Source organism: Grus americana, chromosome 1 (assembly GCF_028858705.1).
Source record: "Grus americana isolate bGruAme1 chromosome 1, bGruAme1.mat, whole genome shotgun sequence".
Classification (NCBI taxonomy): Eukaryota; Metazoa; Chordata; class Aves; order Gruiformes; family Gruidae; genus Grus; species Grus americana.
In genome coordinates, this window is record NC_072852.1 from 66,139,167 (window position 1) to 66,211,255 (window position 72,089).

Genomic DNA, 72,089 nt, shown 5'->3' on the forward strand with positions numbered 1-72,089 from the left:
TAAAATTGAAAGATCAGATTCACAGGCTAGTGAGTACAAATATGGCAACAGAAGTGCCCAGCAACATTTTTAAAAATATGGTCACAACTTGGCTCCTTGATGCATATTCAAGTATCTAAGTAAGTATCCAGAATCTTAAATAGGTTTTCACCAGATTTATTAACTCAGGATTATTTGGTCTTCCTAAAAAAGAAATTAGATTTAGCTTATTAAAAAAATCCAAACTTGCTTACCATTTCTGCAGACTGAAAATTAAGCACTGAAAAAAATGTATTTATGCATGTACTGGGATCATTTACAAAGCAATGTAAGGGCACTTGACAGTTTGTGTTTCACAGTTTTTTGTTTTCTTTTTCTTTAATGACATTGAGAAAAGGCACAAGAACAAAATAATGTGTTCCAAAACTTCTCAGTTTAGAAGTAAAATCTGTAATTAAGTCAACTTGAAAGGGTATAGATTTTTATTTCCTTGCAGGTAACATTCTACCTATTTCAATTAAATACTGTTTAATCCCTGACAAAAATCTGCAAAGCCCTACATATTTCACATTTCTGTGGTTCAGAAATACAAAGAAAACACAGAAAAATCACAAGCTGTATGGCACCACCACCACCCCTTTACAAATTTTCTTTGGCTGTATGGTGGAGTGCCCCCTCCTTCTCATTAATAAGAGCACTGCTACCCTTAAACAGTATCTGTACATTTCCACACTGTTGTCAGCCTGGGTACAGTCACAGCAGAGCAGCTCTAGCTCTAAGGGTGCCCAGGATGACGGTTGCCAGAGGGGGTTCGGAAGAGCGGCTGCCTGTTAGCAGTCAAGCATGATTCACACAACAGGCTGCGTGTTCCATACGCAAAACATGTGGTTTTGAAAAACAGATGCAACCACCGAGTGCCAACATATTAATTAATTATCACATATTTCCTTTTATGTCTCCTCGCTCATGTTTTGGAAGTATTATGATAATTATTCACAGCATGTTCAGTGCCTCGGGTTGTGTAGAACAGCTATTTAGACACTTAGTTCCTCAGTGGGAACAGATACTTAACACGCAGTTCCTCAGCCGGTTTGGAGGCAGGAGCCAGCGGCCCGCCGCCCCCCGCAGCCCAGCGCGGCCTGCTGCACCCCCGGCACGCCGCAGCGTACCGGGCAGACACGCAACGCCCCACGCACATTTCCCGCTGGGTCCCAGGCACAGGGTGAGGTACGCGTAAGGCTGAGTTTCACAGGGCTCACCGCCCAGCCCGCCGCAGGCCCAGCCGCCCCGCCGGCGAGCCGGCTGGCGGAACCCGGCGCAGGCCGCGGCACCATGGCAACCCTCGTGCAGCCAGGGGCGGGACCGCCGGCGGGGCGAGGCCGCGGGAACTTAAAGCGCATGCGCCGCGCCGCTTCCCTCCCCCCCCCCCCCGGAGCCGTCATCCCGCCGCCCCGCGGTATCTCCGGGAACAGGGGGACGCTTACACTGTGCGCATGCGCAAAGTGAGTTCGGCGGCACTCTGTGGGCGGCGCATGCGCCCCGCGGCCCCCTCTCCCGCGTGGGTGTTTCGGTGGGGTGGGTAGGGGACCGCGGGGGGCGGGGGAGGGGAGCCGAATGGAAACCGGAAGCGGAAGAGCCGCGCGCAAGTAAACCGCTTTTCCCTTCAGTCAGGCGGATTCTCCCGTGCTTCCCTCTACACGCGTGCCCGGCCTCGCTCTGCGGCGCCGAGCCCCAACCGCCCTAACTGCCGCCGGCTCGTGGCCCCGCCCGGCCCAACCGCTCGCGCGGCCGCTTCTCCGTTGGCCCGTCCGCCGGCAGGCAGCGAGCGGCCGCCAACCGGGGGAGGGGCTCCTGCCCTCCGCGCCGCCGCCTTCGCTCCGTGGAGGTGCTGCCTCGCTCGCCCGCCTGTCTCTGTTAGGCAGCCGCGATGTCTGACAAGGAATTCATGTGGGCCCTCAAAAATGGAGACTTGGATGAGGTGAAGGACTATGTGGCCAAGGTAGGAGGCGGCGGCGGTGAGGGCCTGGGGTGGGCGAGGCGGCGCTGTGGGCTGAGGAGGGAGGGATGTGCTCGGAGCCTTCAGGGCCCTCCTTCGGGGGTCGGCCGGATGGGGCTGGAGGATTGGCAGCGATAGCGGCCTGCCTGGGGACAGGCTCTTTGGGAACTTTGAGTGGTGGTGAGGGTCCAGGGGGTAGGGCGCGCTTCCCCTCCCCCTCCTCGCGGCCCTCTCGGTTCCTGGGCTTCCTCCTTTTCTCACCCGCCTCCCTGCTCCTGCCCCCCAGTCGACCCTTGTGTATGCTAGTGAAGCTGTTGTATGTCAGTACGTGAAACTTTCTGGATTGACAGACAGTATCGTAGTCCTGCCTCGCTGATCTTATGTATCTATGGCCTCGGTTTGGTTATCCTTCCTCTCTGTGCCTCAGGGCTCATCCTTAATAGGGTGATGCTAAGCTACCGGGTGTGTTGAGGCTTAATTCATTAACCTTCTGTGGAGTGTTTTGATATCTAGTTAGGGCGAGTGCTACAGGAACAGTAGATACCTGTGTAATGGGTGAAAAGTCTTCAGGTACTTTAGAGTATTTGGAGGCTGGATTCTGTCCTCATTTGCCTTCAGTTGTCAGTGAGGTTTGTGGCAAAATGGAATGAATGTACATAAGGGTAAGATGCTGCTTCGGTGAATCCTTAGTATTCAGGAATATTGTCTGGAAACTGTTACATCAGAGCAGAGGTTTACATGTAATTTAGCTATAATTACTTAGATCTCTGAACAAGTTAAGGATTGTCTTTGGGAGCTTAACACATGCTGACATATCTTGCTGTGATGACTTCTTGCTCTGATAAGTTCTTCCTATTCCAGCTGTCAACTTTGGTTGAAAGTTACCCAAACTTGTAGTGCTCTTGGCAAAAAGAAATGTGTGCGAGTACTTCCAGCTGGTTTAGTACAAAGTCCAACAGCTTAGCTTGAATAGTCTTCTCTGACAGATTCAGCTAAGCTACTGGACTTGGCATCAAAGTGGCTGTGCACTCACGTCCTCTGCTCTGCCTGAAAGTGCTGGAAGTTATAATTGGGAACAATATAATTATCCCACTTCACCTATTTGTTAATGGTCATGTACCCATGTCTATGTAATAAAGTTGGATACTACATTGATGTCTTATTTATTCTCAGCTTTGGGGGCCTCTGGACTATTTCAGCAGCGGATTTGGATTCTTGTTACAGTTTTTACAGGAATTCCATATATAGAGAGAGGGAGAACTCACTGCACACTAGTGATTGATTAATGGACCTTTGCGTATCTATTGCTGAAGCGAAAACTTTGTCAGTAACCATCTTGAGTGAGTTTATGTCTACAAAATCACTGCAGAACTAATTACAAAGCTTTTTTTTATATTCTCACCCTTCCTGCACGGTGCTACAACTCACGTAGCAAATGGATTTATGTGATCACTCTTCCTCTGCTTCAACTCAAAATCAAATAGTGACATAGAGCACAATGCAATAGTGCAAATCTAACTGCACTGATGAGGTAGAAGTCTTTAAAAGAGAGATACTGTCTGTGGTTAGATGATTACAGTAAAAGAAGTCTACAACTCTTGAACAATCTTACATTTTAGAACTGCTTCTAATGTAGAAGGTGAATAAACTATGCGAATCTTCTGCTTATTTGTGACCTAATCTTTCCCCCACTTGCAAATATGCTTTCTGTCATCAGCTGTTAAGCATCCTACTTGCCAGTAACACAAGAGGTCTGATGTTTTCTTTTCAGTCCATTATGTTTGCCTGACAGATTGTGAGCTAGTAAACTCTTAGCTCAGTTTCCTGTGGAAATCAGTTTTGACTGACCCTCTTCCTAATGTTTTTCTGATATTAGCTAATTTTTGGTAAGTGTTACAGGGATACAGGTAGATGCTGGTGGGTTTTGTGATACTAAATGAAGTGGAGGGAGGTACCTTCAGGGAAGAAAAGAGTACAAGAATGAGCTTATGTTTTAGTGCGCAACAGGAAATATGCATTGAGGAGGGGCAAGAGAACTCTATAAATCCTCTGACTGTAGGAGAAGCCTCAGTTGGAACTTCACATTCTTGGTTCCTAAATTAACGAAACATGTGAGGGCAAATAATGTTTTGATAGTTACAGTTCTCAGAAAAAGTATCTTTTCTCTGCTGCACATTCTCTTTTGACTGTCTGTCTTTATCAGTTATACGGCTTCTGCTCCCTGCTACTTTCCTGTTCTAAGTATGATTTAATGTTCAGGAATTTTACTTATATAAACTTTGCAGTAGTAGAAATTTCCTCTCCCTGTAATGTGGGAGTCAGTCTTCTATATCTTACAGTCTGTATCTTCATAAAATTCTTTCATGTCTGTCTTCCTGAAACTTTTGTTTTCCAGCTTCATTTGTTTTGTTTTTTGTTCTAGTCTTGTTTCCTCATTAGTTGATTGGAAACAATACAGCTTTTAACTATAATCTTGTGGTTTTCCTGCCAATTGCAATATAAAGGGTTTGACCTCTGATTTTGTTTAATATCTGAATGGCAGGGCTTGAAATGCTAACTAGATGACCCTGGGCACTTTAAAAATAATAGTATAAGTGGGATGTAATCAGTGAGGCTGTAAGAGTTGAACTCTGATAATCAGTCATGGCTTTTTTTCACTTGTGTGTAATAAGCTGTGGAGGTTCTGTCTTTGGAGTCATTAGTATCTCTTTTCTTCTTTTTATCTCAGATTTCATTAGTAGGTACCAAGAAGAAGGTAGCTTAATGGCTCTCAGACTTGGATTCAAACAGCAGGTGAAACTTAAAGTATAATGTGAAAGCCTTTCTTTTTGATGACATAGTTTATCTTTAAGTAGAGAAAGTTTCTGCCACTTCAACAGTTCTTGGACAAAGAAAGCATACAGAGGCGGAAGGAAGAGTCTCCATTTGCATTTTGTGTATTTCTGTGTAAAGCGATTATGCATTCTCCTAAAGATACTTTCTTCAGAAAGAATCTTTCACAGAAACAGTAGTTCTGAGGGGTGGCAATGAAACAGGCAAAGACCAAATGATACTGCTTTGTTGCTTAGCAAAAGAGATCTTAGTGCTGCCAGTCTGTGCATTTGGAAGATATTGTTGGCTTCTACTTGATAAAAATGTGAAAGATTATTTGTATAGTTTGACTAGTCCTGTAAGACGACTTTCTTTTTTTTAAGAAACATCTCATTAGTCTTTATATTTCTTGACTTGTAATCATGTCAACTTTTTCTTTATGGTAAATGTTAATTTCTACTGAAGTACTGTAGTTAGTGTGTTATGCTAGCAGTTAAGTATGGTGTCATCTATTTTTATGACGACTAGGTTAAAAAGTAGTTTTTACTGTTTGCTTTTTTGATCTCATCCTTTTGAATATAGCCAGCATATGTTGGCTTCAGAGGTGTCTTTGCAGGAATTGAAGGAATTCTGCACTCTTCCCACATACATCCACTCAAATTTTTAAAATTCCAGAAGAAAGCAGAAGCTTTCATGGGAACAGATGAATCAAATATGCAGTTAAATGGGTGAGAAGGACCCACGCAGATTAGAGAAATTTGCTTCCCTCAAGGGAGGGAACGGGGGTTAAAAAGTACTAGCTACAAGAGCAGGGTATCTTAAGCCTGCAGAAATTCTTAAAGTGTGGATGGCATTTGCTCTTTTTCTGTTTCTTTATCCTCCTTCCCCAGTGGAATGAGATAAGCTGTACAATTGCTTAAAAAGACTTCTCTATCAACCAGCAGTAGATTTCTCAGGCGAAATATAATTCCTGTTCAGTCACTAGGTACAATGTTTTTGGCAAGATAAACTTAGATTTGTAAGAAACAAGTTAGAATAAATGTTTGTTCTAAAGTAATTTCATCTCCCATAGTTTAACTGAGAATTCCTCACTTTATGAGCTGCTGTAATCTCCTACTTCATTGCTTCTTAAACATACCACTGCTTACAGTTATGTTTGGTAAATCAACTAACCTAATACTGTGAGAAGACAGGACAGTCAACCAAACTGGAAGCACCAGATTTTTACTGAGAGGACTGGGAGGTTGAAGTGATGGTAGGCTGTGAAACAAATGTTTTTAGGAAGTATGTATATGCTGTGCTTGCCTAGTAGGCATTTCTGGTGAGAAGTCTTGTTTTTTTTTTTTTTTTAAATAACAAGACAAACAACCAAAACCAAACCCCTAGAGGACCTTCAATAACTCAGTTGGAAAACAGCAACTACTTATGCACACTTCACAAAATTGTGATACTACAAACAGTCTTGCAGTTCTTTGGGATATGATGTTTGAATACATGTCTTGAGAAATGTGGAAAACTTGACTACTGCAAAATTAACTGGAGAGACCACAACAAAAACATTGTTTAAAAATACCTTTTTGAAAAAAGAGGTAGTAGTCAGGGATATAATTAAGGTCTAAGCATTGTGAAAAAGAGAAGAGACTTAAATATATCTGCGAGAAGAATGATTAGGATGGAGAAATAGCTTTTAACTAACATCTATTGAGTGTCTCTTGAAATGCATTCTACTCCTTCAGGAACAAGCTAAATGAAAATGAACACTTAAATGGTTATTATATATGGGTGGATTACTTGAGTTACAGATTAACCATACCGTGGATATACTGAAATTCACCTTGTCTCACTATGTTGAATTCCAAAGTGCACTTCATTTTATGGCTACAGTGATATCTGGATTGCCTCTGGTTTGGAAACAGTTTTCTTGCTCTTAAGTGTAGGGAGTCTGAAAGCCTTGCTGGATTACAGTGCAGTGTAAGTATAGCTCAGTAGTTTGTCCAGAGCATATCAGGGCTGGGAGCTGCTGGATTGAGTTTATCCCCTGTGGACCCTCTTGGATATCTCTGTGTTGTAACTCCTTGGTGTTATGCCAATACTTGTACTACGTGGGGTTTTCTTTATCTGGAGTATTCTAGGCCTTCTGTTGTTTTCCCTCTTGATTACTGTTGAGCATGCTGGAGTGTGATTGCTAAAGATACAGTTTTACTGCTTAGTTCTACTTAAACTTGGTGGTCGATTTACATTTTGTAAATTGGAACATGATGACCTAAACCGTTCTTTCATGAAACAAGACAGTTGCTTGCTACTGTAACCTGCTGTTAGCAGGTTCTGCATTCATGGTAGTGTTACTCTTAACTAAAATGCCATGAATGTACTAGAAAAACTTTCAGAAGAACACAGCATGGCAGCTACTTTTTAGTAGCGGCTATAATAGGATATATGAGGTTGATGAAAAACACCTTTTCAGGATGGCTAATAAATTTCCCCAGTCTGATCTGAAAGAGTCTGAGGACATATGGCAAAGAATTGCTCCCAAATATTAATGGTTTGTGCATCAGTTCTTTAAGTAGTTTATAGAAATGGCATGAAGTAACAAACTCACTTGTAAACTTGGCATTGTGGTAGAATGTAGCACTTGCTGACTGAATAAACATCCTAGAATTCTTACATCTGTACCTTCACAAAAAGGAGAAATTTAACTGATTCTGAAGCCATTTTCATCTGAAATGTAAATGGAGTTCATGATAAGACTGATCATGAATCTGGAACTGCTAAATATAGTAGTATCGTTCTGAGATGTCGATGTCAGGTCTATGATCGTTTTGTTCGTTCAGTTGGCTTCTGTGCTCTGAAACTCTTGGTGGCTTTAAGAGATTGCTTAAGTATGTGACTCATGTTTAACTTTTTTATGCTTAAATAAAAAATAAAGTACTTCCTTATTTGTTTCTGTTTGGACCTGTTATTATGCTGACTTGTCCTGTGGCTAATTGGTGTTTGCTGCAAAAAAGTGATCAAAATCAGATTTTAATAAGATATTGAATTTACGCTTTTGTTGCTGAAAGTTTTACTAATGTATTCCATACCCTAAATTGAAAGTGAATTTTATCTCTGCTGTGGATATATCCTGTTTTGTCTGAGTTTGTGGTCTTTAGCATATACGTTACTAAGTGCAACAGTACGAAGTTAGGAATAGGTTATGAATAACAGGCAGAGAATTCAGTGGTGTGAGGAATATATTTACTTCTAGTACAGCTCCCTTTCTTCCTGCCCTGCCTTATTCTAACCTCAGTTTTCCCTTGTGTCAGTTTTATCTTTAGTAAATCCTTGTTTCTCAAGCTTAGCTCTTGTCTTCCCATTCAGTTAATTTTTGTGTCAACAGGAGGGCATACAGAAGATGAGCTAAGCTTTCTAAAAGTCCAAGAGAACAGTTCTGCAGTCATTTGTATTCTGTCTCCATTTGGAATAATATGTGGAAAGTTGTGTTAGTTGTGAAGGTTATGCATTGAATGTTGACTTGGGTACCGTGGAATTGGTGAGTCATGCAGGCCACATAAGTAAAAATACTGGATGAATAGATCTTATAGCAGTGTCAAAATGCATAAATAAGGAACCTCCTGGACAGGTCACAATAGACCAAACAACTTCTATATGCTTATTCTCAAGGAACATATGCTTAGCTGTTAGGGTATCAGGACTTGAAGGTCAAATATTCTACCCAAGTTTAAGCAGAACATAGACTTGGATTCTCAAGTCCAAGAATTTTTGAGACTGAAAGGCACTTTAAGGTGTAGATGAAAAGTCATAAGAGGAAATTTAGGAAAGATATACAAAGCCGGGGATTTATAACATTGTATTGCTTAAGTCACATACTCATTTTTTATATGCATCCCTAGCTGAGTATTCTTTGCAGGTTTTTTTATGTCTTTATACTTTTTATGGTTGGTTGAGCTTCTGAATATGCATCCAGACAAAAGTGTGAACAACGTTACTACTAATTTGCACACTTCTGAAAGTGAAGATTTGTATTAAATTATTCTAAGCTTTTCTTCCTTTGCTGCCCCCACTAAGAAAAAAAAAAACCACAACAAAACAAAACACCCTTCACCTTTAATGTTGTATTTACCTGCCAATACCATTCTGTGGAAAGAGGCAGTTGTCACTTGTGTAGATAGATCTCCTATTACTAGGACAAACAAAAGCATTAACTGGAATTAATAAGCGCTGATAAGTGGCCAGTCTGTTATATAACAATTATTTTTCTTAAAGTTGCAGTTTCAGCTGTTTTGAACAATTAGATGTTTTTCTGCTCTAGACCTTTATGAGGATGGGTAGGTACAAATTAGCACTGCTCATATTAAAGAGTTTGAAATTTTTATTGGATGCTGGATATGCTTTTGGCTCTTTTTGCTGCAAATTGATGCTAAAGCCTATGTTGATTGCGATCACCAGTGGCAAATTCGGCAGTCACATGCCAGAGACTGGGAGGGAAACAATAGTTTCCTTTAAGTGTTTAAGGGACTAGTATCTGTGGTGCCCTGTCATGCAGTGAAGATCTGTAGCTCTATGAATTGGAAAGTAATCAGTATTAATAAGTCCTATTGAACAAGCTACAGTTCTTGTCTTATTTCTCAGTTTGACTGGAATGTACTTGTGTGTGTTTTGGGTTTTTTGGTATGTTTTTTTTTCTTTTAAAGAAAAGGACAGTAAATAACGATGTTATCCTGAAAGCAGTTGAAATCATAATGGCAGAGTAGGAAGGGAAAGAGAAATATGGTCTTGCAAGCTGATAATGCATATATGTGTGAATATGGCTTTGAAGTAGCTTGGGGGACTTGAGTTTTAGTGCTTTTTAGCACTTTGCCTGTTTTTACGGTCTTTTAGTCTTTCGTATGAAATGTAATTCTGTAGTTCAGTACAGATACATAATATGCCAAGGTTTATTGCATTTCTGCAAAGAAAGAATTTTTGTAACTTTCTTGCTGCAACAAGAATTAGAGTATTGTCTAGATTTTTTTGTCTTTGCTTATATACATTGCTGCCTTCCTCACTGGTTACAGGCCAAAAGGGAAACAGTGAAATCATTTCACTTAGCCTTCAGCTACACTTTGAAAATCAAATAGAGTAATTGCATGCAGTGGTTAATAAGCCGAACAGACCAAAACATCACTAGAAAGGTATTCTGGAGATTTGTCTGTCATACTTCCAGCCAAAGTTCAAAGAATATTGTGTATCTAATTATGAAGTCAGTTTATAAAACCAAATTGTGTGCTCAACGTTTCTTGTGAGCCAAGATGAAGTCTTGATAACTGCTACTGAATTACTGATACTTTCTTTCTCCAAACTACAGTAATTTATGAACTTGCTTTTTAAAACACTTGTGGCCTATAAATTAGTGATTAGTTTCAAGGAGGAAAGATGAGCTGGAAGGCCATTTGAGACAAAAGATAGAGCTGTCCATAGAGCAGTTACCATCAGCATCTTTCTTCTAAACTGATTTGGTAATGATGCTATGAATGTAAATAGCTTAGGCAATAAATGGTTAAAAAGGATTTTTATGTTTGTTCAAAAACACTTCCAATACTCGATTCGGGTAAATCAATTGGGAAGAGGAAGTGTCAAGTCCTTGTATTAAAAAAAAAAAAAAAAAAAAAAAAAAAAAAGATGGGTTAGGAGTGTTCCTGTGAGGTGAGATCTGCATTTCTGTGTATGCACTGTATAAAAAATTTTGCAGGATCCTTTGTATTCAAGTGATGCGTTGGGGATAATATTTATTTCTTGGATTGCTGACTTCTCAGTAACTTCAATAGAAGTATTAACTCTTCCTTGGGTAAAGGGATGGATGTTTAACATGGTTTACAAAACTTGAATTTGGCCTGTAATAAAGGATTAATTATCTGTTACTTAAATTTATCTTGGATATAGTAACAGTAAATGCACTTAATTTAAAAGTATATTCCTTCAATTAGAGTATAAACATGAAATACAGTCTTTAGTCCAGTTCTTGTGACAAGCTAGTATAATGTATTTACTGATGCATTTTCAAAAGCAATTTTTAGTGAATCTGGAGAAAATAGCTTAACTTTTATAGATGGATTATTTGAATTATAAAAGTGCAATATCAATATTGGTAAGTTTTAATTCGAAGTATTACAGTGAAGCTGAGTACTCCAAGTGTATATAATTGGTTTACAGAGCCATTCTGTGGATGTTAATGCATATGTTTTTTAAGTATATACTGCTTAGAAAGCAGCACTTATTTTATGGATTTAAAAATAGCTTTTCTGATCAAGTTTTTCTATTTCCAGGTTTTGTTTTTGCATGATTCCAATCATTAACTGCTTCAGCATGTCAACAAAAATCTGCATTAAGGCACAAAATTTCTAGAACTCATTAATACTGCTTTTGATACTTCATATCTTCTTATGCATTGCTGTGTGAAGAAAATGTAAACTCAATGTGCACATGAAAATAATGCCTGTTAATCTTACTTGAAAACTTATTTAGAGGGTAAGCTTCATTGTTTTGAGTTTGATAGAACATTTGATCTTGCCTTGGACATATACCTAGTTCAGATTCTAGAGAAGTCATGCTTATGATGCTAAGCCCCATTTATAACATTTAAATTCAGCATTTCTTTACACATAGCAGCAATTTTTGGAAGATTTACTCATCTTCCTGTTCATCCTCTCATATCTTCATGATGGAGTACTGCCTTAACTTCGAGAAGTCACGTTTATTATTGTGTATGGGGGTTTTTAAATTATTAGTTTTTAGAGCACGCACAGAAGTCAAAATATCAAGCTGGCATCAATTGAAAGTGAAACCTGATAGCTGGTGCCTACACTCCTCCCAGAAGGAAAACAGTTACTTCCTGTGCATTCCTTGGACAACATGTACTGAGGATTTTAATACAGATGTCGATGCTGGGGCTCTTGGAGTAACTGAAAATACTTCAATTCAGAACTAATGACTAAGTGCAAATTGGATGATAATGGATTTTATTATGCACTCAGCTGGTTAGCTTTTGGAGCAATGATCTAACAATAGAAATAGCCTGAATCCTATTACTAAACCTTTGGATTGGTCTGTCTTGAATTTAATATTTTACTTTTAATCCAAACTTAGTGGTGCCAAGGAAGTAAAGCATGATACAGTGTATTTTTTATCTGTCCAAATTTGCTGTCAGAATTCCATGACTAGATGATCTGACATGTTAAGATTGAGTTTGTGTGAAACTATGTGAACAGATGTTTTGTAGGAGATTGTCTCTGTTTTGATAAACAAATCCTTTTTCAGGCTTGATGAACTCTGATGGGATTTACCTCTCTCAAAGGGGGAAGAGGATCTTTGCCCAGGAACTAGCAGGGCTCATTGACAGAGCTTTAAACTAGGCTTGAAGCGGGAGGGGGATGACATCAGGCTTGCCTGCGACATGTTGTGGGATGACATGCTCAGGTTGGAGGGACAGGTTGCTGGTGAGGGCCCTCAGCCTATTGCTCAGAGACGTGCTGGATGCACGGCAGCACACTTCAAGCCTAGAGGAGATGAGCCAGGGACTCCAGATGCAATGGGAACCAACAGGGAAACACTGGGAAGATACATCAAAAGAGTTCCAGCCACTCCAGCCAGTAAGTCACCCTCATCGGGGGCACAACTGAAATGCCTCTACACGAACGCATGTAGCATGGGGAATAAACAAGAGGAGTTGGAGACGTGCACGCTTGCAAGGCTATGACCTTATTGGCATTACAGAGACGTGGCGGGATAGCTCCTATGACTGGAGTGTTGGGATGGAAGGGTACAGGCTCTTTAGGAAGGACAGGCAGGGCAGACAAGGAGGGGGTGTTGCCCTCTATGTCAGTGACCAGCTGGAGTGCATGGAGCTCTGCCTGGGGATGGATGAGGAGCTGACCAAGAGCTTATGGGTCAGGATTAAGGGGAGCGCCGGGGCAGGGGACATCATAGCAGGGGTCTGCTACAGGCCACCTGTCCAGGGAGACTGAGTGGATGAGGCCCTCTATAGGCAGATAGGAGCAGCCTCACGCTCACAAGCCCTGGTCCTTATGGGTGACTTCAACAACCCCGACATCTGTTGGAGGGACAACGCAGCAGAGCACAAGCAATCCAGGAAGTTCCTGGAAGTGTTGGTGACAACTTTCTCCTCCAAGTGATAGAGGAGTCCACGAGGAGAGGTGCCATGTTGGACCATGTTCTCAGCAACAAGGAAGGCCTGGTAGGGGATGTGAAGCTCAAGGGCAGCCTTGGCTGCAGTGACCACAAAATGAAGATCCTCAGGGCAGCGAGGAGAGTGCACAGCAAGATCACTGCCCTGGCCTTCAGGAGAGCAGACTTCGGCCTCTTCAGGGATCTGCTTGGTAGAATACCATGGGACAAAGTCCTGGAGGGAAGAGAGGCCCAAGACAGCTGGCTAATATTCAAGGGTCACCTCCTCCAAGCTCAGGAGCGATGCATCCCAACAAAGAGGAAGTCAGGCAAAAACACCAAGAGGCCCCCATGGATGAACAAGGACGTCCTGGGCAAAGTCAAACAAAAAGGAAGCCTACAGAGGGTGGAAGCAAGGACAGGTAGCCTGGGAGGAATACAGAGGAACTGTCCAAGCAGCCAGGGATCAGGTTAGGAAAGCCAAAGCCCTGATAGAAGTTAGTCTGGCCAGGGATGTTAAGGACAACAAGAAAAGTTTCTATAGGTATGTTAGTGATAAAAGGAGGACAAGGGAAAATGTGGGTCCCCTCTGGAATGAGACAGGCAACCTGGTTACGCAGGATATGGAGAAGGCTGAGGTACTCAACGACTTCTTTGCCTCGGTCTTCACTGGCAAGTGCTTGAGCCACACTGCCCAGGTCACAGAAGGCAAAGGCAGGGACTGGGAGAATGCAGAACCACCCACTGTAGGAGAAGATCAGGTTCGAGAATATCTAAGGAACCTGAAGGTGCACAAGTCCATGGGACCTGATGAGATGCATCCATGGATCTTGAGGGAACTGGCGGATGAAGTGGCCAGGACACTCGCCATCATATTTGAGAAGTCCTGGCAGTCCGGTGAAGTTCCCACCAACTGGAAAAGGGGAAACATAACCCCCATTTTTAAGAAGAGAAAAAAGGAAGACCCAGGGAACTACAGGCCGGTCAGTCTCACCTCCATGCCTGGCAAGATTATGGAGCAGACCCTCCTGGAGACTATGCTCAGGCACATGGAAAACAAGGAGGTGATTGGTGACAGCCAACACGGCTTCACTAAGGGCAAATTGTGCCTGACAAATTTGGTGGCCTTCTATGATGGGGTGACAGCATCAGTGGATAAGGGAAGGGCAACTGACGTCATCTACCTGGACTTGCGCAAGGCATTTGACACTGTCCCGCATGACATCCTTGTCTCTAAATTGGAGAGACATGGATTTGATGGATGGACCATGTGGTGGATAAGGAATTGGCTGGATGGTTGCACTCCAAGAGTTGTGGTCAACGGCTCAATGTCCAAGTGGAGACCGGTGACGAGTGGCGTTCCTCAGGGGTCGGTACTGGGACCGGCACTGTTCAACATCTTTGTCGGCGACATGGACAGTGGGATCGAGTGCACCCGCAGCAAGTTTGCTGACGACACCAAGCTGTGTGGTGTGGTCAACACGCTGGAGGGAAGAGATGCCATCCAGAGGGACCTTGGCAGGCTGGAGAGGCGGGCCCGTGCGAACCGCGTGAAGTTCAACAAGGCCAAGTGCAAGGTCCTGCACGTGGGTCGGCGCAATCCCAAGCACGACTATAGGCTGGGCGAGGAATGGATTGAAAGCAGCCCTGAGGAGAAGGACTTGGGGGTATTGATTGATGAGAAGCTCAACATGAGCCGGCAGTGTGCGCTTGCAGCCCAGAAAGCCAACCATGTCCTGGGCTGCATCAAAAGAGGCGTGACCAGCAGGTCGAGGGAGGTGATCCTGCCCCTCTACTCCGCTCTTGTGAGACCCCACCTGGAGTACTGCATCCAGCTCTGGGGGCCCCAGTACAGGAGAGACATGGAGCTGTTGGAGAGAGTCCAGAGGAGGGCCACGAAGTTCATCAGAGGGCTGGAGCACCTCTCCTATGAGGACAGGCTGAGAGAGTTGGGATTGTTCAGCCTGGAGAAGAGAAGGCTCTGGGGAGATCTAATTGCAGCTTACCAGTACCTGAAGGGGGCCTACAGGAAAGATGGTGAGGGACTGTTTATCAGGGAGTGTAGTGACAGGACAAGGGGTAATGGCCTTAAGCTGAAGGGAGAGTAGACTTAGATTAGATGTTAGAAAGAAATTCTTTACTGTGAGGGTGGTGAGGCACTGGAACAGGTTGCCCAGAGAGGTTGTGGAGGCCCCATCCCTGGAAGTGTTCAAGGCCAGGTTGAATGGGGCTTTGGGCAACGTGGTCTAGTGGAGGGTGTCCCTGCCTGTGGCAGGGGGATTGGAACTGGATGATCTTTGAGGTCCCTTCCAACCCAAACCATTCTATGTTTCCATGATTCTATGATTGATAGTGTCATCTGTTGTCAGTCTGCTGATGGGGTAGTACTGAATTACTGAGACCTCATTTGATTTCTGGTTTAAGTATGGTTGATGTCTGCTGTTTAGCAATCATCTGGCACCCATGTGGACTGGAATATTTTCTGTTCAGTATAGCCCTAGAGTGAGGATCATCCAAATCATACCAAAATGCAGCAGTGTTAAAACATGGAGTCTGGCCGATCACTTCTGGAAGAAAAGCTCTTTTAGGGCAGCTCAGTGTTGCCTCTGAAAATGGACACTGTGCTGTGTTCAATGGATACAGTACTTAACACATCTCTTTAGAGTGAACATTAGTTTTATGTCAACTTAAGGTATACAGTAATTAGATCTGGCTATGATTCTTTAAGAATTAGTGGTTAAATGGTTTTATTTTCCATTGTACCCCCCTGTATTGTGTCTGATAGACAAGCCCTGATGCTATAACTAAAACATTTTAACTTTAATTCCAAATTCTACCAATTTTTCTAAGCAGAGGTAGCTTAGAAAGTGTCTGATCATCAGCTGTTTCAGTTCATGATTTATTTGGCACACTAACATTCATCAATTAAAGTAATACTCTAGACAGAGAGTCTCTTGTTAGAAGTAGTAATACCTTTGTCTGCCGCAGCTGATTCTGTCAGAACTAGTTGCTGCAATTGCTCTGAGCTGTTGCTTAACTAAGAGGTGAGTGCTTTTGGACAAAACTTTCAAATAGGACTTCATAAGAACTAAGAGAAGCTGCAAAACTGGTCCCTTCATTCCTGTTTCATCACTTGCTAATGCAAATAGTGAGTCGTTTCTACTATTTCTCATTCAAGTCTTAGTTACGTTAAGGATATGGGGGGAGAGAACAACAGTTTTTTCAATAATGCACATTCGACACATCTCTGAAGCTGGGATTGCAGCACAAGTTTCTAGAAGCTCTAGCTAGGAAACAGTAGGTTCATTATTGTTCTACAGAACAACTCATGTATCAGGTTTGCTTGTCTTTAAAAATGCTGATACAAGAACTGAAGCACAGATGGCTCAGTAGTTCAGTTTATTTACTGGTTTGTTTCTGGAATCCATATTCTTTTGACTGAGACAAAGGACTTCAGATTGCATTTGATTATGGTGGATAAGCTGGGTACTTGTTTACCACTCACAAATAAAACCTGCAAAGTACACTTGTTAAGTACCTTTTTGTTGGCTTAAGCCAAAATAAGTATAAGGGTGCTTATAAAAGCTTTTCAGAGTACGTTATCATATCAAGATAAGCAAAATACAGCATCAGGTTCATAATTCATTTTCTTGAGTAGACCAAATATTGGTGTTAGTAGTAGTTGAGGCATCTAACAACATAGAGAATTGCAAAGTAGATATGCATTTTAAACGTAAATGGACATCTACATCTGTCTGCTCTGTTTGTAGAACTTGCTGCAAAATGCCAACTGGAGAGACTCATGCTATCATCAGAACAGATACCTCTTTTTGATAAACCAGGGAGGGTCTTTTAGTGGGAATGTTATGCTGAAATTCTTGGAGTAGCCTTTTTTTAGCTTTTTAAATACTGAAGCTCAGATGGATGTGGCAAACAAAACTAATAGCAGAGACTAGATGTGGATCCAGAACAGCAATGAAAACTTGCTACTGATGTCTGCAGCCTCTTCCACAGAGATATGACTTTGTGTATTCAAGAGGTTCTCTTCTCAACATCTGTTAACTTGATTTTGCTTTTTGATAATCATCTACAGGATTTCTTACGGACATTTTTGCTATTTCTGTTTGTTTCACTAAGATATGGTAGGAAGAAGGTGTAAAGACAGCTTGTCCCAAATGTTCCCCAAAGCATATAGGGTAGAAAGAAGACAACTGGGAGAAAATTCCTTGTTGCTCCAGGTTATGAAATTTAGAGGATGAGGAATAAAAAACCCAGCAGTGTTAAAAAGCATTATTAAATATCTCCTACCAAGAACACAAAGATAATCAGTGGAAAGGCTTAGCTAATGCTGTTGCTCTCAGCTGTTAGACAAAAACCAAATAACTTATAGATCCTCTGAAATTCTCTAAGTGGAAAGTAGTTATCGAATACAGTAAATCTAGGTCATTTGCTTCTGTTCAGTTGTCCACAGACAACTGTGGTCCACTCAGGCTGCAGTTGGAAAACTACTGGAATGGTCGGAATTTGCTGAACTACTGAGCAGGAGCAGCAGTAGTCTCTCTGCTGCAGGCCGAATGAGACGTGGTTACATTCATTTTAGTGGACTGAAAGTAAGTAATTTTTGAAAATATAGAGGATTTAAATGAAAACTTGGATCCTGCACAAAATTTTTGCAGTTGCCATGGGAAACTGCCTACTTGCAGTTACAATAAGTTGATTTCTCAGCTTTGGCAGGAACTTACTGCTGTTTTTTAACTGAAGAAATCTGCTTCAAAATCATAAACAGGTCACAAGTTACAACACTTAAAATTTTTTTTTTTCCTTCCCTTTCTGCTCTTTGGACTTAACCCAGCCTTTGAGTTACTTCACCATGTTCCACTCCTGCTCTTAGGTTGAATATTGACCTTGGGCAACAGGGTCATTTTTCTTGTGAATCAGAAGATAGAGACAAGAAAACTTGAGGCTCAATAATCTTGCTGAGCAGAATATATAGAAAACTGTATAGAAACTTCTCCTTAGGCCTTCTGCATTGTTTGCTGAGCAATTTTTTCAATGCATCAAGTTGGCTGGAAAGGTGGAATTTATCTTTCATTTGCTCTGCCCAATTCTTAGTTCTGCAATCCCTAAAGTGTTTTATGTCAAGTTTTTTCCTCTTACAGGAAAAAAAAATGTACAAAAGTTTAAATAATATGCTGCACTGACTTGTGTTATGAACTGGTCATTTGAATTGTTCTTGTTTCCGATTAATAAAAATGGAAAGGAATGTGAAAATGGCATGTTAGTCTAAGGTTATGATGAAATACTCAGAAGCTTACAAAAAGGTTTCCTTGTCTAAGGTACTAGTCTAGTGGTTCAGTTATCTTCAGGTATGTATTAAGACAGCTGATATGAGGGGATGTCTACTGTAGCAATTTAAAACTGAGTCAGTTTCAGTAACAGATGTAGATATTTAACCTCTCTGCTCTACCCAGCAGAAACTGCGTCAGGCTTGTGTTCCGTTTCAGTTACTATGACAAAATCGTATAACCAGCTTGGAAGAAGAGATTAATTTACCGTCCCCGCTACTTGAAGATGTTTTGAATACTGTTAATTTTAACACTTGAAAACTAGAAATAAGTTGTTTGTTTGTGGTGGGTTTTGGGCGGTGGGGTTTGTTTTGTTGGGTTTTTTTTAAGGAAAAGCCATTAGGCCTGAGTTACTGAATTCATTTTAAGAGTGTTTCTATCAGTAATGTCCAAGGACCTGTGAAAGTGCTAGTGTGGATTTTGATTGGTTAAATCAGTTTATATTTCAGCAGGAACGAAAACTACTACTTGAAAGTCAATGCTGCTTTTTAGACCCTGAGGCTATTCTATAGGAGGGAAAAACTCAGTTGAACTACACCACCACTTCAAAAAACTGGAATGTTGTAGGATTGTTGAACTGAAGGCCTAAAGTACAGACTAGGTGAATACTTTTATATAGTGAGCTCTGTTAAGAACTAGTGTTCTATAATGCTGTCAGGTTTCTTCAACATATTTTACGGAAATACATATATTGGAACGAGAGACACCTACAAATCCAGCTTTGAGTTAAGGTTAGCAGTATCTGAATCTGCTCTTTGGCAGCCTTAAGGTGAGAACTAGGGTTACAGAATGGTATACATATGGGACTGCTCCAGAGGCAGACTGAGGAGGATGAAAGCCCACTCCATCAGGTCATATGAGGAATCAGGGCTCTCTGCACGTAAGTCTAAGGAATGTTTCAATAGTAAGATTTCAATAGTGAGAAAACTGAGGTAGTAGAATTTGACTTTTCAGTGGTAAACCTCAGCTTAGTTTTTTGTGCTGGCAAAAGTAAAAAATGAGAGGTTTCCTTGTGTTTAGTTCTTCTCAAGTCTAAAGACAGTTGAAAACCAAACCAGGGTATTTGAGGCTCCAGTTCTATGCTTAAGCAATTGATTGGTGGAAGAGTACTTCAGGGGAGGTGAGCTATAAAATTCAGTTGCTATGATAGAAGATCACATTGCCTTTTTTTGGTGGTGTTTGAATGTAGACGAGATGATACTGCAACCTGAAAAGTAAAGGTTAAGATGCTTCAGAGGCCTTTCTTTGCACTCTGGGACTTGCTCATGAGAATGAGAAATGTTGAGATATAGCCTTGAAAAGCACTTACTTGGACATACAGCTTATGTCCTTGGTCACATATTTTGAGGAATTTGTAACCAATACACAGAGTTATTCAGAAGGTGAAAGGAAAATGGTCCACTGAGAGGAATATTCAAACATTACGCAAATGTGCAGGGGTTGGTCATATGACAGTTGAAGTTTAATTGAAGTTGAAACTACCAGGAATCTCAAGGGCAGTAGAAGGGGCTAGTGCATTCATAATGAAAGGAAGGCAAAGGAAGGAAGAATGTTCCTGATGAATCTGAGAAAGCAAACATCACACTCATTCAAGAACAGTGAGAAGGAAGATCTGAGGAACTGTGCGTAGGTCAACTTAGCCTCAGGCTCTGGGAAGGCTATGGAGCAAATTCTTCTCCTCCCAAAATCCATTTGACACTGTAAGGATGCAGCAAGAGACCAACTTGAAGTTTGTGATGTATGAACTGGGAAAGTGGACTGTAAAATTGGTGGAAAATTGGCTGGGCTGTTGGATTCAAAGGGTCATGATTGGCAACATCTCTTCTGAGTGGTGCCCAGTTACCAGTGGCATCTATCAAGGGTTGGTATTAAGCAATACTACTGTATTGCTTAATATTTTTATCGGTGACCTAGCCAATGGGATGTCTTTACCAGTCAGGGCAATAGGATAGAAAGAAGTAAACCCATGTACCTGTACAAGTTGGGAACTAATTGACTAGGTAGGAACTTTTTAGAAAAGGACTTCAGAGTCCTGATGGACATCAAACTGCAGATGAGTCTGCAGTGTGCCGTTGCATTAATGAAGGCCAGCAGCATACTGGGCTGTAACAGCAAGAAAATAGCCAACAGGTTGAAAGAAATTTTTCCCTTCTTACCACTTCTGAGGCTGCATGAGAGCACTGCGTCAGTTTCTGGGCTTCCTAGTACAAGAAAGGCATTAACATACTGGAACATGTTCAGAGTCAAGAATTTGGGGGCCATCAAGATTGCTGAGGACATACAAAGAGATGCTGTTAGAATTGTGGTGGTTTTGTTTTTGTGGGGTTTTTGTAGGTGGTTGGTTTTGGTGGGGTTTTTTGTGTGAAAAAGAAAAGATAAAGGGAAGACTTTATTGTTGTCTTTGTGTACCAAGGTCAGGATATAGAGAAGTTTGCTTAGATGTGCACAGTGAAAGTGTAAGAGGCAACAGTTCCAGTTGGAATATGAGAAAATCCATTTAGGTATACGACAAAAATATTTCACTGAGAATGATCAAGCCCTCGGAAGGGCTTGTGCCTAGAGAACTTGTGGAATCCTCTGTTCTCTGAGTTGTATGGAACTGAGCTGGGCAATGTCCTGAGCAGCCTGATGTGATTTGACCTACCTCGAGTAGGTGTTGGACTAGATAACCTCCAGAGTTCCCTTTCAGCCTTAAATAGTCTGTGATTCAATGAGTCAGTAGACTTACAAGCTTGTAGAATTAAACTGTTCTTATATTTTTAGATTATTAGTCAGGTCTTGGGAAGTGTGATACTTGAGTTTTCCCTCATTACCACCAGTGTCTGACCCATGGATTAGTTATGTAAAAACATCATCTTGTGTTTTTACTGTTACAGTAAATAAAATAAGGGCAATTTTTGTTTGATTTACAATATTCTTAAGCTCATAATTATTTTAGAAATTGTAGAATGATTGATCTTAAATAAGAAAAGTATGTAGATAATGGGGTTTTTTGGTTCTTTTTGCTGCGTTGTTTTCAAGGATTTTCAATCAAGGTATTTAGATCTGCAGTGCTAGAGAGGTAATTTTTGGTTAAGATGAGCCCCAGAGCTGACGTGATAGCAGTAAACTGTTGAAAAGTCTGTGAACATATAATTGAAACAAACATAGGTTAAGCAGTGAACTTTGACTTAAATACTTAAAATACAAGCATTTTGAGAATACAGGTAGAATGACAAAGATAGCTAAATGTGTTTTTATCTTCAGAGTAGTTGTATGTTGTTTGGTTTTGGTTTGTGTTAAAAAAATCTTTCCAGAGGTGGATGAATCTGGAAAAAGTTATACTGAAGAATGAAGGGATGTGAGCTGACTCAAACTTTGAGAAAAGGAAGGAGAGTATTAGGGGAAGATTAATACACATTAGTTCCTCCATATCCCCCACATCCCCGTTGTGGAAATGCAAGATATTCTGCTAAACCCTGTTTTAGTATATGGCTAATAATTTTTTTCGAAGCGTGGTTTGTCCAAATTTGCTCTCCCTTCAGAAGACTAAGTAATACATTGCTCTTAAGTGATTTCAAAGCTCAGGTTATCTGTGTTCCACTTTGAAACATAAAACTTACTCTTTCAGGCAATTAGGTGTAAAAACTAAAAATGAGTTAGATTGGAAGGAAAGATATCATGCAGTGAATACCAATATAGTTTCTATTATGTTAATATGTTTCAGTATCCAACAGCATAAATTGCAGTTTACTTCTGCCAATTGCATTTTACAAAGTTAAAATTAAAATCAGGACATCTGACCGTGCTATTTTCAGTCAGAAGGGCATCTCTGGATTCAGAATATCACAATGTAAAAAAAAAAAAAAAATTTACATTTCAGTTACACCTCCATCATTGGTATTGGGTGTATCAAAGCTTACCTAGCTATCTACTAGGCATTTTTTTAAGATATCTTGTGAAGATGAACATAGAAAGCAGATGTTACACTGAATTTCACCTGTGTGTTTTCAAATGTTTGTTCTGGCATAAAATTCCAGGAGAGTTTTTTTTTGTTGTTGTTAAACCATGCACTTCAAAGTGAAGAAAGTTGCTAACGTTGCATAAAGGAATATTACACATGTGATCCTTCTGGTATAAAGGCCATGCACTGTGATATGACAAAGAAACAAAAAGGTACAATACCTAAATTTTACTTTTCTTTCATCTGCACATATTTTCCTGTTGTTCCTACACCTGAAGAATACAAATGCTCGAAATCTGAGATGCCCCTGCTTTCCCTAAGTTGAATTCTTCAGATCTTTTGCTATAGATCTGTACAATGAAATTGGTTGGAAATACTTCTGATGAACTATCACTCAATCTCTTTGTTGAATTTTTAAAAACAAGTACAACCAATGTGAACAAAGGTTTGTGGGGAAGATAGTAAAATATGAAGTGTTCAGAAGTAGTATTCTCAGTGTGCAGTAAGATATTCCAAATATCTCATCCATAAGACTTTAACTTTTCTTTCTATAAAGAGGATTTTTCATTCTTTCCCACCTGGACAACAATAAAGCTATTGCTATATTTTGAATGTCAGAGTTATCTAACACTTTATAAGAGTGACTATCCTTTGTATGTGAAAAGATGGAAGTAAGCAATAGACTGTACAGTGAGTTCATTTTTTTCCAGAGTTATGGAGACAGGAGTTACCCAGTAGTGTAGCTCCTTGTGCTCTAAAGACATCTGACTGCATGGAATCTGGTTTCCTTCACTAAAACTGGAATGAAAGGAGTGCATGAAATGGGGATGTAGTTATTTCTGCATGACAGGATAAGTACAGATGGGGATATGGAGTTGTTTCTAAATATGAAAGAGCATTTTAATGCCACCAGTATTACAGATACTGCTCTACAAATACAATTAACCTATGCAATAGGATTTAATGAGGTCACAATTTTCAGTTTCTATTCCTGTGGTAGAACTGCAGTGTAAATCCCAGCTACTTACTTCTTGTGTGTTCAGGTGCCAAGTGGTGAATCAGATGAAGGAACAGATTCAGCTGGAAAAAAGAAAACTATGAAGTTAATTCTCAGTCTGATTAGTTCCCTCATTGGATTCATTGTTCAGCCACTAATTCTGATGCAGGGGTGGGAAGGATCAAACTGTGGCTAAGAGTAGTGATACTGTAACTGCTGCACAGGAGAAAATTGGTGCTAAACTGATGGGTGAGCTGTGACACTAATAGCATGGCAGTAATGTTCTAGAGCAACACTACTGGCAAACTACAGTGCCCAAGTGAATAGCTGGCTCAGGTTCGGTTTCAGTTGGTGTGCCACTGCAAAGTAAGCCTGTCATTGAAGCACATGGAGTATGCTGTAGGGATGCTAGAGTGGCATTGGATGAGTTTAGTTTAGCTCATTTAGCTTTAAGTGTTGATGCTTTTGAAACTGGCAGGAACTGGGAAAGGAGGGAGTTAGCAGGTAAAGCTAGACCAAGGGAGGCATGGAGGTCTGTGTAATAGAGCCTAAAAAAAAGCTGGGCGCTGTTCAGGGGACAGTGTCAATTTAGTTTGGTTAAATAATCTGCCTGGAAAATAATGAGCTTTAGAACTTGTAATTTATGACTAAACTTGTTCATTCAACATTTTCAATGAGCTGATGTAATAATGTGCACTAGGGACAAAGTCAATGAAATCTGATTCATTCTTTTAACTAGGGCTGCAAAAGAATAAGGAACTAAATTTGCCAGAACTTATTCAAGGCAGCTGTTAAGGTGCAGATCCTTCCAGATCACTCTGGGACATCCAACAGGCTTGACAGGAGGGCAGCTTGGCTGTCAGGCAACTTCTCTCTGAGCTCTGATAGAAGGAGGGGCAACATGAAAAGTGGAATTGGGGTGGGTAACCAAGAAGAATATAGTCCTTTCCCAGGGCGTGCAGGGATGGAACTAAAAAAGCCAAAGCTTGACTGGAGTTAAACTGGAAAAGGACATGAGATGCAACCAGGATTTTTATGTAGGTATATTGGCAAGAAAAGGTAGAGCAAGGAAAATGTGTGTGATAGAGGGTGGTGGAAGAATTAAGTTCAAGAGTAACTAATTTTGACAGTACTCACTTAAGACATTAGTTAGAACAGATCTTTTTATGGATTGAATTGCTCCATTACAGAAAGTAGGTAATAGCTACATTTGGAGAATGCTATAATGAGCCCTACTACTAGTTATTTAAAAAGCAGAGAAAACTCTTGAAAATACTTAGAACTGAACTTCAAATTTTTATTTTTCTGTTCTTCACTGAAAAGTTGATAGCTAGTTTTTGACTGAAGCTGATACTTAAAGTCCTAAATTAATATTCTGCTGTTATCCATGTAGGTGAGTTTTCAAAGTAGGACATAAGATCAGTGTGTTATAAAAATCTTATTTCATGCTGTTTTGTTTAGTAATTTGAGATTCACACAGAGGCTTTTCTTTACCTTTAATCAGATTTTAATAGAGGGGATTAAAGCAGATCCCTGCTAACTGCTGGTTCTGATGTTTCATGTGTTGAACCAGCTTTTAATGTTATTGCGTAGCTGGTGCTCCAGGTCTTTGATCTGCAAAGAAAAACATTACTGATGCGGTTTATGCTAGACTTAGCCTTAAATGTCTAAGTAAACTCAATGTTTTCTGGAAGGTCATTGAAGAGGTGATTGTGTCTTTCCTCTTGCAAGGGCAAATTCTTTGCTGAGGCTTTGCACAAACTTTTGCACAATTTTTAGTGAATTTGTAGGTCCACTCTAGAAAGTGAAAATAATATTCTTTCAGGAGAGGTATGGCCTTTGACGGAAGGTGTATTTTATTTTGAGGTTGATATGATTCTTTGATTCTGACTTAATTACGTCTCCTTCAAAGTACCCTCGTAACTATTAACCTTGTTACTGCTCTGTTAAACTCTAGAAGATGGCAAAACTTCTGGGAGAATTGTTCTGGCGCTTTTTGTCTCATATACGTAAGATTTTGTTCCTATGGGCATAAAGGAAAAATCATGCTGCTCTTTGGCAGTTCATGTGGGTTCTGACTGTGTTTGAGAGAGGACTTAAATCTTGACCTTATGCTTAGATTTTCTTTTATCGTATGAAGATGTGAATCAGCGTTTGGAGCTTGTTGCTATAGTTACAGTATGTAATTTCTTTGCTAATGTGAATCCTTGAAATCTCTAGTGCATTCTCTAGTTATTAACTTTTTAGATGCCACAATAAAGAGAAGATGTTTCCTATACAAAATGTGATCTGTCATGGCTGACCAGTCTCTCAGTGCTGAGAGCCCAACTGCCCATGTAAGTCAACATCTCTCCCTGGCTTAGCTGAACAGGATACTTCAAGTGGAGGAGCAAGAGAATCCAACTTGAAGTGCTCATCTGGTGAAGACAAAAATCAACACCCACAGTATTGTATATCCTAAGCTTGAAGGAGAACAGCGGCTTGTTTAGATAATCTTTGACAACCTTATCTAGGATATTATATGTGTTTCACATCACCGTCTAGCCTAATAAAAGGTTTATTGTTGCAGCTGTGGTAACTACTGTCTTTGGCACCAGTGTGCTACCAAGTTGGATCATGAGGGTTTCAAGCAGTTTTCTGACTTTCCCATTTTATAGGTGATTTTATATGTAACTTGTATCTTGGAGACTTAATTCAGCACATAAATGGTAGCTGGTGTAGATAAAGATTGAAACTTTGTCTTTAATTGAAATTCTATTAAAAGTCGATACTTCCATGCCTAAAGGCACTTTCTCTTTGCAAAAGTGTAGCTATAAGGATATTCTTGTGAATTTTATAACAGCTTGTCTTTAATCTGAATAATTTGTGTTTAGGGGTTTTTTTAGTTGACCTGTAAAACTTCCACTGAAACTGTTTAGTCTTCCAGAATGATACTTCCTCTGAAAAAGAATTAATTTATTGTTTCCATGGATACAGATAGAGCTCTAGACCTCTCCAAACCTTTTTGATTGTGCACCCTATCGGTAAAAAAAATAATTGAGTATGCACCACCAATATCTGTATATTTATTTATAAATGATACACATGTACTACTGTATTAATCTATTATGTACATAATAAAACATGCCCAAAAATGGAAATTAAAGATGAGATAGAGTAAATAAAACACTATTTTTACAGTGCAAAAATATTTTCTTTTTACACCTCAGTGGATTGTCTTGCACACCTCTCCAGGTTTTCACACCCCACTTTGGAGACCACTGCTCTTCCTATGGGCAGATGCCCTAGGGTACATAAATAAGAGATCTAAAGGTCAGAGAAATTATCTATGAGGAGTCCTGCAAGTTTTCTGACATATGTGTTAGAGACTGCATTTAAAGCAGGTGCTTGTGCCAGGGTTTGATCCCTGTATATGAAATAGATTGATTTGTCTTCCCTTCCTACTTTTATATGTCTTGAACTGGGAATAGGAAAGGCCAAATGAAGTTTTATAACATTCAGTGGTCTGTTTTACAGTGGCTTTTCACATCCAAGAAACAATTGGATATTTGACTTTGTTTATTGCAGAACCTAGGAGTGCTTGCTTTATTTTTTGTAACTTAGTTGATATCTTTGTTCTCTTAATTTGGACTAAAATGTTCTGATGTTTGACTTTGAATGCTGTTGATATTTTTTTTTTAGTCTTAGTATTCAAATCCACATAGTCTATGTTTGGGACATCTTTACAGACACTTTGCTAGATATTAACCTATAAACAAGCTTTTGTCTTTAAGGGAAACTTAGAAAACTTGGGGTTTGGGTGTTGATTGTTTTTATATATATTTTTTCCTCTTCCAAAAGTTCATTGTCCAGCAGGAATCTATTCCACAGCCAGTTTAGGAGGGAGCAGGGCAATCTGGTATATTCTTTAAAAAGGAAAAAAAAACCCAAAAAACCTATAGTGTAAACCATTCAGGCAAATAATATTTATAAGCTTAAGAAAGGGGAGCTGCTTTGGACTGTCCTAATCTTAAGACATGATGATTCTAAATTTCTTTGAAATGTGAACTTTGTAGCTTTACTGTGTTCTGTCCCAGGAGTTAGTTTGCTTGTCCTTTTCCCTTACCCCTTTATTTACAATGTCTTAGCATGTGTCGGACATGGCAGGAGTTTATAGAGCCTGTTTTGGGGCAGTAATTGTGTGGCTTTTACATGGCTGGCTTCCTAAATTTCTGCATCCCACTCCTTGTGTTTCTGCAAACATCATGTGTTATTCAAATGCCATTGTTTTCAAATTGATGGGTAGTAATGAGATATGAATAAGAACGTAGATAGGGTTAACTTCCTAGATAAGCTAAGTATATGCTGCTGCCTTATGTACTTTTCAGACCAGTGTGTCTGTCTATATGCTGTTAGTGTACTGTGATCTGGATTTATTTTTACTGAAGCACAGTTATGTTAACATATCCCCACCATCATTTTGTAGTGAAATTCAGCAAAAGAGAAGTTACATCACAGTACTGTTTATCAGTAAAGTTGTTGCAGATCGTTAGACCTTCAGTTAGTCATATTGGAATTTTACACTATGAACTACTGTACAGTGTTGATAATCCACATAGCTAGAGCTGTGTGCACTTTGTTTAGAAGTACAATTTGTTGCTGTTCTGAAAATCATAGATAAAAGTAAAGCTTTTTCCTGATGTCCAACATGCTTCAGAAGCCATAGCCATATTTCAGGGTCAGTAACAGCAGTTACAGAGTTATTTTCATTGTGCTACTTCATGCTACTTTGAAGTCAGAACCTTCAGTAGTGTGAGAACCAGGTCCTGACCTCTGAGACCACAGAACGAACAGTGTTGTAGTTAAACACCTGAAGTTAAACACTGTTGTGTTACTTTGACTTTCAGCAGGGTATATTATGAGAAGAATTGAATATTGTATTGATAGGAGAGGAGAATTCTGAGGTCGTCTTGTTATTTGGCCGGTAGTATTTATACTGTGTTATTCTGATAACATAGAACATCAAATGCAGAACAAGACTTCCTTCTGACCATCTCCTTTTCCATTCTCAGAAGGGAGGTGACGTCTGGAAAATGTATGCCAAGCCCTTTATTCTGTGAACTTTAGTCTAGAGATTTGGGGCAGGAGTGAGGGAGCTGCAGGGGCTCATTAGAGAAGTATGAATTGGTGCTGCAGCTGAAATTCTTCTCATTGTTTTTCTGTGGAGAAGCAGGACTTAAATATGATGCTAAATTTATCCACTCCCTAAAATACTAACAGTACTTGCACATACGAACAAGTAGTCACTTATCACATGGCTTGTCAGTATTTGGTTTCCAGTAACTTCTTGTCATTACTGAAGTGCAGCAAATCAGTTTATCCTTAGTTGCACAACCCAAGGTGAAGAAACAAAGCTGCTTAGGCACTCAGTAAATTAAATTTTGTTTACGCCTTAAGACATGTCTCAAGCCACTAGTACAAGTAGCATTAGAATACAACTTCCTGTGTCCTGATTTGGTTGACTGTCTTCAGACTTTTTTGTGTCAGGAAGAGTTGGCAGGTGCTATTTATAAAATAGAATGCACAGTTTCATAATTGGGATTTAAGTTATGGATCATCTGTATTCACTTGCTCATAGTTATGATGCTGACTTATTTCTATGCATCTGGTTTCTCAGTGTGAAAAACTTCAATATGTGTAGAGGCAGGTAAAGTAATTTAGCCACATAACTAGGATCCCAGCTGCAGGGAAGGAAAAGCGAAATGAGCTAATGTGAGCATTTTTTACAAGCTGTAATAAGATTTGTTTTAATTTTTTTAATCACATGAGTTACCTAGTGCACTTGGGTACTTAGTACAGTTCAGATGCAGTGTGGAAGGAGGGACCAAGGTTGTTTTTACTATCTTAAATGCATAGATGAGCAAAAAGAAATCGAGCAACCTAATTTTCATTTTCCTTGGGCAGTTACTTATATTACTAGAACATTCTTCAGCATATATGAAGGTGTTGGATTTTTTTCAAGCTTTTCTTGGTATGTTGGCTCTAAAATTTTGCTTATTAGATTATGTTTACATTGAAGGGTGAAGATGTCAACCGGACACTTGAAGGTGGGAGGAAGCCTCTTCACTATGCAGCAGATTGTGGACAGCTTGAGATTCTGGAATTTCTGCTATTGAAAGGAGCTGATATTAATGTATGTACATCAAGTTGCAAACAGCTGTTAGGGTGTTAAGGTCGTCACGTCACACACACCCCCCCCACACCCCCCCCATATATATATAAAGGTTTGGTATAAGTGCCTGAATGGTTACTGAAAGACTTAGATCAAACTAAACAAAGTGATGCATTTAAAAATGTTTGAGAGGTGGTCTCCTAGAGGTTAGAAGCTTAAAATGTTATTAAATGTTTTTATTCTTTTTAGATACATTAGGAAAAGTTATTTGTAGCTATAAAAAGTTTAAATTTAATTTGACCATGATTAGATGTGATAACTTTCTTTAGAAAAATAAATCCAGTATTCATGAAATACATTTGTTGGAAGGGACTTCAGAAGATAGTGCAATATATCCTTGGCCAAGGCAGGATCAACTCTGTTTAAATTGGTGTGCTTCTCTCTTGGAGACATTCTAACTTGCACAAACTTAGTCATTTTGCCGTAGCTTGAAATGCGTGGCTTTTTGTCATGAAAAGACTTGGCTGTGCTGTATTGGCACTTCAAAATAGTGTAGTTCTCCATAAAGTGAAGTTTCTAAATACTTTAACCATACACCCCAAACACTGTGCTTTAGAATACTTTTCTGAAAGTTAATGTACAACACATACTAGCTTTAGTCCTTAACAAAATGGCTTGGATTTTTTCTTTGGTGCCTGGAAAGATTATCTCTTTCTCAGGAGTTCTGACTGGAGAGGAAGAAAAAGTAAGAACATTTCAGTTGCTCCATTTCTTCTTCTTTCCAGGGCTATAGTTTATTGCCCAAACAACATTTCAGCCAAAACTGGTTTCTGAAGTCAGGCTGGCTGAGGAATGGGAGAATTAGGAGTACTGTTTTTAAATTGGGCAAAATTTATCTGCTGAAACCCTGCAATTTCTATCATTGGCCTAAAAAAATAGACAAACTTTGGGATACCTAGAAGTCTTGTGGAAGAAATATCTTGCTGTTGCCTGACTTTTTTAAACAATGACTTTTCTTTTTCAAAAGGAGAGTAAAAGAATTCTGAAGGAATGCATTTCTGGATAATGTTCTTAAATCCTTACCTTCACTCTGCTGTTGACAAAATAAAATTAAAAAGTTAAGTGAAACCTTTCAATGCTGTGTGAAATTGTGCTTCGAATAACTGTGTCTCAATTTACAGGCTCCAGACAAACATAATATCACACCACTCCTATCAGCAGTCTATGAGGGACATGTTTCCTGTGTGAAATTGCTTCTGTCAAAGGTGAGATACAAATGTTTAGAACAAATTGTCATTTACAAAGTGTTTTACTGTGATTTTTTTTTTAGTAAGATTATAAAGTTCCAGATAAGTTCAGAACATCAAACAAATGCTGTTTATGTTGCTAAACTGGAGAAGGTACTCTGATTATGGAGAAGACAGTTGAAGGAGAAAGTTCCAGGACTTTTGCAGTGCAGCAAAAGTAGTCATAACCAATAAGAGACTGTTGTGAGCTCCAGCTAGAGAACAATTAATGGCAATTCAGGCAAGGGAAAAAAAATGTATTCCTTCAGCAGACAGGGAGGAGTGGGATTAGCTTTGGCAGCTGCTCAAGTGTTTCATGTGATGGAATCTCCACTGTGAAGTTGCTCAGAGGTGTGGTTTCCCTCTGCTTTTGCCAGATGACTGAAAACCCATCTGGGTTGGCAGAGTGAGGGGAAGTAAAAGTAGGAAGACAAGCTTTCTCTGTTATAGAGCTTGTAAATTTTGTCCTGGGGAGAATAAGCTTAATCTGTTTCTGTTCTCCCCTTGATTCATATTACAAAAGTGATCCATTTTGCAAAGCAGTAGTGAATTCAAGCAATGTTTTGTCTCCATTCATATGTGCTCCTTCTTGTTACACCTCACTTTGAAAAGAGGAGATTCATTGACTGAAAATGCACTGTTAACCCACTTAAATCATTTGGCCAAAGGATTTCATGCTGTGTAATGCTTTCATATGCCACTTCCCAGGTAAAATGGTTTTCCTTAACTGCTGTAATGCTGTTTGAATTTCACTATCCTTCACTTCTTTGATCCTGTCCGCTGTTAGTTATGCCTTTCTGCGAAGAAATGCTGTGACTGTTAGATGGACCATTTGAATCCTAAATTAACCTGCTTAAATTTGTTGTGAGGACAGATCCTTCATTTAGAATCCTTGTTTACTATGCTTTATTCCATGTTGTGTTTTCTTCCATTTCCATTTTGAAGTGTTTTGCATTCTAAATAATTTGCTCAAATACTAAATAAGATGCCTTAAAACTTGAGTTCACACAGGAGTTGTCTGGTAACTAGTAAGAGTTGTGCATTCATTGTAGTCTCTGTCAGAGAGGGCATTAAGTTCCTTCCTGCAGCAGCTATTTCTCACACAGCTTGTGAGAATGTATTGATTACTGTACTCACTACAACTTGAATGGAATTGGTTAAGCTCAACAGTCATGAAGATGAGGCAGTCTTGCAAAGATGTGCAGAATATTACAGGAAAGTGAACTTGGACTAGGAGATGAGGTTAGAAAAATGTTACTGCAACCAGATAGCTTGGGAAAGCTTATATTATTTTCAGATTTCTTCATGCAGAGCTAAATGTTGTACCACATCTGCTTGCTTCTGTTCACATGGGCTAGCTGATGAATTATTTATGAACTGGAACTTCGCTCATCAGCTCACTCTGATCGGATCTTATATGAAGAGGTTGTTCTTTCTCTTAATACAGTTATCTTATGACCCTTGTTTGAACCTCTGTTGTCACACTTTGTAACATAATCTGATTTCTTGTTCTTTGATAGCAGATACCTGGGAGATCAGGTAGTTCAACCAATATTGAAAGTTCTAAAAATTACTGACTGTTTGACTGTTTAATGTTCTTCCTAGTTACTTTTGGAGTGGCGTGTGTTTTATCAAAAATGCAGGACAGATATTGAATGTGTGATGTTAGTGTATGTAAATGGTGGAACTGCAAATGCTGGACCAATATATTTAAGATTTTTCTCTAAAGATGTTCTTTGTTGCTTTTGTAAATACTACACTTCTACTTACTGCTAAGCAGCTTCACTATTTTACGTGTACCTAGTTTCAGCTGCCTTCATTTATCTTGTTAGTTGATCTTGCATACATGGCCTCTGTCATAGAATATCCTTTAAGCTGTTGGACTAAAGTCAATAACCTCCTTAACATATTTTTAAGCAGAAAACCAAAAATAATTACTTTTTTGTATTTTTACAAGTTTTGAGAACCAGTCATCAGTGTATACTCCTTAGTGTGTTTGCATAGCACAAATAAAAAGGTTAGCAGTTTGATCAAGTTAAAATTATGTAAGGAATAAGAGATTGTTCCTCTTCACCTGCTAAGACTAGATTTAGTATAAATAATTCTGTTGGATGCAGTTGTTGATTTGGAAATTAAATTGTTTTAAGCTAACATTATGTACTGCCTTCTACAGTATATGAATTGTGAGGATGTTCGTTAACTGTTCATGTGAGACTTTTGAGCTATTGAGAGGAGAAGGGGTGTTCCAAGAAATGTTTGAGACATTAATCAGACATAAAAGGCAAAAAACGTATCTTAACATTTTTTCAAATTCAATACTTCAGCTTAGTTGAGGTGACCTCCAGGATTTTTGTAAACTTTCTGTTACTGTAGAAGATTCATTCATCTGATGGAAGTAAGCTGGTTACTCTTTTATGTAGTGTGACCACAGAGCATTGTTTAAAAGATCTTCCACTGAGAGCAGTACAAGCATTAAAAGTATTTGAGCATAATTCACTTTCAGAGGATAATAAATACATATAAATAGTAGAGACACAGAATCAAGATTCTAAGCTGTTAAACTGACTAGAATGATTAGTGGCCACTTGATCTTAAGCCAAAGTAACCTGGGCTGCTGCAAACCTGTGCTTTCTGTTGTTGAGACCAGTGATCATACAGTTGCACAGTGAAACACAGCCAAGCTTCTTCTAAGCTCATATTAGTAACAGTTTACGCTTGTAAGAGCTTAACTCGAAAAGTACTGGAGGACCTATGCTAGCTTTTATCAGTTCAGTCTCTACAGAAGTTTTTAATGTACATGTGACATGACTAATACGATTTTCTCTAGGTGATACTAAGATTGAAGTAATTACACCAACTGTTGTCCCTTAAAAAGCATCAATTTATTTTATGGAATTTCAAGTAACTTTCAGGAGGGCTTTCCTATGATAAAGCACAGTTTGTTACACTTGTTATTCCTCAGAAAGGACTGTTTTGGGGTTCTTAGCTAATGCTTATCACACTGTTTTGGGGTTCTTAGCTAATGCTTATCACACATGGAAGTTGAATGCTGTAATGACATTGTGTCTAAAATACAAATGACTTTTTGGAATAGTGAAGGCTGGTGGTTTATCTGGAAATCACTGGCAGCGTGTTTACAGCTAAATTGATAGAAACATAGAATCATTTAGGTTGGAAAAGACCCGGTAAACCTAGCACAGCCAAGTCCACTATTAAACCATGTCCCTAAGCACCACATCTACATCTCTCTTAACTACCTCCTGGGATGGTGACTCAACTACTTCCCTGGGCAGCCTGTTCCAATGATTGATAACCCTTTCATTGAAGAAGTTTTTCCTAATACCTAGTCTAACCTCCCCCGGTGGAACTTAAGGCTGTTTTCTCTCCTCCTGTCACTTGGGAGAAGAGACCAATACCCACCTCACGACAACCGCCTTTCAGGTAGTTGTAGAGAGTGATAAGGTCTCCCCTTGGTCTCCTTTTCTCCTGACTAAACAACCCCAGTTCCCTCAGCCACTCCTTGTAAGACTTGTGTTCTAGACCCTTCACCAGCTTCATTGCTCTTATTTGGATGTGCTCCAGCACCTGTGATGGCTTTGCACAGATCTACATTTGAAATGTGGTGGAATATGTAAGGTCATAAAAAGAAAGAGTTAAGGATGAGGATTTTTTAGGCCTGTAGCTGACGTCTGAGCTACAAAGCTTTTAATAATCCATTGAAATTTGGCTGATCCACTGGATGTGATGAGTCAAACTTTGTCCTTCATATACATTGCTTTTTTACTGGTAAGTTGGGGGAGAATTTCCAAGGTGAGCGCAGGGTGCTAGGATGACTTGAAATAGTTCTAATTCTGTTCCTTAACACCCTTTTCAGCGCAAGAGTTCAGAATGGATGCTGTAAAGACAAAAAATAGTTCTTTCATTAGTCTGGAGATAAGATGCTCCTTTTCTCCTCAGAAGCTCAGTTGTTGTTGTTATAAAGCTGATGGACCAGTTCTGATTTTTTTCTATTAAAGCAAGAATTGTTATGCTAATTATATGCATTTATTGGACACACAGGTAACACTAACTGTATTTTCCTTTCTTATGGAAAACTGTTACACTACATCTGGTGTGACTACAGGAGGAGCAAAACTGAAGATGTTGCTTAGTCCTGAACTACTAGCTCTTTGTCCTTTTGATGTCTTCTCAGAAGCAATAGAAAGCTAATTCTAATTTCAAGTAGTGCTCCCAGCCATTCTTGCAGTAGCCCCAACCAGGTAACCAGTTCTTGTTCACGGGGGTTAGCAATGCATCAGAATCAAATGGTTTAACAGCTTCTGAGGAAGCAGGCTTCCTCTGGAAACTGCCCACATGTGAAGTTTTATGTGAAGGGAGACAGATGTTTTAAATTCTAAAGAGTTCCCTGAAGCACTGATCTAGTTTGACAGTACCATAGCAGGGCAATATCTTGGACAAGCTGTCTCAGAAGCAGAACTTTCTACTTTATTCTGCAGCATTTGTAGGAGTATGTTGAGGAAAAGTGTTGATAAACGAGCTTGGACTACATCTAACATACAGATTAAATAATTTTTAAAAAGTCTGGAAGGTACCCCAAGAGGTTACCTTCAAGTCACTTTTAAGAATGCTGCTGTTGTAGTAGATGACTGTCTGATTTCTTCTTGAAGACCTTCCATCAGCCAACTTCTGTGTCTGCCATTCCTTAATATATTCAACTTTTCATCATGCTGAAGTATGAGGAATAGAACTGTACATTGTCACATCATAGTATCACAACCATTATGGAAGCTGTGGCTAGGTTTGGTCAGCTTCTGAATAAAATTGCTGTTGCTCAGAGAGTTGTGCTACATTGAATACTCTGTATCTAAATCTTGTGGCTCTCAGGGCTTGAATGTATATAAAATTATATAAATAAGCTTCTTTCTGAAAATCCAGAAGATCTTACAAGCAACCTTACTTGTTCACTTGAATAGCTTTGTTTTGGACGTTCATAACTATAGGGAGGTAAAAATTAACATGCTGCTTTCTGAAGAAACAAAGTGGAAAACTGTAATAAATGATCTATAAATGGCCCTTTCCTTGGGCAATTTGAAATATTCTAGTGTTTGAGGCTATAGTTTGACAAGACAAAATATTCAATGATATAAGGGGTCTCTACACTATCACCAGCCCCCTAAAATGGATTTTGTATGGCAGCATTGGGAAGTGGGTGAGGAATCTAGCAAGACCTTACAAAAAACAACCTCATGATTGATATGGTGATGGTGGGGACATCTAATAACCAGGCACTGCCATTGGATGCTTTCTAACATACAGCCAATGTGCAGTCATGTTTAAATCTGCCCAACCAGATGCTTGATTTGTCTTCAGAAGTTTAATTTGTGGTGGTCTGCAGTAGTTTTAATCACGTAAGAGTGAAGGAGTGCTTGCACGCAGTCTTACTTGCCATACTGTTGCATTAGCGAGATGAGCACACTGTCTGCCAACATTCGGCTGCAGTCCCATGTTGCAGCTAAGCCAATGCAAAGGTTAGTTGCCTGCAGAACAGGTGATGCTGTTCAGTCTTTTAATACTCTTACCTGCATACTCCTGTTGCTTCCTTGCAACAGGCCTGGCATTTACCCCATTTGTTTGTCCCTATTGCAAGTTAATTTTCTGTAGTTAGTTTCCTGCCAAGTGAAGCCTCCAAATTAAAGTTCTGTTGCAGATTTAGTTCCTTGTGTTAGTTTATGGAATTGGAGAAACACTGGTGAGAAATGAAGAGACAGTACTGAGGTGTCTTCAGTTTCACTTCAGCTGCTGCCTTGGGAATTTTTCAGTGCTTTTGCAGTGTGACCTACCTGTTCCAGCTGGTAGTCTCCTGGATTTGATTACAGGTTTTGTAGATGTATAATAGAATGCAGTTTCTGTGTTTACCGCTCACCTAGTCTGTGTTGTTCCTTTGTAAATGGCAGATGGTGTTAGCTCGTTGCCATGTATTAAATGCTTGTTCAGCTGTCTCTGTTGTGGCAGTGTTTTTGTAGGGGATGGATGAATTTCACATGAAATTTGAGAATGAGACATGGAAAAGATGAAGCTGAAATCCCTTTATGTAGCCCTGTAGTGTCCCTTATACTCACACTTCCCTTATACTATTAGTTGCAAAGGCAGAAGTGGTCTCTTTCTCTCCGTTACCATACTTCATGCTTATTCTTGAAGAACTGTGGGGAAAGTATTTTTGCAAGCCTATTTGTCATCATAATTTTGAAAGCCTAGTTCAATTTTATTGGTTTTGATAAGTTAAAGAAACAGCATCTGTGGCTGGAGCACCTCTGCTGTGAGGACAGGCTGAGAGAGTTGGGATTGTTCAGCCTGGAGAAGAGAAGGCTCTGGGAAGACCTAATTTTAGCCTTCCAGTACCTAAAGGAGGCCTAGAGGAAAGATGGGGAGGGACTGTATATCAGGGAGTGTAGTGATAGGACAAGGGGTAACAGATTTAAACTAAAAGAGAGTAGATTTAGATTAGATGTTAGGAAGAAATTCTTTACTGTTAGAGTGGTGAGGCACTGGAACAGGTTGCCCAGAGAGGTTGTGGATGCCCCATCCCTGGAAGTGTTCAAGGCCAGGTTGGATGAGGCTTTGGGCAACCTGGTCTAGAGGAGGGTGTCCCTGCCCATGGCCGAGGGGTTGGAACTAGAGGATCTCTGAAGTCTCTTCCAACCCAAACTATTCTGTGATTCTATGATCTATTGTCATTTAACAGCAGGTACCTGGGATATTGTCATATCTGAACAATTAATGCAACCTTACAACTTCTTTTCTAAGAGGAAGAAAAATGTCAAGGTTAAAGGTTATCTAGCACTTGCATAACTTTTGCCACAGCTGTATTCCTTTTTTTGTTTCCATGTAAGTCTGTGTTCTTTAGCTGTGCAGTATAAGATCTGTGGAAATTTAAATTTGGCTAGAAGCTTATGTTGGGAGGCCTCTGTTTGGAAGTGTCTAATCACAGGAAATTGTGTTGTTTGGATGCACAGTTTCATTGCCTGGGAAATGTATTTGTAATTAGTATATGTAATTTGTAATTAAATATATGCTTTTTTCGAAGAAAAGAAAACTTGTCATTGCTTCATTTAAGCAATGAAAATAAAAATACAAAAAACCAAAATAGACTGGGCAAAATCCAGATACCAATTTGGGTTAACAACACCGGTTTTGACCTTGGTATGAAAGAGTCAACTATAATTATAATTGTAGGTGAGATGAGACTTTAAGGAGGTGAGAAGTAGCTGCATGCTCAATGAGAAGTAGCTTCACTGGTAGAAGAAAGTCTAGAATATTATGCCTGCCAAAACAGAGTATATCATGCTGCTACATCTCTTGTGCAGTTTCAGGGAAGTGGAACTGATTAGTTCTGGAAAAGTTTAGATTTCATAGGTCTTATTTCCTGCCTCTTCTCTCCCACCATCCCCCCAAGAACGCATTAAACTCTGTCTTGAGTCAACCATGGCTCCAAATTATGACAGTTAACATTTGCTAAACTGCCTGGTGATCCTGTAGCATTTGGCTACATCTTAAAACCAAAGCAATATGAAAACTGCAGGAAAGCTCTTTCCTTAATCTTGTGTGTGTTATAACACTTATTCTGGCTTTTCAAATTGCTGTCTCTGGAGGGGTATTAAGAGCTCCCTAAACCAAGTGATTTAGCTCTGTTTCTTAGGATCCCTGCAAGCATTTAAAGTGTGATCTTCTGCGAAAGGCAGCTAATTGACTGGTTTTGATGAATGTACTTTCTAAGGTCAAACCAAATGTTGTGGTATTAAGTACTGTGAAGAATCATTTGATGGAACTTCCTGGTGGGTTTTACAGGAAGTATTTGAAATGTGATGTTAATATTCATTAGTGGTTGCAAATGAGTACTCCAGCAAGTTTAAGCAGTAATTTTGCAGATTGAGAAAGCAAACAGCTCTAATGCTGTTTTTACTCTTTGGTAAATCCTTTGTTCAGTATTGAAGTTGTTGGCAATGTTTTAGGCTTATCTTTTCGGTTCTTCCCAAGTTTTGACCTATTGCGGTGGTTGCCTGGATTTAACCCCCAGTATTTTGGTTTTATTTGGTGGGTTTTTTCCTAGTCATGAAGCATAGCAAAAACCATTTTGTTGAATTATGGTTTTATGATTTAAAGTACTTTGAACAGTGGCTTCACACATTACCATAATTTGTGTTGGTATTCAAATTCAGACATTTCTTCCAATATGAAAAAGCAGATATAACCAACATACAGTTATTTTGCATATATACAACAACTTGCATTGTTTAAAACAAAATGTTATGGTTATATGACTTTGCTTTCATAATTGCTGTGCGGACATAGGATTACTGATAAACATCTAATGTGTCTTAAGGGTAGATATATTAAACTCTTCCAAAGGTAGTTTCTCAAAAGGGCCTTTATAATATACTTTCTTCTGAAGTTAGCATTTCAGTGAGGACTTCCTGATGCCTTGTTCAGATGTTTTGATTTTGGAATCAGCAATACTTGGTTCAATTTATTACACTACAAGAAACCTAGATGGAGTTTGAAAACTTCAAAAATTGAGACTACAAATGATTGAGTGTTTTCAGGCACTGCTATTGTGCTAATCATAGTGATCAGCCATAATCAATTACTGTTGTGATTTTTGACAGATTGGCTTCAGTAAATAGTTTTCACTATAGCACAGCTGTGGCCATCTCTGGTTCAGGCCTGCCTGCTATCAACTAAACCAACATGTTGATAATGTGCTAAATTAAACTTGCAGATCAAAACCAAAGTTTTTATTGGCATATTTACAATATTCAAATAATGTCATTTTTTTCCAAACCTATAGGGATTAAAGTTCCAGTGTTGTCCTGTGAGGAGCAGGGAGTTGGACTCGATGATCCTTATGAGTACTTTCCAACTTGATATATTCTATGATCCTATGAAATTGCCATTTGTTATAAAACTGTAAAACATACTGAAGTGGGGAAAAATTAAAATGTGAGGTTTTATACTTGAAACTTTTCTGTACATTAGGAAAGACTTTACCTTCTATTTGGGCACCAGTTTTTAATGTCTAGATTAACAAACAGCTGCTACGTATATGCTAGATCAGCCTCCAAAAAGCTTAATTAACCTACTGTTACCAGCATGTAATAATACAGCATCATATTAATTCTCAAAAATTGAAAGATCCCAAGTACTGAAATACACAATAGGTGAAGATGTGTTTTACTGCTATCAACAAGGGATGGGTGAATTTACTGAAGTAGAGTGAGCTAAATCTGAAGGTGTTATGGCTACCAGAAGTAGCGTAAACCCACTAGGTCAGAGTTGAAACATGCTTTTCTAATAAACACTTTTTTGGTCAGGCTAGAGATCAGAATACTGTATCCTTAAAACATATCTTTTGAAGGATTAATTTTGCATGTTCCTACAAAACTGCCCTTTTTTATAATTCTTCTTTTTTTAAACTATCAAGCCTTATTTATACAGTATGTAGCCTAGAAACACTTTTGGGAAATCTTCGTATATCTTTCAGGTTTATAGAAATGTGTGGAATATCATACCATAGACATCCCAAAGAATATACCTATAGAAATTTGCAGAGTGATACCTAAAACTGTTCTATCGGCATCTGAGTTTCAGTTGAAAATGTTGTTTTGCTCTGACTTACTGTAATACATGACAGTAATTAGCTTTGGTCTAAAGAGCACTTTCTGCTTAAAGTTCGAAGGTAAGGCTTGTTGTCTTACTATGTTAACAGTAGTTAATCCTTTTTATTAATCTTAAACTATTTTTCCAGGAATTTGAGGCATATTAAAATAGCCTTTGTAAGCTTAAACAGTAAAGTGGTTTGCAGCACGTTATGACTTCAAACTGAAGCAGAAATGTCATATCTTCTGTTCATTTTTTCACTTCTGCCTTGTTAAAAATGTTAAATAGTGTAATAATATTGGAAGATATTCTACTATTGAATTTTTAGTAGCTTTTGACAAAGTCAGAACTGAATTGTCTTTGAAAATATCTGGGTTTTATTTTGCTCATGTTATGTACCAGCCTTTACAAAACAAAACAGATGAGTACTAAGAACTGGACTGAAGCAAAATCAGTTGCAATATTTCAGTTTGCTTTTAGTTTTTTCGGGATTTAAGGGATACCTATTTGAAAAGCAGAAAGATATATATATATATAATTGAAATTGTTCCAAGTTTTTCTTTAAGAATCTTGTATTTGATTTTGTAATGTAAAAAGATATTTTAGTGTAGTGTAAGAAAAACCAGTATTATGTTACAATAGACAATTAAACTGTTTTGAATGCATCTAATGGAGGATGAGGTTTATTGCAAAAGATGTGACAAATCTCATCCATTTGTTCATCTTTCAAAATAGTTCTGCTTTTTGTAAAATATCTAATGCGATTTGATCTCTGCTTTCTATTGTGTTGCAAGAAATAGGATATTGAGTTGGGCAATTTAGCACCTTTTCTCCTCTGACAGTGGCAAAAGGGATGCCATTTGGGAAGAGCTGTGAATATGACCATTTCTGCTCAGTTATTCCCCTCATTCATAGTTGTATTGGGGCTGTTAGAGGTACACACATCTGCCCCTTTAAGAAGTGTTTATAGATTTGTCATCCATGAATTTGACCATATCCTTTTTGAACAAGCTGACATCTGCCTCTCTAACTTCATCTGGCAACTCATTCTGGAAGCTTGCCGCTTGCTCTGTAAACCAGTCTTCTACCAGCTTCATGAAGTGCCCCCAGTTGCAGTTTCACAGAGTTTGGTGACAGCTCTGTGTTGCCTTTTTCTGCTGCCTTAACTTTTTTTTCCTGAACTGCCACTATACCCTAGTAGCTATTGTGCTGCTTTCAGAGCATGTTTAACATTTGTGCTTTGTCCAGTGGCTTAAGAGGGCAAATGTTCCTGTTTTTGTTATTACCCTGCCAAAGAGAGTTTGTGTGTGTGTATATATATATTTTTGGGGGGGTGGGGTGGGGGTGGTGTTTAAGAAAAGAACATAAAGTGTTGATAGCTTTTACTTTGGGGAAGTAGAGAATACAGTGGAATCATTTTACTTTTATGCACTTTTCATTAAACTTGCTTCCAGGCAGTGTTGTACATCTGAAAATTGAAATCCTCTTGACGTGAACTTCATTATTTCCTTCTCATTCTATTCAATGCAGGCAGGAATCTTTCTGCCTAGCTAAGGGGCTGTTTTCCTAATTTATTAACACTGAGTTTATTAAATGGTGTCCTCCTTAGGTAGTCATGACCCTCTTATCCTACATTCAGTAAAGCTGGTTTAGAAACTTGGGTCTTGCGAGCCTGTAGCTTTTCTGAAGCGTAGATGTGCATGAGGGTGGAAAGCAGTCTTATGTCTAAACTAAAAGTTCTCTTTAAAGTACAAAGTTACTTCAGTTAAGTTATATCTTTTATACTCTAAATGCTGATACATTGGTGGAGAGTTTTATAAGTTCTTTAAACTGTGATTCAACATGAATACTGTTAGGTCAGTTACTGCATACTGCTATTTTTTTTTCTCCAAGCCTAAGTTCCTTCAGGTTTTCCGAGCTTAACATCAAAGAACAGCTTTGAAGCTTTCTTGATTTCCACGTGGACTCTAATCTGAGAGTGCTATCTAAGCAGTAGAAATAATCAACACCTGCAAAAGAAGCCTTTCTTCTCCTAGGACAACTAAGATAATGACTGTAAAATACTTGTTAAATCTTTCAGATTTTTTTAGGGGAAAAATAAACGTTTCACAAGCAATGGGCTTCAGCCGAAGTGTGTGTTTGCAGTGACAAACCAATTGTTTCTTCAGAACAGACCAGTTCAGCTCACCTTCATACCCAGCGAAACAGTGGTACTGCAGCATACTGCATGCTGTTTAGGCCAAGGATGTTACATAGTGACAGAGGAGAGTTAAATGTTACAATTGCTCCTGTCACTGGGGTGAATTTATTACCTATGCACAGAATGTATCCCTGTATTTGCTACCTGAAAGGTACTAGAAAAAGTGAGCTGCCTGGAAGGAATTATTGCAATTATAAGTATCCCCCTCAGAATTCTTTACTGGAGTTCTCAAGACAATTTTATTTTCCCAGACTCTTTCCTTGATAGTAGAAGCCTGCCTCCCTACTGCACAGCTGACTGCCACCAAACAAAACAGTCTGTTCAGCTCATGTCTTGCACTGAGGATCTCTGGGGGCTGCAAGGAAGATGAAGGGCTACAACAGGATCAGTCTGGCCAGCGGACCACAGGATGAGCACTGCTACCTTAGAAAACACTGTAAAGCCATCTTGTTAGAATGGCAGATTGAATATTTCCATCTTTGAAATCTCTGCTCTCTTTACTTGTAAATACTACTTTTCATAACACTGAATATTGTCAGCAAATCGTAGTAATGTCAGATCCAGTTTATTAGATTGTTAGAAACAGTTACAATGGGACATTTAATGGGCTGAGTGTTGTCTTGGGAACAGATGTGGTATTAAGTATGGAAGTTTATTGGGGTTTTATGTGTAGAATCTTTTATCAGTAAAGAAGCTCTTGAAATTCTAGGTCTACTGTGGTCTTAAACTATTGGGTGTCCTTTACTATTAATCTGTGCACTTTCTTCCTTGTAATGTAAGTGAGAAGAAATTTATACTTAATCAACAGAGTTTATATGTAAAACTAAAGACAAAGCTCTGCAATGCTCTTGCCACCCACAGTGGTTTTCATGACACTTGATTGAGCAAATGCACGTATTTTAAAGTGAGACTTGCATATCTTCTCAAGAGGAGGTGTTCTGAAATCTTACTTATTTTCAGGAAACATCTCTCAATCTCTGTAGTCAGTCCTGTGTTCTCTAATAACTTTTATCCCTTTATTTAACTATCCTGCTTACAATTTAGTCTGGTTTTTCACTTCTATGTATATGACTATACAGTGCTTAAAACAAACATGACTAGTTAATCATTCTTTGCTTCTCTTTTGCTTTCCTTTCATAATTCTGGCACTGAGGCTGTGTTTGTACTTACTATTCTGCAGTTTGTCTAGTTGGTGCATTTCTGTTATCCTCTATCCTCCTGTTCTGTTTTGTTACCTTTTAGGTGTAGGCATAGCTTATTCAAAACAAACTTCATCAGTTTTGGACTTGGAATGATTTGGGCTTTTTTTCTATGTAGCAATAGGGATTTTTTCAAAGTGGGAGAGAGAAGCATAATCCTAGATGGATGTAGTCTTTTATGATATAGAAAGAAAATAGTATGATTTGTTAGTAAGCTTTTCCAGAGGTGACCTGTTTAATGTAGCGTGTGAAAAAGCTTGCTGCGCCATAGATTTCATAAAGTATGTTAGACTGAATTCTTGCATTCATATGAGTAGTTGCTGGACACAAACAAAATCCTTTTGTTTCTATCCAAGATTAATTGATAATTTATTGATCTTGCAATTTGCTGTGTGACAAAGCTTATGTGACTTTTTTATAGTTCTGAAGTAAATTTTTAAAATTAGATTAGCTGTGTGCCAAATAGTTCTCTACATAAATCTTGCCTGTTTGGTTTCTAAATGAAAACAATGCACTGCACTATAAAGTCGTATGTAATCAATATAATTATCCAAGGTAAGTAACTTTTGTGACACATTTAATATTAATACAGCCTGGCTTTATGAGTTGACAATCCTTCTCAATGTCTTTACAGGGTGCTGATAAGACTGTGAAAGGCCCAGATGGACTAACTGCCTTTGAAGCCACTGACAACCAGGCAATCAAAACTCTTCTTCAGTGACGGATGGACTGATGTCTTAAATGTCTCTCCTGTGGCCTCACACTGCTGCCTGTCTGTCACTCTTTGCATCTTCCAGCTTCTTCAGCTAAATACTTTGGGGGGAGGGAAATTCTTTGATTCAGACTAGTTAGGGGCTTGTATCGAAGATAATCTGTTTGGAGAGGGTTGAAAACTGTTATGAACAGTGTCCCTCTAAGACTTCTTTTCAGTGCACAATCTCTTCCCGTTTCTAGTGAAAACAGAAGAAGGAAGACAGACCATGATCTTGAATTTTTGGCTTGTAAACTTCCTAGGTTAGTACTAAGATTTTTGTTGAAAGAATCTTTTAGATGGAAGTACTGTGCTATGTACCTGAAACTAATTGTGAAGGAGACAATAGTCCCATGCTATTAGTGTCTGCCATAATCTGAAGTGTAGTAATGTAGGTGGCTGGGTTGCTTTTCTCTCTTCTCTCTCAGTGAGTAGCTTTATTCTTCTTCTGCCTAAAGCTTACGTTGCAGTTTTGAGGACTTTTGATACTAGTTGTTGGAGCTGTTCTTTATATTGACTAATTGGATGTCACACTAATGTTTTTCTGACTCTCGAGTAAACCAGGAAAGATCGGTTGAGGCATAGTGGTGTTACACTCCAGAATATCTGCAAAGGTACTTTTGGATGCTTGAATTTGAGGTTTTTCTTTTCCATGTTTGTTCTAGTCCAGAACAGATGTTTTAAGCAACTGTTTTTGAGAGAGTTCAAAATGTCACTGTAGTTATTCCCAAAAGGATTGTGAGATGAAATTTCTTTACTCACCATGTCAGTATAAAATTTATAGACACTTGAAAAAGCTAAAGGCTGTTTGCTACAGAAAGATAATCAAGTCAAATGTGGAAAATGAACAGTAATTATTTAGACATTCCTATTGGGTGAATATTGTTGGTAAACTTTTAAAATACATGTAAGCTTTCTAAGTTCAGGTGTTAGGAACAGAAAGATGTACAAGTAGAAGTCTTAACTTGCTCTAACTACTGGAGGAAAAAACCCAACTTTTAATTGTGCATATTGTGCATATCTTTGAATTGGTGTTTTGTTGTTGGCTGAGTGAACCTCTTAAACTTCATTAAGGCATGGGGCTTGTTCTGAAAGTTGCCAGTGCAACCATGCCACATTAACCATTGATTCTTAGATACCAGTAAGTGTGACAGTACTATGACAGCCTTGATAGTTCACGGGAAGTTATTTAATAATGATGTAGGGATTCTTGTCACATCTTATGGTCCTCAGAAATGCCTGAGCTTCTGTCTTTCATCTTGAAAAATTTCAGTAGACTGCTGATTTGCCCAAAACTGAATAACAGGTTTTATAACAGAAAAGTGTGTACCATAAACTATACATCTTTCTCTTTTTTGGAATACAGTTTTCAAACTTTCTGATAAGATACACAGTACAGAAAAGAAATGTATATCATGTCTCATGCTGAATTCTTAAACAAAAGTAGCCGATATTATTTTGAAATTGAGAGGATATGTAGAAGTAGACTTGTGACTACCACTCTTATTTAATGGAGACTTAGTTTTACTTGAATCATGTTGCATATTATGATTGAATGTCTCAGCTATAAAAAGCCTTGCATTTAGACTGTAAAAAGAGAGCAGATACTGATTTACATGTAGACATCCCATAAGAAAAGCAATGGAGAAAACAATCAACTCTGGCCATAAACTGTGCAGTGCAATTACTTTTTGCTTCTTGGAGATGGGTGGCAAGGAAGAGCAGAAGGGTTGGAAATCAATTGGTGAGCTGCTGATAAAAGAACAAGCATGTCTGGTCAACAGTGCTTTTTGTGACTATTTAAAGAGAGCTCTTTAATCTTATCTCTGATCAGTGTTGGATTGTCATGTCATTGTGATAGTGTGAACACAGACTATAGGTTTAACTGTTCAGCTATGAAAGTAACCATCTTTGGCATAAATTTGCCTCCATAATATGCTATTAAATACTTAGCTATTAAAATACTACTCTAGAAAACTGCGATCTGTTTTTATGTGGAAAACTTGATTATTCAAGTTTTTTGCGTTGATTAGCATCAAGTTGTCTGGCCATAGTGTTTCTGGGTGTGTTTTTCTTTTTCCTCTGTATTCTTTCCTGCCCTTCCTTTCAACTCTTATTTAAGTGAGCATTATCATAGTAAAGAAACATCATCTTTGTACTAACTCTTGTGGTGATTTGCTGAGGCAATTTTGTCTCCCTTTTTCTACAATTATGTGGACACCTTATTTTTTTCTTATTTCACTTGAGGGGGGGAAAAATGCAAACTTCAGTGAGACTAGTGTAAATTTGGCTGTAATATATACCCAAGCTGCCTTTTGAGATAGCTAAAAGATGGGATTTAATGTTTGGCTTAAAGAAATACTTTTTCTGCTTTTTGCACTACATAAGAGGTGATTGATCATTTTGCCCAGTATTAAAAAAAAATTGTAATAAAAATTTAAGCTTTTGTAATTGTCTAGAAACTGGGCTTGTTCATTTGTTCCCTTCTTGTGAGCTCTATTGTGAAAAAAATAATGGGTGGCTGTCTGTATCTTTGAGTAGGTCCTAACTAGATAAAAACACCAAACTGTAAATTAATTTACATTCTATAAACAGAATTTAAATACTTTGTCAGACTGGCATTCCACTCTGTTCTTAAACCTTTTCCTTTGAAATTTGTGCTGAATAAGTTATAACCTTAAGTGTACCCTCTGCTCCTTTTTCTTAAGGGGGAGCAAATGGGAAAAGGAGTACAATAGTTAAATGGAACTTTATCCTTGAACATAACATTGAATTATTTGTAGAAGAGGCTGGTAAGAATGGAGTGTCCTAGGTCAAGCAATTGCAATGTTGCATGCAAAATTTCAAAATTAACTTGTCTTAATTATATTTTGTAAATGGATAAACAATCATCTTTCTACGCAGCGATGGAAGAAAATTAGTGCTCTGTGCATTTTGATATTTGACTTCCTCTTTTCACCATTGTTAACTGTTTTGACACAGTTGGGTTCATCATTATCATGGTTCATAGACATCAGAATGCTAAATGATACTGTATTTTTCAGTTTGTGTTGCAAGAATGAATGGAATAAACTTGAATTGTGCGATATGAGAATGTGGTGGTTTATTTCCCTTTCTGCTCCTGGGTCTTATTAATCTCTAGCTACAACTTTTTATTTGCCTGGAAGGCATCTAAGCTCCAGTTCATATGTACAGTGATTGAAATCTTCAGGTACTTATAAGACTTAAATGTGGAATGGAATCTGCTTTGAGAACTAAATATGTTAAGTTGGGGGGTTTTAATTACATCATTTAAAAGAGGTTTTGAGTAATTCTCTGGTCTTGTAGTCTGCATTTCCTGCTCAAATGGTAATACATAATGTTGAAGATCTCTTATCTTAAATTCTAAGAGACAGTTTGTAGAACACTTTTAAAGAAAAAGTACAGGAAGGTGTTGTGGCAAAGTGGGAAAACTTAATATGGAAAAATATATCAAAACAAACTAAATTTGTCTGGTTTTCTGTGCTAAACTTTGAAAGCATGGAATTCTAATGCTGTATGCACAACCTTTTAGTCAAATATTAGAAAAAAAGCTGGATATGTTCATCATTAATACCAAAGCAGTTCAAACAGTGTGATGACCAGTGCAAATTGATGCATGTGCTTCAGTTCCTGTGTTCATCTTACAGGGTTTTTGTTTGTTTTTTTTAATGGACAGCTTTTCTGTAGGAGTAAATACTAGCTGAGGTTCAGAACACAGGCTTTTCACTCACATTCCTCAGTGCCTGGCTAACCAAATTCATCTATACATGTAAACACTTTTCCTAATATTTATTTATGGCTGATATTTTGGAACAAATGGATTTCTCAGCTCCCTTCCAAAAGGAAGTTGGCCCAAGAAAGAATTTTTTTTCAATTGGATCACTTGATTGTTTCTTTGAGAAAAGTATATTGTCAAAGCTCTCCTCAAAATATTTTTGTTCTACTTATAATCTGACATCTTGGAACAGCTTTCACTAAGATATGCTATAAACTTAGTAGATACGTTGTTCAGAAAGCACTTTGCTTCATGCAGTGCCTTGAAAGGCTTCAAAAACATATTGGGTTTGCTCAGGAAGTGAATGAGCATTTTTCCTAGGAGCGGTGCTCCTCTCTCCCTGCTGTAGCAGTCAAAGCAATGTTTCTAGTAATTTTAAACTAAGAAAAGTTGCATTTAGATACCATTGCTTGCTATTGTGATCTAATGTTAATTTGGAGAGCCTTCCTTCAAATAGAAGTCCTGGAATCTCTTGATTCTTTACTCTTCAAATAGCATTTGGAAAGCACCTGTGTGCACATCTCCATTCTCCTGTATCCTAAATGTCTCTCTTTTCAGGAATACTTCAGGCCACTACAAAATACAGGATTTGTTTGTACTTTTCAGTGAGTTCCTGTTTTCCACAAATATATCTTCATTTTGCAGCACTTCAAAATTGTGAATAGAATCCTTCCTTTTCATGCACTGAAGTTCATCTCATGGCCATTAAAGTTGAGAGGCAGGACTGTGTGCTTAAACTGCAGTAGCCTGTGTCTCAATTAGTTTATCAAACTTACAATTCATTAAAGGAAAGTTTTTCAGTTGTCTCAAGCTGAGCATAAATTTGAAGGATCTAAAACTCAGTCTCAAAAATAACTTCTTGACCTACAAAAAACTCATTTGGTCTATATATATAAAATTATTTACATTTGAAACATTCCTTCATATGTGTTTCTTGTCCCTTTCTTCTAACTGAAAGTAATTACTCAGTATGTTCAGAAGAAGCTTCAGTTTGTTCACCAAAGCTTTTGTGTCAAAGTGAAAGAAACCATTTTCTAGTCTGAATCAACATGTAACTACTTTGCCTCAAAAGTGTTTGGAGGTGGGAAGTCTTGAAAAGGATGCAGCTTTCCATGGAAATGAAGTTATACTTTTTTAATACACTTTTTTTTTTCAACTTACCAGTGTAGCCAACAAACCAGATCAGAATTTGCATGTCCCTGTGTAATGAGTCAGCTTGGTTTCTTTTTAGAGTGGTGATATCCTTGGGAGAGCATCATGATGCCCTGGATTTTTGTAGTGTCTCCTAATCCACTAAGGTGCAGGGCAGATGTAGATGGTTAATTAGGACTAAGATAAACACAGATATCTGAATGGGGTTGTTATTGCCTAATTCAGCTTCTGCAGTGCAGAAAACCTCCCAGTATCTTATCTCTTGGCATGCAGAGAGTGAGGATAGCTGCCATTGTTAAAGGCTGCTAAACAGTAATTTGTCATACTGGATGAGCTAAGGCCATCATAACATGGTAGCCTTCTAGAAAGAGCAAATAAATTGTAATGTTACCTTCTGAAAGTCTTTCCCAAAGTTTATTCTTGTTACTTGTCCATATTTTATTTTGGTGGCTTTTTTATGTGCTTTAGGAAGCTTCCTAAAACAAGAGTGCTTTTTGGTTTTCTTTCATTCTCCTCTTGCATAAAGCTGTAACTTTACCTTTTACAACAGAAATGTATCTTTTACATTACTTTTAAATGAAAAAATGTAGCCAATGTGTGTGTTCATATATAATAGATAACAGTTGTGCTGAAGGATACTTCCCAACTACACTTTTGACAAATTGCTATGAAAACCTAGTCCTACCCCTGATACCAGTATGTGCATGTAGGCAAATCCTGAATAGTAGACATAAATAGAATATGGGAGGAAATGTTTGAGGTTTTGTTTGAGGCATTGGGTGAGAGATCATTAGAACTGTGATCAATGCAACAGTAGCAGATTTGTTTTGTGACCATGCATAAACCTCTCTGCAATTCACTCCTCAACAGGAAAACTTAATCTTTTTCCTTCTTTTTTTTGTGTACTTAGACTGTAAGTTGATTGAAGGATTATCTATTTCTCAGGACCTGACACACCTTGAAAATTTTTTGTGTGTTTTGCAGTTGATGTCTATAACCTCAAAAGCACAGAACAGTTTATTTAGAGAGAGAAATGAAACAGATGGGAAGCACACCAATTTCTAGTGTCAGAGGTTTAAAATGTAAGAACAAAACCCAAGCTTATAAATTAATGAAATTTCTGAAGATAGATATAAATTTTACAAGCCATATTAAACAATAACTTGAAAGAAAAAAAGACCCAGCCTACAGCAATAAAGCTGCATAACATGTATACTTAATAAGGAGGTGCTTCTAAGGCTGTGTTCTCACTATAAACAGGTAGATATATATTAGCCATTCTCGTCTGCTTAAACAACTAAAAAAAAAATTAGCAGATGGTTGCTTTGGGGAAAACAGGATTCCCTTGTTCCCAATTTGCAAAGCTCAGAGGTTGGGTTTGAAGGGTATTGGGGTCTTTTATACTGTCAGAGATGAGATTCACAGAGATGTACAGAGTGAAATGTACTACAAATTAAAGTCAAAATTTCCCTGAGCAGTTTCTAAAGATCACATTGTCAACTGCATTTGTTCTCAACATGCCAGAGCTGACCTGTGACACGTTCCCATTCTCTCATCTTTATATGCCCTTCCTGAAGGTACAGCTTTCAAAAGCTGTGCTTTACCCCATCACAGCTTTCTCTTTTTAATAGGTGCCTAGAAAGTAGGCAAAGAACTTGTTTGTAGATGTTACTAGAAAATACTCCATCTAAGGCTGTCAGAAAAGCTTAGGTGCCCATTATTCCTCAGCCATTTGGACTGAGAAATGCTGCTCTGTTTAACTGGAGTTGTGCTATGAAGCAGAGGCCCATGTCAATGCAGCGCTGCCTGCTGCATGCGTGAGTGTTCTCACAGCAGAGAGCTGCTGCAACACATTGTGGACTTCCAAATGTATTTTCCCCACTGGTGGCTGTGAAAACCCATCAATAATTTCATGGCCATCTAGGCAGAAAACTGTCACCCTTTAAAAAAAAAAAAAAGTTTCAACCAGATTGTTGTTCTTTTCATGTAGTGGCAACTTACCAGAGTGAGGAAATGATGATTTGAAAGAGGTAACGTGAGCTTGACCTGCCTAGTGCAAACCACCTACAGAAAGAAGTGTATTTTACTGCATCCTCTCCCAAGGAAATGTTCAAACCATTGCCAGGTAGGAGCTATATGCACCTACGGATTGGTCATGTTGTCTCATCCGTTTACTGAGGATGTAGAGTATTTGTTCAAATGTTCTGCTGTCAAAAAGCGGATGGCTGAAACCAGCAGCCTAAAGCTGCCTTTGTCACTCTTGACGGCAGTCATCTTTAAGAAAAGCAATGATACTTGCTGTGAATGCGTGACTGAGAGGGTAGCAAGTTTCTTTTTAAGTTTTACTTAGCCTTTATCACTGCTGCTGTTCCACTAATAGCTAGTCAGGGAGTTGACCTATTAAGGCATTTGACTAAATAAAAATGTAAAGCTTGTCTTAGAGGGTTTGAAATTACTCTAAACTTATTTTTTGACGGGTTAATAGTAAGAAACATTGTCACTTTTTAACGTGTTATCGGCAGTTAAGGTTTTTTCAGGCTTGCTTTTGTCATAATGAGAAATTCAGTCAGCTTTTTCCTTGTGTTCACAAATTCATCTCCCTATAATGGCAGATGAATTGATTACTCTGTCTCTCAGTTCCCTGTTTTAAAGCTGGAATGTATGCTTTGTATGCTCTTTGATTAAAATAGAACAATCTCTTGTAGCTTGGGGAAACTTCTGTATATGGTAATTGGGCAGCAGAGTAACATCTAGCATAGAAGTTTGATTTCTTTGTTTGGTTGGTTTTAGTTACTTTGCTTTCTTTTCAGAGAGAGAGGGTAATTTATCATACTCATGGACCATTGATCACCAGGAAATAAGAGGTAGGAGTTTTGCTGATCCCTGGACTTAAATACAATTTTGTGATTAAAAATTGATACCTTCTTCAGTGTATCTTTGGCAGGATTAGTACAACAACAAGAACTGATGAAATTTTTCTGCCTGTTGAATTCTACGTAGATGCATCACATCAGACATCTTTGTTATCACAACTGATACCTAATGTATAAGAGTTTCTTCTTGAGAATTGAAGAATTTGGGTTAATTTGTTCCAAACACTTCCTTTGTCATGAGGAGTTGAATGTACTTGATGTACTTGGCTTTGAGTGGCAGCTGATAAGCAAGTATGGAAATAACCATGGGAATCTTCCACTTCCTTTGCAAAGTCCTGACTAGAAGTACTCCTGGAAAAGTTTAAAAAAAACCCCAACCAAACAAAAAAAACCCCAACCCCCAAAAACCCCTACAAACAAAAAAACCCCAAACATTGTATTGTTTTGATACAATAGCGTCAAGAAGGTCTCCTTATCTCTATACCTGTGCCAGTAATGGTAGCATCTTAAAACCGCTTTCCCCAAAGTTACGTGACTACAGCAGAGAAACATGAGATACTAGGTCTCAAAGGTTTGTGTATTAGCAAACTGCTCTCTATTTTCCACGCTGCCGTCAGGGAGATGTTTCCACACGGCATTCTTTCAATGGATAGCCAGGCCAGGTGTCCACAGGAGGCCAGGTCTTCTCAAACTTTGATCTTTTCTATTCTGTTTCAGTGAGATGTAGTGCTTCCCTTTCTTCAGAAATATTAGGGGAAAATATTAGGGAGGGTGTTAAAAAGTTTCACTGTCTTCATCTGTGGCATTTAGCTTTTGTAAAGCTAAAGTTGACCTTTGAGTGTTGTTCTTGCAACAAGTTATTTTTGCAGTAAAGGAACTCAGGCTGATACAGCATAGCTAAGAAATATTTTTTGGGAAAAAAATAATTTGGTTGATTTTTGGTTCTCCAACATAAATAAACTAAGTCTGTGCATTCTTCAGTTTCATGCTTATTTAGCAAGTCACTCCTTGAAAACATTGGGCTTGACCTTGCCAATTATAATTTCCCTCTGTAAAGAAGGGCGTACGAGTTTAAGCACAGTTAGCCTGTGTAGTACAGCTGCCCAGGATATTTCTATGAAGTTGAAGAATTCTGAATTTGTTATGCTTGCATGCCAAGAAATGGTTTTTGGCTGGAAAAAAAAATGTGGTTAAACAGTGGAGCCAGTGGCAGGGAGAAATTTTCAAGAAACCAAAGACAAGAAGCTGAAGAAGCACACAAGATCACATGCAATGCCTGTGGCAATGCTGTCAAAGTAGCTGCAGTTTGTAGGTGGTGATATCACTTTTTCATGACTTGTAACTCTTGTCACTGAGAGTAAATGTCCTTCCAGAACTAAGGATTGTAGTGGGACTGCAGTCATTCAGCTGTATTCGTTGTACCTGCTAAACAGGGGAGAAATGCAGGATTGAATGAAACTGAGTCTTGCTCAGACCAGTGAGAACTGGGAACACAGAAACAAACATGGTTGTCCTGGCTTTGGGAAAGGGTCCAAACCATTTATTTCTCTTTGATTATGAATTAATGAATTTTTTGGAGGAAATGACATTGGAAAGTGACAGCTGCAGAGAAGATCTCTAAAGTTAATAAGGGCAAAGCAGGAATTTTTTAGGGTTATTAGGGAGCATAGAAAATTATCAGGCAACACAAAGAGCAAAAATAATGCAAAGTGCATTGCAACAACACTTGGGAAAAGTACAGAATGGCAAAATATGGGCATTTTCATTTAGTTTTCTTTTTGTTTTACTTTAGTTGTGATTTTAAATACATGAAAGCTGAATTAGTGAATGTTGCAGCTTTGAAGTTCTTTGGCTCAGTATTTGCTTTCTAAATGGTGCCATTGTTTAATCTTGAACTGTAAACTCACTATATTCTGCAGGGTTGAAATAACATTGTGAAATAGTGTTGCAAAAAGCACAGGAAAGCAGTTGTAATGTTTATTTCTGAAATAGACAAGCACAGTGGCCCTTCTAAAATGCAAAAGTCTGTATAAAATTGGCAGTATGTAAGTGAACAACAATTACCCATTTCCACAGGCTTTCTACACTTTCAGGGTCTATCTCTCTTCTCATTGGGAGTGACCAAGTTCCATTTATTTACTTATAGGTAGTTGGAAGTTGTGAAACTTTCTTCTGTTTTGATGTAGACTCCTTATACAGAAAAGCTGGAGAACCAGTCACTCAATCCAGTAACCCTTAATATAGAAATAACAAAGATAAATGTGTATTTCAACAAAATAAACAAGCACTAAACTCTTTCCATTTTGTAATAAGCAATCCCAATAGAGGTTGGGAAGTACCAATCTATTTGGCAGAAGGTTAGCTAATCCAGTGTGACAAAGCTTTGGGTTCTCCCGCTAGGGCCCTGTCCTTGCGGCAGCTCCTCGTCTTCTAGCTAGCAGTGGCAGGAGTGCCTGTGTAAGTCGGTTGCAAATGACTTCATTTTTCATAGCTGTCACCTCTAGATTTGCTTTAAGCACTGTTAAACAGCTTTTTAGTATATAATTTTGCAGGCCTTGATTATTGAGCTTCTGTGAGCTACAGCGGAGGAGGAAGAAAATCTCTATTCAAAGGGTAAGGTATTGGGGTCTGGTGTAAAGGATCCTTATGCAAGTGACGTGAGATACAGTAGTGTGAGCTGTCATGGCTTTTACAAGTGTGTTGCTGTCATTGCAGCAGTAGTGGGAGAATTACAGATATCCACAGCACAGAAAGACACAGTGGATTAGCCAGTAGATTATTGCTGTTCATTGCTTTCCCCTGCTGAGAAGGATGTTCCAAATGATTAAGTGGCTGTCTCCAGATTCGGGAGAGCTGATTTCCTTGTGTGACAGATTTTGTTTGATCTTCGGACAAATCATTTATGCTGCAGTTTGATGGAACAGTTAAAGTAGCAAATGCTGCTGAAAAAGCAGATTTCCCCCCACCCACCCACTCATCTTGGGCTGAGCCCCAGCTTCTTTTCCTGCCTTAGCACTAATGTTCACCTGGTCCTGAAGAGAGCTGAAACAGCAGAAAGTGTACTCTTAACAGCAATAACAAAAATATGCTAAGCCTGAGACAATATTTTAGCTGTTCTTAGGGAGAAGTAGTAAATTTTTCTTTCTTAATTTCTAGCAGTGACAAAAATTGTACATCATAGCTATCTGTGGATTCATTGCATTTGGCACATTCCCCAGGCTTGCTAGGTCTTTCCAAAGTTTCTTGTAATCCTCACTGGTCACAAGAATCTAGAATAATCAAGGGGATATAGTCACCTTGCTGTTCACCTTTCCTTTCAGTTCATTAATACGTGGGTTGAATGTCCTCGGTCTAGTCCTAAGGCTGGTCCCTAGGTCAGTCCAGTATTAACCTCTGTCAACAGTGAGAAATAGCTACTTATGTCTAATTCTCTCTTAGTCAGGTTTTCAACTGTGCCATGACTTTTCCCTGTGCTGGTTGCCAGGTTTCTTCAATAGCTTTTTGTGAAGGAGGTTGTAAAAAGTCTTTGGAAAGTTTAAACGTTTTCTGTCTAGAAGTTTCTCTATTTAAAATCAAATGGGTATGAGGGGTGGGAGAGGGCAATAGAGAAGAAACAATATAGGCAATTTTTTTTAGAAAGCAGAGTCCCTTAACCGTCAGTAACTATCTTGTAACTTTACCATCCTTCAGGACTCTGGACTCTAACTTCAAAGGAAACAGAGGATGCAAGCATCCCTAACACATAAATAGACAGGCAATTAAAATCCAGCCAGAAGTTCTATTTTTCCCTGAAGTCCTTGTGAAGCATCCTGCTCTAAAACTGGTCTTTACAAGGGTAAACATATGCTTAGGGGAGTAATCGATTCCTTTTCTGAATGAATTAATCGATTCCCTGCCTCTTGTAACAAACAACAAATTACCAGCTACTGTTAAGGCAACCTCAATACATGACTTCATCTCCATCTAAACTAAGTTTAGATTTAATAATGCAGGCCCAGCATGAACTTGCATCTCTGCAATATTTTTCAGAAATCCATTGCAACTGAAAATCCAAGGTTTGCCAGCAGCCTAACAGTTCAAACAGCTTGCGACAAGCCATCAGACTGTCATGTATTTCAATTATTTATCATCACTCTGTGAATATACTAGACAGTCCTTTAGAATTTCAATGAACACTTTCAATTATGTGTAATCTTTGTAGAGTTCACCACTACAGTGATAGCATGGGCAAACAGCTGAAAAAATATAATTAGTAATGCCTGGTTCTTATGCACCATTTTGCATGTGGGAGGTTTTACAGAGGAAGCAGACACTTCGAGATAAAAGTATCATGGTCAAGGACAGAAATGGAAGAAAAATTCACGTCTCCAAATTCTCAGTCTGAAGCTTCACAGGAGCTTGCTGCTACCAAATTTATTTAATGCATTATGGGAGAGTCCAGAAGCCCCGGCCAAAGACTGACGTCTCTCTTGTTCTGTAATACAATGCAAACAGGTAAAAAGGCTGTAGCAAGCTAATATTTTACATCTACTGCTACTTCAAATATCTCTGAGAGATCAAGAGTCTTGAATTTCAGTAAGATAAACTCTGAACATTCTTCACACAAACAGAGGAGAGCAGCAAGAATGATCAAAGGTCCAGAAAACGGACATGGTAACAGACCTTCCGATATGTAAAACACTCTTGCAAAGAGGAAGGGAAGCTGACTTTCTCCATGACTGTGGTGGACAAGATAAAATGGGTATTAGCTACAGCAAGGAGTCTCACATCAAGAAATAATGAAGTTCTGAAGCTGATTTCTGCAGAAGTCTATGGAATGTCCATCAATAAATGCTTTTAAAAACAGATATGAAGGAATTTTTGTTGTTGCTGCTGTTCAGAAATTGGTTACATAAACCTATGGGACAAGGTGAGGTCTAGATCACTGTTTCCAAACTCCTCCTAGGCCTGCAATTTTGTGAAGTTTCATCTACTTGAGAGGTATATATATTTAATACAGGTAAGTATATCTAAAAAAACCATTTAAATACATGTATAACAAAAAATGCATACAAGGAATACATATTTATGCAATTTATATGGATTTAAACATTTTTAGTCATATTGAGAATGATTAGTTAGGTTGTCTTTCTGGGTGATTTAAAAGATGAATTTGGATTTGGTGTCCTCTGAAACAGAGTCATTCAGTGTACTTCATAGGCGTTTTCATCAGATATTGTGCTCATTGAAGGCAACCTCTCTGTACAGCTTATTGAAAAATAATGGACTTTGATAAGAAAAATAACAAAGGCTTGAAATTCTAAAAAGAAAATTCTAAAAAAACTTTGGGGATATTTTTCTTTTTTCCAAGTACGCATCACCTGCAACTCTGTATTGATCCTAACACTGATTACTCTGCAGGATCCCACTGAGTCAGTGTGACATCTCTATGAAAAAGAGATTGCAAATAGCCTGAAAAATATTTTAAAAATGGCTCCAAGAGCCGTGTTGGATGTTGAACAGTGTCAAAATCACAAAGCTGTTCAAACAATCGAAGTCCAGTACTGATGCCTTACATAGGCACAGGCTACATGCTAGTGTAATTAATTCAGTTAAAAGTGTACTTTTTTCTCTTTATTTGCATTCACACTAGCTGTATTAGCACTCTAGTGTGAAGATAGCTTATAGCAGTACAGTTAGAGTTCCATTCCCACTTAGAAATTGTCTGCCATCACAAGTCCCTTTTCACTAGTTCAGTATTTAACTGCATCCACAGTACTAAGGCTGTGCTTCTGTAATGATACTGCTCTACGTAGGGCTACTTTTTTTTTTAATAGATTTTAGTTTCATTCATGATGTAGCATTGCTGATTAATGGAGCTTTACTCCCAGGAAAATTGATTTTCTAAAAAAGAAACTGCTTACCAACTGGCTTTAGAAATTTCCACCATTCATTTCAGTTAATTGAAATTATGAAAATTCTGCAGCTTCTTAATCAGAGATTTCTCTGCAGATTACCACTTCTGGCAATGGTTCACAGCTGTATATGACTTCAGCAGATACAAATAAGATATATCAAGAGAAGTGTGTTTACAGGCCCCATTAATTTGAAATAACATGGCCTGGGGTATTGTAGTATACCTTGATAAACACATTTGGGTTGTAGTACGCTTTTCCCTCTCTGCTATGAGGCTATTGTTCCCTGACTTCCAAAAATATCATTTCAGGATAATTTATCTTTTATTATTTGTTTGTGCTTAAGGTACAAATCCAATAATGTTATTGTCTTTTTGTTTGTAACAAATGGTGAGCAAATAAAAGAAAAACATAATTTTCTGCATGTAAACTTTAAATTTTTCAAATGTGAAACTAGATAATTTTAGTTGCAGGATGTGTCTACATTACCAGGGCTACTAGTGTCCTTTACTAGTAAAATGCTGCAACAGTGAATACAGCTACAATAGGAAAGACATCCTATCAGTCTAGCCATCGCTCTGAAGGCGGCTGAAAAAAAAAAAAAGTCTGGTATGGCAAGATTTACATCAGCTTTGATGGCCAAATATGTCCATGAGAGATCCCATTCTGTCTGCTTGTAAAGCCGCATCTGTATCAGCTTGGAGGTTGGACTAGATCTCCTGAGTGCCTTAGACCCATAGGATAATTCAAATGACATGTTGCGTTTTGAGGGAATGCTAACATTTCATCCATTTATAGTTTGAATTCATACACACAGAAAAGAAATAATTAGTAGCATTCTTCCTGATTATCCTAGGTTTTTCTTCATGTGTTGTAGGATGGTATACTTTCCCTGCAGGTCTTCAAGTCAAATGCAGTCTATAATCAGATGATTAGAGGACAATCCTACTGTTACAGCTGAGAAAGCAGTCCTTTGTCAATGGGCTACAGTGGTGTAAATCATGCTCAGTCAGTCAAACGTGTGCTTCCAGTTTTAATCCAGGCTGTCCATTTTACAGGTGAAACGATCACAGCAATTACTTTTAATAACACCTTGTAACTGTAAGTGGCCAGGACCCCATTGTAGTCTGCTTTTCTAGCTCAGCCACTGAACAGGGCTTTTGCAAACCACAGTGGCTTGGCTGGTTGCAGTCACCTAATTCTGCAGAATGACCAGACATTTGTCTAAGGGGTTTTACAATTTCTTTTCAAATATTATGTTCCAAGACCCACATAAAAATGTAAGAGGAGGCAAAAAGTCAGAGGTAGAAGAGGCTTGCAAAAGCATCTATTTTTCTACGGTGCATGGGAAGATGCATGTGGACACTCTATATCAGTGTTGGTTATCCAGGTACTCACAGGAGAAGAGCAAATATACAGCACGCACATTTTGGAGACTGGGGCTGCAAATTATTTGCAGAGATATTAGTGTTGGGAATTAAAGCCAGTAACCCCAGAGGAACTGTAGGCGGCATGGGGAGCAAACAGGAGGTACCAGATGTCAGTGAGTAGTTGCAGAGCTATGATCTCACTGGGATCACAGGGATGTGCTGCAGTGGATGGGTACTGGCTTTTATGTGAGAGCACCTTGGGAATGCATGCAGCTATACCATAGGATGGCTGATGAGCCAGTCAAGAGCTTATGGGTCAGGATTAGAGATCAACATGGGCAATGTTGTGGTGGGTGTCTGCTGCAGCCCATCTGATCAGGAAGAAGTAGGTGAGGCTGCCTTCAGGCAGCTGGAAGAAACCTCATGATTGAGACCTTGGTCCTCATGGGAGACTTCAGCAACCCCATTGTCTGCTGGAGGGACAAGACAGTAGGCTGCAAGCAATCTAGGAAGTTTCTGGATATTTTGCTTCTTAAATAATAAAACAATATAAGAACTTGAAGAGCAACCATAAAAGTGGCTTCCTTGAGCTATTCTGACATTATTAGGGAGAAAAAGATGAGCTGTGAACAATCAGAAAGGTCATTTCTCCTGTACTTGCAACAAAATACCAGTTAATCCTTAACTTTATTGTGTTGCAAGCAAATCCACACTTTTTGTTCTATACTTACTAGGTTTTTATTAAGTTACAAAATAGAAATAGAAATAATTACAGCTCTAGGAATGCCTGGAAACATGATAAAGCTTTGACTCTGCAAGACTTTTAACTGTACTTAATTTTAAGCATTTTCTCACCTTGCCTGTCAACTGGTAACACATAAAACACTTGTTTCAAAAGCTAACAGCATCATTGCTATAACATATTCCTTCCTAGAATAATGATCATCTGTGCTGTACTTGCCTGTGACAACTGTAATCTTTTGATGTGATAAAATGCAGCTTTTTAGTGTACATGTTCCACGCCACACATGATACAAAGAGAGTTATCTGAATCATCTAGCTCTCCATGTCATTTTTATTACAGATTTCTTCATTCTGAGGCTGACAAAGGATATGAGAATCAATGGAGAGACAGGGGGAAAAAAGGAGAGGAAAAGAGAAAAATGGGAAACCAATTTTCCATAACCTGGGAAAAATGGTTATGAGTCTCTAGATATACACATAGAGTCTTCAGTGAGCTGAGAGCGTTTTGGCCTTTGACAGCAGACCTGTAACTCAGTGGCTGTTCTGTGTAAGAGAATATTTTTTCCAGTATTCTTGATTTGGTATCTTGAGAAGTTATTTCATCATTTATTGAACTGTTCCATATATTCTCATGATGAATAGTTAATGCGGTGATATTAAATGTCTGATGGCTCTGAAATGAAAGTTCTCTCTTTCAGTTACTATGAGATATGCCCGTTTCATTTTTAGAGAGCCCTCTTAAAAACACACAAAATCTCAAAGGTACCATAGGTACTTTGTTTATCCCAAGCTAGGCTTTTTGCTTCTTGTTAGCTTGGACACACTTAGTTTGCTTTTGCAGAAGGCCTCTGGGGGGGTGCTGAAAGATGTCAAATAAGGCTGAAACTGAAGAAGGAACCTTCTATACCTCAAGGGCAAAAATCTCACTTGGTTAACAGGCTTTAGGGGAAGATAAACTGTCCTGCCTGCTGAATGGACATTTTTGATATAACTAAGATTAAGAGAACCAAGTGAATTAAAAGAAACAAGTGGGGAGGGGGGGAAGGCAAGAGGAGAACTTAGAATACCTCAAAGCTTTATGATTTCTTGCTTTTAAAAAGAGACAATATTGAAAAAGTCTATTATATTATTATTAATAATTATTATTAATTATTATTTCCCCAGGTGTTCCATTAATAATTTATATTCCTATAGCTGAAAGAAGTCTGGATTACTTCTCAAAATGTCTGAGAAATCTCATACCCATGGTTACCAAAATAAGGAAAACAAAAACTGACTTTAAGATTTTACTTTATTTCTACAACTCTGTTAGCTGTGGGAAAAAACTACATGGGCTCTTTTAATAACTTACATTTAAAGTAACTCATAGTTTGATCTGGAGAGGAATCTCTATATTTGCAGTGCCAGGTATTTTTCTACGCAAGGTTATCTTTTCATGAAGTTTCACCACTGCCATGGTTTTGAGTAAAAATATCTGACAATGAGTAAACTTTGTTAGGTTTAGATATTACATTTAAGTAATGTTCCCAAAAGCTGAATCTGACTTCAATCTTCACCTGAACTTACTGAGAACAATGTTGCTTGGTAACTTTTGGTTTCCAGGTATTTTTGGCTTGGCTAGAAATAGTGTAGCTTATTTTATATGTATTTCAGCACTTCTTATTTCAGCCAAGACTAGAAATAAGCAGTGCAGGAACAACCAGCTATGATTAAAAAAGTTATTTAAAAATTAACCAGCTTCATTTTACTGTCTCCTTGCTTTGCTTTTTGGAATAGTGGATAAAGCTCCTTTTGAGCATAGCCATTGTCATCAGTTACAATATTAAATGTTTGTGAATGACTTAAAAGGCAGTTTCAAAATGTTTTAGGTAACCTGGCTGTCCCTTCTCATGAGTCAGTCATACCTAGGAGCTTGAGGATACATCACGAAAGACTGAAATGGAAGGAGGCAGAACTTTCAAAGGTAAAACCTTAAAACAGTCTTGTTTAGGGCTCCAGTATTCTGCTCCTTTCCCTGCCCCAAGTTGTCTAGTCCTGTTCCCTTCTCTGGTCAGACATCAGTGCTTGTGTGACAGATGGAGGAGAAGACTATAAAGCTGCCGAGCATCTGAGCCTGTGAAAACTCTTGACTTTTAGGGGAGGATGCCAGGCAACACTGTTGGCTCCTGATGGCTGAGACACCAGGGCGGTTGCGAAGGAGTGGGTTGGACTGTGTGACTCGAGGCGACAGCTCCAAAATGGATCACGTGAAGCCTCTGTGCAGGTGCAAAATGAATTATTTAAGTGCTATTATTAAAGTGGTTGCAGGCTAAGTATGGATTAGAGACAATACTTGGATCCAGCAAACAGGCATGATATTTAGATACTCAATCACAGTCCCTAAACATAGCATTAAAGAACATTGTTAAAGTACTCAAAAATTGGGAAAGATAAGGATTAAGGTGCAACTTGAATTGCTTCCTATTGCGTTACTTTGTAGTTTTGCCTAAAATAATTTGGAGAACTAACAGCTCTCTAACACAAAGTCCTGTGCTAGGTCAGACAACCACAGCTGCATGATCTAATTCAGAGGTGAGATTTTTTTGCTTTTGATGTTTTTTATCTAATTTTAATTCACAACGAACACTTACTTGCAAAGAGGGCTTTAGTCTTAGGAAAGACCTTCCCATAAACAGCGTTTTGAATTACACCATTTATTTCTCTAGTGAAGATTTCAGGCAAGTGGTACACTTTTCAAAGACACAGACCCTCTAGCAGCATCTCAGCTCTGCAGCAGCTCTTTCCAGTTGCAGGTTCCACACTTTTCATGGCTCTCTGGGTGACAGTATGTGCCACATCTCATGTGAATCAGTGATGATAAGGGAAAGCAAGAGGGTGCTTTGCTGCACACTTTGCGTTTGACATCTGGAAGGTCCGTGGCTGGGGAGCTGATGTACCGGCTGCTGGAGAGCTCTAGTCATTTCATCGTGACTTATAGACCAGGAAAGTGAACCTCATTAAAGACCTGACCTGCAGATGAATACAAATCTTGTCTTTCATTACAAACGACATCTGTGAAATGCAGCTTTTCTTCCTAGCAGGAGAAGGAACACTCCAGCTCAATACTAATTCAGCAGCCCCATCCTGTCCTGTGGCACACAGTGATCAATTGCTCGTTCTGCTGCTGCTGTAAATGTAACACATCTTCCTCGAACTGGGAAACACTTTAGTCTAATGTGTGGATTTAATTTTCCCATCATTCTTTCTGCTCTGTAGCATATGTGTCTGAGCTATCGCAATGAAATGTAAATTTTTCCAGGAGGCTTTGGCTGGGAGGAATGATTGAGAAGTGGACAGTTGTAAAGAGCTCATAGCATTAATTGCTTAATGTCCTGTTCAAGTTATTCTTTCTGATGTTCTGTGACATGTAAGAATTATTTCCATGCTATGAAGTCAGGGGCTGGGTGCAACATGAAAACCCTATTCTCTCCTGATTCAGAATCTACCTCTGGTGGTGCTGGAAGATATTATGCACTGACTGGTATTAGTGGGGATTAGGTCAACCTATGACTGCCCCTTTTCCTGAAGGATAGCCGGTTCCTCCCTAACATGGATTTAGTAAATTATGAGTCATTTGCCTGTTACTCTTTCTGGAGAAAGCTTTGATGTTTTTTTAGAGAATGCCAAACAAGAAATTCTCTTCCATGTAAGTATAAAACTCAGTAATTTGGCTAGATGGGACCATTTAAAGTAAAAAGAAAAAGAGAAGTCAGTTAAAAAGCATAGAAAAGTAGTTCTAGACGTTGTCTTTTATGAAGGCCAGCCAGAGCTAGCTTCTAAACTTAAGTTTCATTATTACTCAGTAGAGAGTTTGCACAGGCTTGCAGAGGGCAGCTTGACTTTCTGCAAGCCTGTCAAAATTATCATACATAGGGGAGTGGCCCCTTTTAAGAGAAAAAATGTCCTCAGCCTGAGAAGGGAAGCGTGCAGGTGGGGTTTCCTTTGTGGTCACATACCTCGTTCCCTTCATCTAAAAATAACAAGTGATAGCAGATTTTGTTGTAGTTGCCAACTTAATTCTCAAGTTCAGGCAATTTGCTTGTGCTTCAGAAGTGATGGGATGCACTTTGAACTGCATCACCTAGCATCTATCTTGCAAACACATTCTCCCTCAGGGCTGGAAAGCTGGGCAGAAACTGAAAGCAGGGGTTAATTAGAAAAGAAAGGATAATTATCTGGGTTTTCCTTTTTTCTTTTTTTTCCCCTCTGTTGCAACCTTCACTGATCTATGGCTACTGTTAGTTCATTTCCCATTCTGCACGATACCTCTGTGCATTTCAAACGGCTTTGCCCATTGTCTCCCTGCTTAAATGAAACCCTGGAGATTCTTCAGCCTTTAAAGAAAATTACAAAAGCTTTTGCATATTGTGCAGTTACCTCTCCCATTCTTTTCCTAAAAAATGGATTCAGCACCTCCTTGGTAGGACACCAGAATTAGCATATCAATACCACAACATCTCCCTGTAGGAGTAAAGTTGTGTATGTAACATCTTGCTCCAAGGTTATACATTTATAGGTTGAAACCACATTAAAATGAGTTGTTTGCACTATTACCTTCAGGGGATGTAAACAGTGAGTAGGTGGTTCATTCCTGTCCCGACTACACAATCTGTTACAGGCATTAAAACAATTGTGATTTAGGTCGAGAGGTTTTAGAAGATGCAACCTCATTGCCTCTCCAACACCCTACCCACTGCTGCTCCCCAGAGTCCTTTCACCTAAGACACCCTCTTCTGCACCATTAGCATTACCTGGAAACTGATATCCCTCTTCCAGCTTGGCCTTAAGCAGTGGAGCCCTAGCAATGACATCCTCATTTTCTACTCATTTTTTAGCATTTGCATCTTCCCTAATGAATGCTTTTCCTGGCATATATACAGGGTGCAGCTAGTGCACCCCTTCTAAGAATAAAAGTGTGTGTGTGTGTGTGTGTGTGTGTATATATATATATGAAACTTCAAAACCACATGTAATTCTGGGAAATATCCTAGGGCAATGATACGACGTTGATGTAATGGTGTTTTTGAAGGTTAAATGTTCTAATTAAAGCCTGTCTCCAGTTCTGAATCAGCTAACTTGCACTAAAAGTCAGAAATGCATTTGTATTTTTCAGCTTGCATACCGGAAAAAAAATTAAGAACACTATTTTTTTGAAAGCTCTGATCCTGTTTATACACCTGCATATACTGCCAGAGTAGATAACACTCTTCTGATAAGACGTAGGTGAAACCAAACAACCAGTACAATAGAGACTAGCAACACCCAGAATCTGGTGAAAGAACAGTTTGCACCAAGCAGACCTCTGTCTCTAAGCTATCCATCTCTAACCTCTAAGCCACAACTCTGCAGGGAGATCAGGACAAGCTTGGGAATTCCTATGTCAATAGCATTGCTGCAGACTAAAACCATGGACTAAATGAAAACACCTCACCTTCCATTTCTCTTCAAAATTGTTAAATTAAAAATCATAACAAGACTATCTCTTAGCAGGATTCCACTCAGCTGACGTAGAAGCATTAGCTCTGTTTCTGACCTGGCTGGAAATTTCTATGTCCCAGATCTTATTTTTTTCCTTTCTTAAAGCACACAGTTGATTTTAGAAAACATTTTACCCATCCCTTCAAACTGTACCTTTCAGAAAAGATTAGCAGTACTGATGACGTTGTAGTTTTTGTTGCTGATGAACTAACTGAAGGGAGTCTGGGTTGTGCGTGCCTAACCCTGAACAGCATGGTTCTCTCCTTTGTGTGCACGAGAGAATAGAAGCAGCTTGAGCAAGCCTGTTGCTGGATCAGGCTGCATATTTGGCCCAGCCATCTCTCCTCCTTGTGCCTCAGTTTCCTCATCTGTAAACTGGGAATAATTATACCAACGTCCTCTTCACAGTGCCTTAAAGAAAAGAATTACAGAGAGCTACTGAGCTCAACAGGGCCTGTGCAAGAAGTCTGGGCACCCAGTTCAGAGACCTGCTCTGGGAGCATCACGAAGTTACTTTTTGGTACCCCAAACATTTTTCCAGGCATAGATCTGCATGTCCTCAGGAGATCTTAGAGCCTCATCCACTTCAGTTGCTGTTGATTTGCTTGGTCATTCTTCTCCTTCCTTCCTTCTCTGCTAAGAACTTGTAAAGATGAAAGTTCATTTATCCCTAAACATGTTTTCTCCCCTGCTTTGGTATTAACAGCTTCAGAGGATCCTCAGCCTCAGCAACATCCCACCGCCGCAGCTGCCGGACTTGCTGCCGCTGAAGGGAACCAGAACATTCAAACCAACATACGCTCTGACTTGGTTACAGCAGCTCCTGGGGGCTCTCCCGGAGGTAGAGGGACCCTGACCGCTGCTAGACACGGTTCAGGAGCAGAATGAGAGCGTGGGTGTCCCTGCACCTAAAAGTTTACAGCCTAACCAGGCAAATCAAATCACATGATGACAGAAGTATGCCAGCAGCCATCTCCAGATAGCAGATGGACGCACAGGAAAATAATGTGATTTGCCAAGGACAGAGCTGGGAGTTATATCACTGTACCTCCTGGGGGAGAGCTGGGTATGTACAGAAGACCATGTACGCTCTTTCTGGATGAACAGATGCTTTGGATTTTGAAGTGGGTATTTCCTCCCCCAACCCTTCCCTTTCAGTCTCTTTACCCCTTTCATTCTTTTTTTCTCTTTATTTTTTTCCAGCCTGCTCTTCATATCTGTATATTTGATTATGTTCTCCAGGGATAACTGCCTCTTCCTCACTAAACACCTGCTGCTTTTTTTGTGAATAAGTGGAGGACAGAAATGCAGCAAGGCAGAAACGGAGGGAAGCCAGTGCCCAGAGAGTTACAGCCGAGCGCCCAAGGAGTGCCCTGGCGAGTGCACGTCTCACAGCCTCCTGGCTTTGCTCTGCTGCTTTCACACTGCATTTTGGCATCCCCTGTCTCTCTCCAGTCCAGTCACCAGGTGAAATCTGTCACCAGCCAACTCTGGGTTACCTCACAGAAGTGCTCGCAGGCTGCTGGTGCCAATTCCTCTTTTCTTCAGTAATAATGCGTTCCCTGTGATACAGTCTGCCTTAGCTGTAATTTTGGTCTTGCCAGAATAACTTGACACTGCTAGTAGCTGGAAACAAAAGCTACTTGTTCACGTCTTTATGTCTCCTCTCTGTGTCTGCTGCTGTTTACAATCCCACCCGCTCTCCCCCGTCTTGAGGTAATCTGATCATTTCGTCAGCTCGCCTGCTGTGTCCCAGAGGCTGCACGTTTACAGGGACGGAAGGTGCCCTGAGCAGAGAGATACAGGGTGGGGGTTTGGACAATGGTATTGAGTCATTTATCAACAGCAGCGTCCCTGCTGGAAACAAGTCATCAGCAATAAGAAAGGTGCATGATCTTCCCCTCTGAACTCCCGAGCAGCAGTAGGGCCCGGCGCTGAATGCTAATGGCTTCGTGTAGGGCTCATTGTCCTCTGTGTTTGCTCTGAAGCGCAAGAAGAAATCTGCTTCCACCAGAAAGCATTTTCAGCAAGGTTCATAGAAGTGTCTGTACAGCCCCACAAAGGGTCTGTGTAACTCCTTTAGCATTTTGATTTCCACCAAAAGGACTCCAGCCTAAAAAGGTCTCCATGCACAAGAAGGGAGCTGGTGCAGACTTGTTGCGTTGTGCAGTATGAGCACTTGCTCTTGCTGTGGCCAGACGCTCTTTGGTGTTGCAGCGCCGAGGACCACAGCACTCGTGTTTGTGAACCATATCTCTGAGCCTGTGTTTGAATCACAGCTGTCTGGGTTTCTATTTGAGTCACACAAGAAAAAGCTAATTTTGTTAAAACTTTGCTCCTGCAAAGGGCATGGGGGAACAGCCTGCTCCTATCCTTTCACTAGAAGTGCATTTCTGCAGAATACTGCTGCTGATAAACTGCCACGACTGTTCTCTTACCCCAGGCGATTCCTCTCCCATAAATCCCATACAGATGTGTCAGAGTCCCCCGTTCCAATGCAGCATAAGGTATGTATACCACAGATGTCCAGAGACCTTTCCTATAAGATGCGAGTCCTATGCTTGAATGGATACATTGGCTTTCCATTCCATACTGCATAACATTAAAAGTCTTTCCACTGATTCCCCAAATCTCTAATCGACTGGACTTGAGCTGTCTTATAGACTTGCACTGCTTCGATGACCAAAACCAGCCTTGTTGACTAGAAGACAGAACAACATTGGTTTTTTCTTCATTTCAGAGAGAGGGAGGTGCGTGGGACTGCAAGTCTTCAAAGCCTATGGTCTGTGGTCCAAGAGCTAAAAACAGTCACAAACTTCTCCACCATCTGGATGAAAAATTACAGCTCATCTTGCTACTGTTTCTTCTTCAGCAGTAAGAAAAATAGTCATTTTTAATAGGGTTTATCTATTTAATTTTTTTCTCTGCCCATAACAGGAAAGAAGCTAAAAAACCACAGTGGGATCACAGAGTTAGACTAGCTACCAGATTAACAGTCCTGGGAAACGTTCACACAACTGCGTGATGTATCACTCAAATATGTAAGTAAGTTTTCTGTGGGGAGCTCTCAGACTCTGCCTCAGAGGAAGAGTTTTGCTTAAATAAGCACAGACCAGCTTTGTTGTTGCAATTTTATGGAGCTTGTCCCTTCAGGCTGCTCATCCCAAAAGCTGTGCAAATCCTGGCCAGGCTCGCTGATGAGCTAGCAAATGTGTTCAGCTACAGACATTACCTTTCTAGCCCTGCCCAGCTCTGCTAGAGGCAGCTGCTGCCCTTTGCTAATAATAGAGCACTTGTATTTTTTCAGGCAAGGGACATAGGATGTCTGGGTTGTGCACAGTGAGGGTGATTCTCAAATGCATTTTTCATGGGACTAAATTATAGTAATCCAGCTTTTTGGCTTGCTTTGAAGTTAGTGCAGTTGTGCTATGACAGTTGTGGTTCCTTTTCTTACCAAAAATACAATGCAAGTTGTCCCTTAAAATGACAATTCCTGCTTCTCTCCAGCAGCCCTCCTCCTGACAGAGAACAGTAGCATCATTTTGCCATTATTTTTGATAACTCTTCCACCTATCCCTATTTCTTTAAGACATGGACTTGGAGATCTTCTGTGCCAGCATCAAGAACTAGATTCAAGGGTAGAATTCAAAATTTTAGATAAATTATTTTCAGAATATTTTAGAAGCAGATTCAGCTCAAGAGATTCAGAGAAAATAGGAAAACTAGTCTTGTATTGAACAAAAAGGAGGAGGAGAAGGCATAAGAACAGCAGACAAGATAGAAGCAGGAGAGAGGGAAGAGAAACTGGATGAAATCAGGATATAAAAGTTTATAAATCTATTTTAATGTACAAAAAATACCAAATCCTAAAATACAACACTTTCCTGGCAATGGCCATATTGTTAAGAAGTTTGCCTTTTGGGGCAAAAGGGGTAGATATGCTGAGTGGCGTTATTCTGCCCTTATACTCGAGGTATCTTTTCTTCTACGCCCATTTCAAGCAAGAGCTATTACAAGCCACACATAAGCGCACACACAAAACAACTAAGGAAAATAGAAGTAGGCATTATTTCAGACAACAAAAACAGAGCAAGTTTTGCATGCAGATGGCCTTCTTTGCAATCTGGCTTGCTTTCAACACATGTCAGCACGGCTATATATCTTTCTGAGTTGCTGTGACAAGAGCTGAGAATGGATGGATGGCTGTTTTACTGCAGTTTTTGATAACAATTTTCGGAGATTAGGACTGTTTTGGAAAGACAAGTTTTAGAGTCTACTTTCAGTAGGTGCTTGAGATTAGCAAGTAACTTTAGCGACTCCGATATCTCCTTCAAAGATGATAGAGGTTGAAGGAAAATCAGTCATAAAGGAGAACTCAATTTGGTTTCTTATCACATCGTGCTTGTTTAGGGAGGGCTTTTTCAGAGGTTTATCAGAGCCAACTTCATAGCATGCATTTCAAAAACGAGAAAGGGCTGTGATCAAGGGAATAAACACGCTGCTGAGTGTGACACATCTGCACCGGCGTAGCATGTGGCCTCTTGCATTGGTTGGAAGGAAATAGGATCAGCAGGCAATAAAACAGGCAAATTGTCTTTGACTGTGCTTATACTAATTATTTGCTTTTTAACTTTTTTTTCCTTTCTAATTTTTTGTTCCCCTTGTTGGCTTGCTACTGTCCTCGATTTACCTTCTGATCTCAGTCATTAGTCTCCCTGCCCCAGTGGGAAGTCACTTCATTCAGCCAATGTGGTAAATGTGTGGCTGCTTTCACAGAAAAATTATAATGACTGCTGTTAGTATTAATCACTGTATTCTTGAATTAGTTTTGTAAGGCACTGTCTGGAGAAAGGAGAAGAATCATATTCATCTGACAAACTGCCATAATTCTAGCAAACTCCAAAGAGAAGGGCTGCTTAGCTTAGCACTGACTGGGGTCTCTTATTCCATTTAAGAATACATTTCTCTTCCTTCTGACATTCACATCTGCTTTATATGAAGTAAAATTATGCTTTCTGTCAAACTTGGGTCACATCCACTGAATCCAGTGGTAAATGAGGGAGTGAACCTGTAAAAGATGTGTTCCTTACACACTGCTGAGGAGGGAAAAGTTAGTGTGTCCATCAGCAGTTACTATCTTTCTCTTGTGCTATTCACTAGTGGTACAGGAACTTCCCCAGGCCTCACCCTTTCAATAATTTAATTGCGTTGTAACTCTTTATGGTAGATAACCACAAACCAGGATTTCCAGGAAAGCAAGATCAGTAGGCAGAGGCAGCATCTTTTACTAGCCTTGCTGATATATTTGGAAAAATCAGATGTGCTGTCAGGTTCTGAGACCCTGCAGGTGACTCTGTGCTTGAAAATGTTTTATATCTTCTCTGGGGAATGATGTTAGCTCTGCTCCAAGCCTCACTTTCTCTGGCTACCACAGCCACACCACCGCTGCTATTAAAAAACACACAGAGGATTGTTCTTTCACTCCAGGCTTCCATGGGATAGAAAAATGATTAATTATTGTATGTCCCGTAAGATGGTGGGAGGGAAGAAGCAATGTTTTCTGTGTCAGTGGGCAACCCTTTCTCTCCAGCTGTTGTCTGCTGTTGTCCTTTGATCACTCCAATCCGTCCTGCTTCACAGCAGTTGTGATACCTCAGTGCCAAAGTTGGGCACTGAATCCTCCCACTCGCTTCTGGATACGGCCCCCACGCAACCCACCATCAGACCAACAGCTTCTGCTCTGTTTAGACCAACAATTCAGACACACATTTCATAACCATTAACTTCTGGTATCAGCTTTTATAGATGTATAAAATAGCTTTCCTTCCCCCAGCATCCATATGCTGAACTGCCAGATTACACAGATGCCCTTTTTTAAAGTGCTGATTTGCGTTTAATTCTCATTAAATTAAAAATTAACAGCAAATTGAGAATTAAATCATTTATCTGTCTTAAGCAATGCTACGCTGCTACGCAAACTGTTTTCTAGGACTTTGACAAGTCGTTTTAAGGCTGGGTTTACCCTGGGTAGTGCCTGGTTGTGAATCTGTGAATCCTTGACCCAAAATTCAGTTTTCAGTTACATGGAACTAAACGCCCAAATGGACTTTCAGAGGAACCTTTGTGCTTAACTTCTGCACCTTTGATCGTATACCTTACGTACTGAAGAGAAACAGAAGACAGGAGAGAAAACAGAGGCTGGAGAAAGGCCCAAGGTCAAAGAGAAGGTGGGAGCCAGGGCAGAGCTGCCCTGTTTCAGCTCCAGCCATGT

General features: G+C 39.2%; 1 protein-coding gene across 1 annotated transcript; it reads left to right on the forward strand.

Moving 5' to 3' along the window:
- Window positions 1–1,483: 1,483 nt before the first annotated feature.
- MTPN (myotrophin) lies at window positions 1,484–47,563 on the forward strand. The gene is made up of 4 exons (XM_054849102.1): window positions 1,484–1,978; window positions 29,290–29,403; window positions 30,564–30,647; window positions 44,356–47,563. Exons 1-4 carry the CDS (start codon window positions 1,907–1,909, stop codon window positions 44,440–44,442), a joined length of 357 nt encoding a protein of 118 aa, XP_054705077.1. The 5' UTR covers window positions 1,484–1,906; the 3' UTR covers window positions 44,443–47,563.
- The last annotated feature ends 24,526 nt before the right edge of the window (window positions 47,564–72,089 follow it).

What these genes read in the sequence shown, in the direction of transcription:
- MTPN (XM_054849102.1), top strand. Translation starts at nt 1,907, where the DNA reads ATGTCTGACAAGGAATTCATGTGGGCCCTCAAAAATGGAGACTTGGAT. An exon ending in TGAAAGGAGCTGATATTAAT is followed by an intron (nt 29,404 to 30,563) that starts GTATGTACATCA and finishes CTCAATTTACAG; the next exon opens with GCTCCAGACAAACATAATAT. An exon ending in TGAAATTGCTTCTGTCAAAG is followed by an intron (nt 30,648 to 44,355) that starts GTGAGATACAAA and finishes ATGTCTTTACAG; the next exon opens with GGTGCTGATAAGACTGTGAA.